General features: G+C 38.8%; 2 protein-coding genes across 2 annotated transcripts; both read left to right on the forward strand.

Annotated features, from left to right (window-relative positions):
- The first annotated feature begins 1,277 nt into the window (after positions 1–1,277).
- On the forward strand, positions 1,278–29,506 carry LOC119691448. The gene is made up of 5 exons (XM_048626818.1): positions 1,278–1,372; positions 15,919–16,096; positions 20,007–20,146; positions 28,047–28,272; positions 28,619–29,506. Exons 2-5 carry the CDS (start codon positions 16,084–16,086, stop codon positions 28,714–28,716), a joined length of 477 nt encoding a protein of 158 aa, XP_048482775.1. The 5' UTR covers positions 1,278–1,372; positions 15,919–16,083; the 3' UTR covers positions 28,717–29,506.
- Positions 29,507–32,140: 2,634 nt separating this feature from the next.
- LOC105394286 (arp2/3 complex-activating protein rickA) lies at positions 32,141–35,691 on the forward strand. Its single transcript, XM_038111859.2, has 3 exons — positions 32,141–32,579; positions 32,856–33,735; positions 35,556–35,691. Exons 1-2 carry the CDS (start codon positions 32,372–32,374, stop codon positions 33,719–33,721), a joined length of 1,074 nt encoding a protein of 357 aa, XP_037967787.2. The 5' UTR covers positions 32,141–32,371; the 3' UTR covers positions 33,722–33,735; positions 35,556–35,691.
- The last annotated feature ends 36,398 nt before the right edge of the window (positions 35,692–72,089 follow it).

Raw genomic sequence — 72,089 nt, forward strand, 5'->3', positions numbered from 1 at the left:
CGCTGCCAGTACACCAAGCTGCCTCACGACCCCCCGCTGCACTCCGTCAAGTGGTACCGAGACAACCATGAGATCTTCCGGTACACTCCTCAAGAGGTATGCGCGCCTGGTACTTTTATGGTTAGACGAAAGGGTGCTTCTTCTTAGCGTATTGATGACAAGCAGTCTATGCTGCATGGCTGCACAAGGGTTAATAGTATGCCCTCGTATCTTCAAATACAGTCTTAGTAAAGTACCAGTGGCGCTGTCAGTACACCAAGCTGCCTCACGACCCGCCGCTGCACTCCGTCAAGTGGTACCGAGACAACCATGAGATCTTTCGGTACACTCCTCAAGAGGTATGCGCGCCTGGTACTTTTATGGTTAGACGAAAGGGTGCTTCTTCTTAGCGTATCGATGACAAGCAGTCTAGGAGTCTAGTGCTGCATGGCTACACAAGGGTTAATAGTATCTTTAAATACAGTCTTAGGGCGGATTCGACCAACGACGAGTAACTTTTTACTCACGAGTAAACTACCAGTTACTCGCGAGTAAGCAGATTTTGCATTCTACCAAACCTGAAACCAAGATAAGTAGCTTATCCCAAGAGTAAAATGTTATACCGCCAAAATTGACCGTGTAACGAGCTTATCCGAGAGTAATTTTGTAATGGCGGCAGCACATCAGCTGATTAGAAAACCGTCATAATGACATATAAACACATCTGTCAAAACATAAACAAAAGTACGTTAAAAGGCAAATTCTCAGAATAACAACAGTGAATAAAATATTAAAACATAAACAATTTTATCCTATAATAATCCACTCAAACTAAGTTGGAATGTCATTTCTATTGCATGCTTTGAAACGCAGGTATTTTTATTTTAGTTGCATTACAGTTTCGTTCCTCGTTCATTCAATTAATCATGGTATAACTTGGTAGAATGCAAATGTACTTATATATTTACTCGCGTATAAAATTTATTCCGGTATAGTTATTCTCGTGTAAAGGAAGTTTGGACGAATCCACCCTTAGTAAAGTACCAATGGCGCTGTCAGTACACCAAGCTGCCTTACGACCCGCCGCTGCAATCCGTCAGCAAGTGGTACCAAGACAACCATGAGATCTTCCGGTACACTCCTCAAGAGGTATGCGCGCCTGGTACTTTTATGGCTAGACGAAAGGGTGCTTTCTTCTTAGCGTATCTATGACAAGCAGTCTAGTGCTGCATGGCTGCACAAGGGTTAATAGTATGCCCTCGTATCTTCAAATATAGTCTTAGTAAAGTACCAGTGGCGCTGCCAGTACACCAAGCTGCCTCACGACCCGCCGCTGCACTCCGTCCAGTGGTACCGAGACAACCATGAGATCTTCCGGTACACTCCTCAAGAGGTATGCGCGCCTGGTACTTTTAAAGTTAGAAGTAACTGTAGGTTCTTCTTCTTAGCATGTATGTCGTGGCGCTATTATGCCTTCTTTAAGGGCGGATTCGGCCAACGTCGAGTAACTGTTTACTCACGAGTAAAGTACCAGTTACTCGCGAGTAAGCAGATTTTGCATTCTACCAAACCTGAAACCAAGATAACTAGCTTATCCCAAGAATAAAATGTTATACCGCCAAAATTGACCGTGTAACGAGCTTATCCGAGAGTAATTTTGTAATGGCGGCAGCACATCAGCTGATTAGAAAACCGTCATAATGACATATAAACACATCTGTCAAAACATAAACAAAAGTACGTTAAAAGGCAAAGTCTCAGAATAACAACAGCGAATAAAATATTAAAACATAAACAATTTCATACTTTTATAATCCATTCAAACTAAGTTGGCATGTCATTTCTATTGCATGCTTTGAAACGCAGCTATTTTTATTTTAGTTGCATTACAGTTTCGTTCCTCGTTCATTCAATTTAATCATGGTATAACTTGGTAGAATGCAAATGTACTTATCCTAGATATTTACTCGCGTATAATTTTAATTCCGGTATAGTTATTCTCGTGTAACGTGATGTTTGGACGAATCCACCCTAAGTAGGATTGTAAATTATAGTTAAACAAATGTTTTTTATATCGAAGAGCCCACGATATTATGTAGATATAGGTATTAGGCAAAAAAAGTTTAGAGGTAGGTACAACAGTAAAAAAGGTTCACACAAGTCAATAATATTCTGCGTTTTATTACGTAAAAGTTGCCGGACTCATTAAAAACTTTTTGCCCAAGTTTCCCTTGGAGTAATTAGTCAGAATCATTTGCAGACAAAGTGCTCGACTGTAAAGCAGAATAGTAGATACTGAGCAACTTGGAAAATAAAGAACTGCTTGTAAAAACAACGAATGCAAAATGGAAGATCGTTTATAGACTACCTAATTTATATAGGAAGGCAGTTAGCTGAGAAGTTGTACACTTTTATAATGATAGTTCTCGAAAATTGAGTATTAACAGACTACAGTAAATTTAATATTGTGGTTGACCGTTGATCGAACAGCAGAATCAGGAAATTACAACTTTAATTTTGTTAATCCAATTTGCTACAAAAAATGTGTTAACTAAAACAAAGAGCTCACTATTTTAAAAGTCAAAGCAAAGGATTTGCATAAAGTTTACAAGCGAGCTACCATAGGTGAAAGCAAAATTCCTGAAACAATAGAACAAACGTGTAGTGTACAAATATACAGGGACACTGCAATGGGAAAATAATTATCTCTTTGGGCACAAAGAAAATATCCCCGCCTCCTGTAAGCTATGTTACCCTGGTACATGTAGACACGTGTATTTACAATAGAATACAACACACACTTACATTATTTGCACCAAATAAAACATCACAAGAACTTACAAGTAAAAAGGTACAAAAATGTGGTCTTATTGCTTATACTTGTGTTAAATATAAGGGCAATCTTATAGTTATAGGAGATTTTAATATGTTTTCATGTAGTATAAATTATACATAATAAGATTTTTATGGTACGGTACGGAATGACTAGGTCATAAATATACAAATGTTTTAACTTTTTACGGCTATTTGTCTTCAATCTTCATTATGTTGATGATTGAGGGTAGGTTTGGAATAATCGGTTCGTTCGGCATCGCATGAGTACCGCGGCTAGGCACATCTGGCGATGGGTGATGACGTCGTCGGTAGGTTATTACTGCTTCGGTTCGGTGGAATTTGGTTGCGGCGAGTTTGATGACGATGATTTTAGTCGTTCTTTGTACTTTTTCATATGATGAAGAACATCTTTGTTCATCCCTGGCCAGTAATATGTTTCGGCAATGCTTTTTAGGATTTTTCCCGTGCTTCGGTGGCCTGTTTTTGTCGGTTCATTAAGGTGTTGTTCGATAATCGACCTTCTCTTCAATGTCGGAACGCATAATTTCCACTGCGATTGTGCATTGATCTTGACCCCGTATCTCGGATTTACAATTCGTTTATGGAGTGAGCCGTTTTTGATTGTAAATGTTGGGTCATTTTCTGGTGATTTTCGGGTTTCGGACATTTTCCTCTCGAACCATCCTTTTCGTTCCTGGATCGAAGCTGTGTCGGGATATCTTGGTGGATGTTGTTGGTTAGGTTTTTTCTTTTGCTTGCGGGATTTTGATTTTCTTGGGCCGTTTATTATATTATTGTCTGGTGGCGTTGATTCTGGTGCGACGATTTCGGTGACTTTCGGTGTATTCTCGGTGTTTTTGTGCCAGACTATTGTGGCTCCTGCTTTTCTTAGTAGGTCTATCCCTATGATAACTAGGTTTGATGGTGAATAAGCTGGTAGTACGAAGAGTTCGTGTGTTAATTTTCTCTGCCGTATCTCGATTTCTGGATCTATTTTGAGTTTCACGTCCATGACTCTGCCATCTGCGACGGTTACTCGCATCCCTGTGACTTTTTCTGTGTCGGCGTTTGTCGAGTTCTCTTCATAGATGTTTCTACTGATGTAAGATCTGGTGGAGCCTGTATCAATCAACGCTCGGTATGTCATGTTCCCTATTTTTACGTTTTCGAAGATTCGGTATTCTGGTTGGGTTTCTTCGGCGGTTATGTTCGTGTCTCCGAACTTGGTTTCTCTCCTGCAGCAGTTGCGCGTTAGTCTCCCGAGGACTCCGCATTGGCTACAGAACAGTACTTGCCTGCCCCGGCATTCCTTGTGTGAGTGGCCTGTTTTGCCGCAGTTCCAACAGCATGTGGTCTTGTCGTATTTTTCGTGAATTTTACGCGGTTCTGGTGATCTTTCAGGATTAGTTTTCGGTGTCTGGCGGTGTCGGTCTGGTCGGTGATTCCACTGTTGAGATGAGGATTCTTCTGTGATCTGCTCGTACTCGGTTGCCTGTTTGATTAATTCCCCGAGGCTGGTGAAGTCTTGCTTCTTGATGTAGTACTTGTAACTCGCATTCATGTTTTCGTACACTCTTTCTTCTTTTTCGGTTTTGGTCATTTTTCCGTACCTTCTCATCAGGGTTTGTATGTCGGTCAGGTAATTGACGAAAGATTCACGGTGGTGTTGTTTTCGTGCGATGATCATTTCGAGCAGGTTCTTCTCGTATCCCGCCGGGTAGAAAAAGAGTTTGAATTCTTCTAGGAAGTCCTCCCACTTTTTCCAGTTGTCGGAGTTGTTCCTGTACCATAACAGCGGTTTACCTCTTAGTACTTTAGGTAGTACCTGGAGTAATCGGTCCTGCGGGACGTCACCTGATGACGTCAGTTCATCCAAACGCTCGATGAACTCAACCGGGTCGCATGCGGTGTCGAACGATATATTCCATTCCCTCACGATGGATGACAGGTTCAGCTGGTTCGCGGTTCTGGTCTGGTCTTCGGATGTCATCTCGAAGGTCTCCTCCTCTTCTTCTCTGATGTGGTCGGACAACTGCTTCCTCAGCTTGTCTACGGTTAAATTTACGGACGGTAGTTTCCTTTCCCTACTTTCCCTTATTAATTCCTCTTTACTAAGGTTATAAATCCAAGAAGTTGGCATTTGATGCTGTATATTTACCTAATATAAAACGGGGCCAGTTTGTAATCGGTTACGGAAATTTAAATAAAAATGACCAACACAAATTTACTTGCTCTTAACTTTTGAATTGTAATTTTTGTTAAACGGGGTCGGTCGGTCGGTTGTCGGTCTATTTTTAGAATGATTACGGGTAGATAGTTAAGTTGCACGGTTAGTCGGTCGGTCGGTTATTTCTAATGATTTACAAGTTATTACGGGGGGCTAAATAATATTTAATATTGATGAGAATTAGTGGATTTTACGTTGGGCGCCAAATGTAATGTAGCAGCTCAGCAGGAGCTGGTCTGGATCACCGGGGAGCGACCCCTGGGCGAATCGACCTGCCTGGCCTCACCCGAGAGTAGGGGTTGGGTGCTATATTGTAATGTGATACTTACCCTTATGACTAACGTCCTTAGTGCTTAGGGCTGGTACCTACCTAATAACTCTCTCTTAATATGTACCGGGAAGCGGTCTTAGACTAGCTCAGTTTGACGCCGGCCTCTGAAGGAGTGCCTGGTCGTCTGGGGGATCTACAATGACCGTGAAGCGGTCCTAACTATACTGATCTTGATCCTGAGGCCCCTGGAGGGAAATAACCTCGGTAGGTGTACGGGGTGAGAATTAATAATGCCGATTAATTAGTGTAACACAATTTAGGCGGCACTGGACCCGCTTTATTTACAACCAGGTTAACTTATATATCTAAGGTACTTACAGCTTATGTACTTAACATTAACACACTACACAAATGCACAAATACTTATCACGGTTATTGATATTTATATTGGTCGGGCCCTGAAGGGGCCTACGCGGACGTTTCTATGTATCTTAATAAGGGGAAGGAATATAGGGTACAGGAGGTCGGGCGAATACCGGTGGTGCGTGTCGATCTGTTCCAGGATTTGTGGAGTGTATTTGTGTTGATAAGCAAGTGTGGCTGAGGGCCGGTGTGTGTTCAGCGATTGTATAGTTCGGTACACGGCCGCTTTAAACTAGGCGACCCAGGCGTCCGTGTATTCCGGGGAACCTCGATCCGCTAGTAGGCGACCCACAGCGTAGGGAGGACGGTGTAGTGAGAATAGTGTGCGTGGATAGATACTTGAATAGATATAGGTGCGGGGAAGGATCTCGGGAACGGACTGGTCACTCGTCGGAGCAGGAGGTGACGAATGGTGGCTGGCCAGCGGTCCGGCAGCTATTTATAAGCGGGTCGCCCCGCGCCCCTTGTATTCTCCGGAGTCGCCTATGTGGTGCCCCACCTCGACTCGCGGGCGCTCTTGTGGCTTCGGTATGTGGGTAGGTGCGGTGGATGGTTTGGTAACGGCTCGTTACAGTAATATAGTTGAGTATTATGAATATTTTATATCGTACTGTGAATTCGTTCAGAGCAATGATGTATTAAACTGTGATGATCGTCGGCTGGATCTGGTACTGGTGGGGTCGGGAGTGCGCGGCTCAGTGGAGGTGCGCGCGGCCGACGAGGGGCTGCAGCCCGTGGACAGGTACCACCCGCCGCTGTCCGTCAGCGTGGGGTACGGGGCGCGGCGCGGGGAGCGCGAGCACCCCCCCCGTGCGTCAGACGACGAAGCTGCTCCCAAATCAGGTAATAATGTATGGAACTTTGCGAAGGCGGATTTCCACGCCTTATATTATGCTATGGCCAATATAGACTGGGGGGAACTTTTTGCTATTAGCGATCCTATAGGGGTTATTGATTTCTTTTATACAACTATTAATTCTATTATCGATGACTGTGTTCCCATTAAAAAGCGAAAGCCTGTAAACTCCCGATATTCTTATCCGGAGTGGTACACGGCCGATATCATTCGCGACATTAAGTTAAAATATAGGCTGCACAAAAAATATAAAACAACAAAATCTTCAGCGGATTACCAGGCATTCAGTGACTGTAGAGCTAGGGTTAAAGCGGCAACTGCCTCTGCGCACGATTTGTATCGCGATCGTGTGCAGAGTCACCTGGCCAGTGATCCTAAATCTTTTTGGTCCTACATTAAGTCTAGGAAAGGCAATACAGGCAAGCAAATGCTGGTGAAGGACGGAATAACGTTGTCGCAACAAGACTGCGCAAATGCTTTTGCGGAGTATTTCTATTCCGTGTACAACCCCAACCCAGCACAATTGGACCCCGCGGCGGCGAGCGCGGCGGGCGGGGCGGGCGGCGCGCGTGTGCACATCGATGTCCTTGAGCCGGCGGATGTTGACTACGCACTGGCACGCCTAGGCGCAAAGCGATCGGCGGGGCCGGATGGCATACCGTCGTTCTTATTTAAGGATTGCAGAAAAGTGCTTGCTGAGCCGCTGTTATATATTTTTAATATTTGCCTTCGGTCGGCAACGTTTCCGGAGAAATGGAAATTGACTCGTGTGGTACCCGTTCCAAAGGGGGGTGGCGGCCCGGACACAAGCGATTACAGGCCGGTGGCTGTACTGTGCACCCCGGCTAAAGTGTTCGAGGCGGCAGTACATCGCGCCTTGCACCTACAGGTCAATTCTCAATTATCTGAGGCTCAGTACGGGTTTCGGCCAGCGCGTAACACCACAGGGAACCTGCTACATTTGATGGCTAATGTCGTGCCTGCGGTGGATGCCGGAGGGCAGGTTGATGTAGCCTATTTTGATTTTAAAAAGGCTTTTGACACTGTGGATAACGACATCTTGTTAATAAAGCTGGCACGCGTAGGCTGCACTCCTCACACTCTCAATTGCTTTGCAGAGTACATGAGAGGGCGACAACAGTATGTGGACTGCGCTGGTCATAGGTCCCAACCATATTTTACAAGGTCCGGAGTCAGTCAAGGCAGTAACCTAGGGCCTTTAGAATTTATCATTATGATAAATGATCTGCCGCAAGAAGTAGCTAACTCGATCTGCCTACTTTTCGCTGATGACCTTAAACTTGTAAAAGAAATTAGGGAAGAGTCAGACTGTCTCGAACTGCAGGCTGACATTGATAGGGTAGTGGCCTGGAGTAACGCAAACCAGCTCTTTTTTAATGTAACCAAGTGTCAGGTCATCTCTTTTAGCCGTAGGCAATCGCCGCATCACTATGATTACCGTGTGGATGGAGTCACTATGCAGCGCGTTACGGAGGTGCGTGACCTCGGCATTCGATTCTCCGCCGACTTATCATTTCGCGATCACATTAGAAGCGTGTGTAAAAAAGCTTTTAGACACCTTGGCTTTATAATGCGTCAATCGTATAATTTTACTAACATCACAGCCATTCGGGCTCTGTACGAGGCAATTGTTAAAAGTCATCTTGAATGTAACTCAGTCATCTGGAGCCCACATGAGGAAAAATATAGACTTATGTTGGAGCGTATACAAAATAAATTTGTTAGAGCCATCTATTTAAAAATGTACGGGGTATATCCATTTTATCCCCTCATGTACCCTACCTTGTTCGTCTTGGGCATGGTCGGGTACACCCAACTGGAGGTTAGAAGGGAGCTTGCACTAGCCACGTACGTTATGCAGTTGTTGCGAGGTACGCAGTGCAACCCAGGGGTGCTCCGCATGGTGAGTCTGAACGTGCCGGACCGCATGGTGGGGCGGCGGCGGCGCGCGGGGCTGCTGGCCGTGCCGCGCGCGCGCACCAACCTGCTGCGGGACGCCCCTTTCACCCGCGCCCTCCGCGTTCTCAACTGTATCTCAGAGACAGTTGACATATTTTGTTGTTCTCTGAACGAATTTACTAAAACTGCACAGTCGGCTTTATGCTACAATGATAAATTAAGGAAAAATAACTTTTATAATATGTAATGAAATGTTTGTGTGAAAATTGATTTTATGTTGATTTTAGATTTATTTTATTAATTACATTTAATTTTTATTGTATTATTGTGTATGTGATTTGCCATTGTTAAAATTAATTATAATTATAATAAATTGAGCTTGCTATCGAATTAGGTTACTCTGTAATGATAGTAAAGTTTTATAAAATAAATAAATAAAAATAAATAAATAAATAAAAGTTTATAGCAATCTCTACCAGGCAACCCTTTTTGTTGTTAAATTGTCTCGACAGCATTCTAGCATCATGTTGTTATTGATTTGTAAGAATCTTGTAAACAAAATACTTAGGTATATCGGCTTGCACTGTAGTATTGCATAACGAAACACAAAATACGTGTTCGTGTAACATGCGAAGTCAGAGTGGATAGAAAAGAATTAACGCTCTTTTGTTAAATCTTGAAAATTCATATGAAGACGTGAGCTGAATACAGCACATTCGATTCGAAAAATCTGCAAATTGTTGACATAATAACTTTCTCTTAGAACCAAGAGACAATAATTTTATTATAAGGCCCACATACGAAAATAACACCAACTGTGAAATTCTAGAACCACAACAAATGGACACTACCATAATTTCCACGTCAAATTATTGGATTGGAAATTACCAACCTACGTGGAATTCTAGAATTAGGTAACCTATTTCTAGTGCTGCGGAAAGCTCGCACACAATGCCTTGGTGGTGACGCATTCGGAATATTTTCGGTTTGACGCGAGACTTGGTACTCACCGTGGAGTAGAAATGTGAAGAATGAATATTCCCCGAGTTATTTGTAAGCGTCAAGTGCATTGTGAAAGATATGTAGTTTGCGATATCTACTGCGGATCTTTTAGGGCAGTTTTGTGTTATAGTTGAATATTTATAGTCAGCGAATGACGCTTATTCTTACTGGACATTCCTGTCAACATCACCACGGTGACCAACCATAGTCAAATTCCCACGAAAAACATTAGACAGATCAGTACATGCAGTTATGGACTAGGTATGGGATAAGGTTAGGAATTACTAACGCAGATTATTTATGACAAAAATATATATTTTGTTTCGGGTATTCATTTGATTTGAGCTAATTTTAATGAATCATGGAATAACGTAGGTTTACGTAAATAGTCTACCTATTATATATAATAAGCCCCTTTTTAAACAAAACAGTGCTATAAGTTGCCAATACAGACACACCGATCACCCCTTTTTTTGTTCGAAGTTAAACAGTATTCTTAACTTGGCTTCATATAACATAGCGGATCATCACTTGGTCCGAAACTTTCAGCGTTTGTAACAGATAATGGTATTTTTATACGAATAAAGCATCAACTGTTATCTTATGAGTCGTATAAACCCAGTATAAACCCCAACTCGTATAAAGAGTTAACGGAACTCAATAGTTTTATTTCTTTGTATTTTCTCCGCACTTTTGTGACGGTAGCGAATCAATTTTGAGTCTTTTTCTGGCGCGGCCATGTTATGTTAAACTGAACTTGGTAAGTTGGTAACGGATGTTTGACTACATATTGCACAGAAAGATTTTTTTTTATTTATTTATTAAAAGATACTTTTCTCTTAATTTAAATAAATAGGAGTGAATATTATCAGAGAACCAGCTGAAAGCACGACGATGTACCAGATATTATGATTATACTAAGCTCACGTGCAATGAAAAAGTGCATTTTTCATTACTCGCGTATGTATATGACGGCTGAATGGTGAAGTGGTTAGTGACCCTGACTGCTAAGAAAAAGGTCGCGGGTTCGATTCCCGGTATTTGTTTAAAAACAGATATTTGTACTCGGGTCTTGGGTGTTGATATTTATATTTAGTATGTATCTATCTATGTATTTGTGTAGATATATCAGCTGTCCGACACCCATAACACAGGTTCTGCCTAGCTTGGGGTCGGATGGCCGTGTGTGAGTTGTCCCCACATATTTATTTACGAGTATTATTTATTTATAGTTCTAACACAGGTATTATAGTAGAAAGTTCAATTAAACTCGATGCGACAATATCTAAGGATACGATACTGTACAATACCTATATACATATATATACATATAAACTCGGTACAATATAGCCGGGTAACACAATATTCCAACTTAGTACGTACGGAACGCCTTGCATAATGTAAATAATATTGTGCCGTCCGACCTTGACAATTATCCCTGGGGGAAAATAAGTTAACGCTAACTAGTTAGGCAAAATTAGAGGAGCGTTTACACACTGAACAGGGGGGTCACTCTATAGGATGTTGTAAAAAGCGTATACTAAGCCGAAACCTACATGTGCAGCATGGTATATCTAAGCCCGAAACTGAAATCAGAATTTTAAAATTCGCGAAAAAAAATATCATTTTCCATAGAAATTTTGTTGGTCACGTAACTTTTTACTATGGAGAATGTTTTTTTTTTACGACTTTTGTAATTGTGATATTAGTTTCGGGCTTAGATATACCATGCTGCATGCTGCACATGTAGGTTTCGGCGTAGTATACCCTTTTTGCAACACCCTGTATATGATGAAAAACGAAGTTTCGGAGCTCTGCTGCGCGAGCCACCACTCTATGTTGTTGTATACGTACCGATTGGACGACCACTCTCGTTCACTCGTTTTTCGTCTGTATGGAGTAATTTAACCCTCCACTTATCCACAATTCAAGCATAGATAAAAGGTAGGAACCTACATACATAGGGTTTTTTAAATCATATATTTCTGAAATGTTGAAAAGATTTATTGAAAAAAGCTAAGGACATATTTAACGCTATGTAGTATGCTAGTACGCTAACGGCAACACTGACAAATAATTATAAACAAACAAAAAACCCGACTGCACGCTAAAAAGATGAAAACAAGCCCCAATGTTAATGGAAAGTATCGCAGGCGGGGACCAGCAGAGGGTTCACCATTTAGCTGAATGTTACTTAGGTACTTTGTGTGGCGGTCAAGTTGGTCCCCGCCTGCGATTCTTTCCATTAACATTGGGGCTTGTTTTCATCTTTTTAGCGTGCAGTCGGGTTTTTTGTTTGTTTATAATTATATTTTTTATCTGTAACTTTTTAGTTGTTTTTATTTTATGAAATTTTATGTCAGTAGTCCGGTTTAAGTTTATTTTTACATTTTTTAATGAAATAATTTTGGTGTTGTAATTTAAATACCTTCAATATGCATATTTTTGTAATGTGCTAATCCAGACCTTTCATTTGATACCTATCACGGCATAGTTGGAAAAATATTATTTTTTCGATCATCACTTTATGTCCTCTAGAGGGCGCTATATACAGTTTAATGTATCATCTTATAGCCTATAACCATCGAGCAATTAATACGCTTCTAACGATACCTCATACATCAAAATCTATCAAGCCGTTTAGGCTACAGGAGGGAACAAAGAAACCGACATACATACATACATACATACATACATACATACATACATACATACATACAAACATACAATCGAAAAACATTACCCTCCTCCTTCGGCAGTCGGGTAAACATTTTTGGTTTAATAAACATTTTTTTTTTTTTCATAAAAACCGCACTACAATAAAACCCAGTGCGCGCACAGCCTTAGTGCTTCGCAGCTCATTACGGGAAAGACGCACTGATTAAAGACGTGCTGGATGTTTTCAGTAAATGTTTGTGCGCCTCGGCCTTTGGCCGTTGGGTTAAGTATACAGGGTGTCCACAGCGATGCCACGTGAAGGGGTATCTTAAGTATTGAAGATAGGGCATTTTACTAGAAGGAGACTTCATACTAAACCAGCGCTGTAACGTTGGCCACAACTTACAGCAGATGCTGAGATTGTTCCATTTTGCCATTTTTGATTCGATACACTTTTTAATTTTAATTTTATTGCATGTTTTTTGGCAAATAAATGATTTTTCTTTCTTTTTATTTTTATAAGCTTTTGGACTAGCTTTTAGACCCGGAAATACAATCAAACTCAAAAAGAATTGGAATTTTACTGTACCGAAGGTAAGGGTCAATTAATGTATTAGTATTGTGGGTATTACTTTATAGTACGTACCTATCTACATAATATATAGATAGTTAAGTAATGTAAATTCAATATTCTCAAACATCTTCATATATGGATAGTAATTTAGTTAGGAAGTTCTGAGCCTCAACTATTTTGGACTGGAATTTTAACCGCAACGTATCCAAGGAGTTTCGACAAAATATTGCAAATATTCATAGCAAATATCTATCAATATTGAGATGGTAATATTAGAGACTAGCTGTTGCGTGCGAGCTTTCCCTCGAAAGACTCCGGCTCCGTTGTTCCTTAGCATTCTGTTACACATCGCATTTTGGAGTTCACTGATAAAATACCACTCAATACTATACAGTATACAGGGTGTTGAAAAAGGGTATACTAAGCTGAAACCTATATGTGCAGCTATAAAAACTATGTTGGTCACGTGACTTTTTACTATGGAGAAAGTGCATTGCGAATTTTGAAATCGGCCTTAGACATACCATACTGCACATATGTATAGGTTTCGGCTTAATATACCCATTTTTGCAACACCCTGTAGATAATTCAAAGTAATCGCAATTTCTATACATTTTGATTCACAGAAAATAATACAATAAATTTTAGAACAATATTTTTCCAATAACAAACATTGTCTTAAGTAACTCGTACATGGCATCCATTGTCCCATATTTTTCACTTCCTTCCTACTAAGATTACTAAGTCGCAAACATGTTTTCACATAAAAGTGCACAGTTTGAACCCGCTTCGAAGGCTGTGCTAACAGAGTCTGTCAACAGTATAAACTGGGGGTAAACCCTCATAAAATAGAAGCTCGAAATCTATGTCGCAGTAAATAAGACTTTTTGTTAACTGACTAGCTCAGGGTTTTTTTTTATTTATTTCACGAATGGAACACGTATATGGCTTTGTAGACATCTGAATGGAGGGTTTTTGTTGGTCAACTTTAACGCCATAATTCTAATTTGTGACTGCTGAAAACTGTGGGAGAAGATAAACTTGTTTTAGTTGGACAGACAGTGGAAGGTAAGCTCAACAAGTTAGTTAGCTGAACCGGACAAATCCTACTAATATTGTAAAGGTTTGTGAGTATGTGTGTGTATATGTTTGTTACTTCTTCAAGTCAAAAAGGCTGAACCGATTTTAATGAAATTTGGTTTGGAGTTAGCTGACACCCTGTATTAACAGATAGGCTAGCGGAATTCCCACGGGAAGCGCAGCTCGCGGCCTCGCGGGAACAGCTAGTATTTAATAATGGGGATAAGCATTTGGCAGTTGGTACCCAATATTATATTATAGGTCATGAATATATTTTTTTTCATAATAACGTTAAGTTAATTTATTCCTAACGTTTATTTATTTAGTGACGGCAACATAGTTAGAGAAAACTACAAACTTGTACAGCTCAAATAAGTTGGTGAAACTTTGTGGTGCCGACGGTACACATGACCGATTCTGTTGGCAAAATATTGTGAAAGATTTTAAACTAACTGTAACTTTTACTTGGAGTTTCGGACTAGAATAATCTCGTGACTGTGCCCCTTTATGCTGTTCAGTACTACTGTAAGAAATTCAGTAATTTTAAATCGATGGAGAATGGATTTTTCCCATGCAGCAAACATAAGCTTTTTCACTTTTTATTTTTCACTAGCTGTTCCCGCGAGCTTCGCTTCGCCTTAAAAGGTTTTCCCGTGGGAATTCCGGGATAAAAAGTAGCCTATGTTCTTTCTCAGGGTCTAGACCCTATGTGTACCAAATTTCATTTAAATCCGTTCAGTAGTTTTGGAGTGAAAGCGTAACAGACAGACAGACATACAGACACAGTTACTTTCGCATTTATAATATTAGTTAGGAAGTTAGGATTAGGATTAAGGTTGGTACGTTAATACGTTTGTATGTTTTTATTTGTAGATATTGTTTTTTACTATTTTTACATTGACTGTCTATAAAAATAAGTGAAACTTAAAACCTATTAGATAAAAAGTAGCAAAGTAAAAAAAGTCCGTAGGTATTCACTTGTGGCATAATCTAAAGCAGTAAAAGGCAATTCCTGCCGTGCCGCATCTGGCTGGCCTATTTGCAGCCACACTAACTAACTATTGTTTTTATGCAGAAAAAAATATCACTTTTGCACTGTGATTTTGCAAATGAACAGAGGAACTTTGAAATGAATTTATTCTATTCAAAACTGGAATTGAGTTCTCGCCGGCCAGGAGGGTCATTTTACCTTACGGAAAACGAACTTTTGCAGCAATGTATCGCTAACCACGACTCTACCTCGTTGTATCAAACGTGCCGATTGCGTGACAGGTCTCGCTCATTCTGTTTTTGTCAAACAAAAGTTACCCTCCGACCTAACTGTAAACTGATGCAAACAAAGTTTTAATAAAATTTTACTTTCCTCAGCCAACTTGGAGATTCGATATCTATTTTTGTATTTCTGTTGACACTCCCATTTGCTATTGAGTCACGTCGGGCACGTAGATTATTTCTGAAAGAAATGACCGATCTTCGAGTCAAACTCTGATGACTTCCGGCTGTCGCATACTTGATTTGATTTCCAGCCCGAATTAATCCTTTGTATTAGTTAATAACGGACCAACAAATTAACATACTGTACATACTCGTAATTAGGTATAATTATTCAGTACAAAATTACCAGTTGTATACACGCTATCGCATATCAAAATATCCTTAACAGTTGAAGAATTCTCAGTGCTTCTCGAGTTTATCGCTACATTAATCGTGGTCTCACACTCCAATGGACGCAAACTCAATTAATGTACTAATTGGTCGACTCTATTGATTTTACCAATGAATCTTTACTCGAGATTTTCTCGACCACAAAGCGTAGGCACGTGAAATTGTGGTAGTTTCGCTTCTCTTATAGATATTCCTGGTTTGAAATCCGTATTCGACTATTTATCAATTTTTCAAAATGTGGTGTTTTCTATGTTTCACAAGGTCGCAGTAGCATGATCAGTGATTACCAAACCGATTAAAATTGTATTTAAATTAACTGACAGATGTTTGTCAGGAGAGAAATTCCACCTTAGTAAATTAGTGGGTAACTTTATGTACGTGTACCTACTTCAATGAAAAAGACTAACCTCAATTATCCTTTCTTGCAGTTCGAGACCCGAGTGTTCAACGACACCGGGATCCTGATCGTGAACAGCTCGTGCTCCCTGCAGTCCTGCTCCATCCTGGTGCGTCCGGAGCGAGGGGCTTCGCGGTACACCTGTGAAGTGTCTAGTGAGGGGCCGCGCTTCGCCGTGCACCGACAGTCTACGAACATGACGCTGGCTGGTGAGTGGTAACTGAAGACCTAGCATGTCACAAAATTTTTGCATCGCTCACTCGCATCGCGTGGTCTTGGGAGCGAGCGCGACGAAGCTAGGGTAGCTGTATGTAGGTGGTTGATCCTGGTGCGGCCGGAGCGAGGTGCCTCGTGCTACACCTGTGAGGTGAGGTGTCTAGTGAAGGGCCGCGCTTCGCCATGCACCACCAGTCTACGAATATGACGCTGACTGGTGAGTGGTGTGGTAACTTATAGGTACTATACCTCAATGAAATTCTACAGTTTTTGTCTATAGACTTATTGTGTTAGTCGTATCCAATGAAAAATGCAATTAACAGACGCAGATTTCGTAATCGTATTTACATGTGCGTAATTCAGCAAATTGTGAACTGGCGCAGGAATTATATTAGCTGAAACGAGGTATAGATCCACAGGAATCTGTCCCGTCAGACAATTTTTTTTTTATTTTCTTAACACAAGACCTCTTAAAAGTATTGGGTCATATATCATTACTATAGTTTTTGTTATTTAAAAAAAAATATCTTCAGGGCTCTACCGATGCAGAAATTTTCAAAATTTTGTATTTTTTTTTTATATGTACCATTCCTAATAATTTTGAATTCTGAACTAAAGTTTACACAATAATGTGCTTTTAGTGTATATGAATGTAATAACAAATGTCAAAATCATCGATATTTGGATCAGAACTTCAATTCCAATCGTGACTAAAGAGCGAGTTATTCAATTACTGAAGTTTATCTTCGAAAAATAGCTAAAATAGAAAAGGTACCCCTAAAACTAATAAATTTGTAGCTATTACACAAAACTGAAGTGTTTTATCGAGTATTCTGGAAAAAAATGACTTTTGTGTCTGTATTTTTTTTTGTATGAAAGTTACAAACATTCAAAGTAAGGTAGAGCCTCCAATATAATATGAAATTCTATTTTTTTTTTACTTTTTCGTAATCAGTAGTATTACACAAGTTCTGGTGCCTCTTGTGATACTGTAACTAAAAAAACGAAATATCCCCATACGGCGGGATAGCCTACTGTACACTAACTTTTAACTTCATAGTATCTCTATGAAAATCTGCTACGGCTGAGTATAATAGGTTACATATTCCAATTTACTTATGTATAAAACAATTTCAAGTTACTAATGATGCTTTTCTCAAGCCATTATCTCCTGGTACATTGCTCCACACAGAAAAGATTTGCGTCGCCACGGTTCACTCAATCATGTAGGTATTTTTTCATTTTCTGCTCTCCCAGTTCGCCTTTTTGCTTCATAATGTTTTTTTATTTGTGGAACAAAACAATCCATCTCTTTTGTTTACGGTGATAGATTGGAAATTGAAAACAATGAACTGGCGCCAATAGCGAACAACTTAAAAAAACAAATGACTTTTTATCTTCCACTTATAAATTTTCAATTGCATTAAAAAAAACATGCTTCTTTCACTTTTTAATTTGTTAGAGTGTTTATAGTCGAATAGATATTGTACCCTATATTAATACGACAGCAGTTAAATTTTCATCACCCTTACTAAAGAAAATGTAAGTTTTGGAGATCTTCTATGCTAGCCACAACTCTATTTTAACAGACTGCAAGATAGCTATCATTAAATTTGTTATTGGCAAGCTAGAGTAAACTCCCAGAATGGGTGGTATAATTTATCACCTGTCTTAGGTAGAACGAGTCAACGGTCACGTAAAATTAAATCTAAATAAAACTTCCTACTAAAACTACTTGATAAAGGAAACAAGAAATAAAAACAATGCAAAATAAAAACATAACATGTTAATTTACTCGCACGCTACGAACATTAGCATATCAAGCACGTTGCTCCTGTATAAAATGTTTCTTTGCGTTTCTGTTTCAAAACGTACTGCAAGAAACAAGGAAAAATCTGCTTATATTTGCACATTATTAATAGAACTCCGGTTTCATAAATGTATAGGTAGGTACCTTGTTTGACTTTTTAAATAATGTACGTACAAAGATGCTTGAGGAGTTTATTTCGCCAATTCTTCTCCTCAGTCATTGAGCCTTTGTGAAATGGTGGTAGACTCATTCTTGACAATCAACAAATAACTGTAAAATTTTACATTGATTAAAATGATATTTTATTCTATTACACGTATGTAAATCATAAGTAATTAAATACCAATACAAAGTTTTACGCAAGCGTTTTGCTTAGCTGATTGTCGAGCAAAATTCTGTAATAGTGAACAGCAGTCATCCGAGTAATTTTGACAGTTCACAAGCGATGGTTATTTCCTATCGATTACACTTAACGAGTACAGTGTTGAGGCAGTATCCTCGGCCGATCCTCGACCAATGAACGGCTAGCAAGTGACCGGGTGCGCGGCCGAGGACACTGACTCGCCACTGTACTCGTTAGGTGTAATCGACCCATAACCATCGCTGGTGCATTGGCTGCAGATTGGCTGTGATGATAAATACAGCATCGGATACCTTCACGTAATTGTATAGAAGTGGCGTATAATGTGCCGAAAACGACAGCAACAGCATTAACAACACCTCTACTTATCTTACCGATCTTAAAAATGTTATATATGTAATGTGTATCCTATGCTATTTAGACTCACGATTATATTTAAACTAGCTGTTCCCGCGCGCTTCGCTTCGCCTTAAAAAGTTTTCCCGTGGGAATTCCGGGATTAAAAGTAGCCTATGTTCTTTCCCAGGGTCTAGACCGTATGTATACCAAATTTCATTAAAATCCGTTCAGCAGTTTTTGCGTGAAAGAGTAACAGACAGACAGACAGACAGACAGACACAGTTACTTTCGCATTTATAATATTACTAGCTGTTCCCGCGCGCTTCGCTTCGCCTTAAAAAGGTTTTCCCGTGGGAATTCCGGGATAAAAAGTAGCCTATGTTCTTTCCCAGGGTCTAGACCGTATGTATACCAAATTTCATTCAAATCCGTTCAGTGGTTTTGGCGTGAAAGAGTAACAGACAGACAGACAGACAGACACAGTTACTTTCGCATTTATAATATTAGTTAGGATAGTAAGGATGGTTGGTGGATATCAAACGCACATTGTGTAGCAACTTAGCAACGTAGCATAGGGCTTAGCACATCTCTGGCGGAAAAGCACCCTTCAACGTACCTTATACCCCTCTATTCTATTCTATTCTATTCTCATAGGGGGTGAAGTTCCTGTACGTGGCTCTCTCGAGTGGAACCTTTGTACATATCCCCTTGGTTTCAGCTCAGCCAGCCTAGCTCCCGGGTAAACTGGAGTAGCAGGCCTGGGTGTTGTAATAGCTGAGGTAGGCCTTATACCCCTCCTCCAAGGTAGTCTGGTAAGGAATTACTCTTGATAATAAAGCCGCCAATTATACCGTCTATGTTGTGCATTACCTGTTGTAATTTCTGTGTTTATGTGCAATAGAGAATTATTTACACAATTCCTAACTATAATTTCTCATTAAATTCTCCCTCATCTGAAAGAAAGAAAGAAAGAAAGAAAATATATTTTATTGCCACAGACGAAATTTTACACTTTAAAGATGTTTACAATTTAACTTAATCTAAACCTATTAATAGAGAAACACCTTAGTAGGTACATCTACACATAATGGATCTGAGGCAAATGGCAACAGACTCAGCCATGTTGTCAGACATCCGTCTGGGCAACGCTGATTTCCAGTCTGCTCCGTGTATCCTAACTTAATATTATAAATGCGAAAGTAAGTGTGTCTGTCTGTTACTCTTTCACGCCAAAACTACTGAACGAATTTGAATGAAATTAATGGTACACAGATGGTCTAGACCCTGAGAAAGAACATAGGCTACTTTTTATCCCGGAATTCCCGCGGAAAAACTTTTTAAGGCGAAGCGAAGCTCGCGGGAACAGCTATAACAAATATTTTCATCTCCCCAGTGCTCCCGGAGTACGACCCGCTGATCACGGGGCTGCCCACGCTGGTGTACCCCGACGAGGAGGCGGTGGTCAACTGCACGAGCGACCACTCGCTGCCGCCCGCCGAGATACACTGGTTCGTCGATGAGAAGCCGCAGGAAGTAAGTGTTTAGCCTTAACCTTAGCTTAGCTTAGCTTAGTTTGTGTGTTAAACACATTACCGAACAGTGGTCATTAAGGCAATTTTTAACAGCATGCGGATTTGATCAAGTACAAAAGACAAGACCTATCCAACTGCAACGTGGAGTGAGACAGGGGGATGTAATATCTCCGAAACTGTTCACCAATGCACTGGAAGATGTCTTTAAGACGTTGGACTGGAAAGGACATGGCATATGTATAAATGGCGAGTACATGTCACACCTCCGCTTTGCGGACGACATCGTTATTATGGCAGAATCTCTGCAGGAACTCAGCTGGATGCTAAGTGGCCTAAATGCTGCTTCCCGGCGTGTAGGCCTCGGTATGAACTTGGACAAGACGTAAGTCATGTACAATGCTCACATCAAACCGGAGCCAATCGCCGTTGGTGAGGCAACAATCGAAGTTTTGCAAGAATATGTCTACCTCGGGCAGACTATTCGGCTAGACAGAAGCAACTTCGACAAGGAGGCTGCAAGGCGCATCCAACTAGGTTGGGCTGCATTCGGGAAACTTCGTCACATATTCTCCTCGGCCATTCCTCAGAGCCTGAAGACAAAAGTCTTCAACCAGTGCGTCCTGCCAGTGATGACGTATGGTGCAGAGACGTGGACACTGACGGTAGGACTGGTCCACCGATTTAAAGTCGCTCAGTGTGCTATGGAGAGAGCTATGCTTGGGGTTTCTTTGATGGATCGTATCAGAAATGAGGTTATCCGGAAGAGGACTAAGGTTACCGACATAGCTGTCAAAATATGCAAGCTGAAGTGACAGTGGGCTGGTCATATCTGCTGAAGAACCGATAACCGTTGGGGTAGACGAGTTCTCGAGTGGAGACCACGAACAGGCAAACGCAGCGTGGGACGCCCTCCTGCCCGCTGGACTGACGACCTTAGGCGGGTGGGGGGTAGTGGTTGGATGAGGAAGGCCGAGGTCCGAATGTTGTGGCGCTCCTTGGGAGAGGCCTATGTCCAGCAGTGGATGATTATTGGCTGATGATGGATTTGATCACACACGCGAGATTCCCCCGCACCCGTTTATACAAGTATTCATTGTAACGCGTGGAATATGCGCGCCAGATGCGGGAAAATAGCGTACAATCCCGCGTGCTTAATGATAATGAAATCCGCATGCAGTTAAAATCAGTATAAAAATCCTTAAGCAGCGTTGCTCTCTTCGCTGTTTGACAGGTGAGCGATGCTGTTTATGGATTGTTAATTGCAAATGTGCCGGTGGTGGTACGGTAGCTGTAAGGTGAGTACGACCCGCTGATCACGGGGCTGCCCACGCTGGTGTACCTCGACGAGGAGGTGGTGGTCAACTGCACGAGCGACCACTCACTGCCGCCCGCCGAGATACACTGGTTCGTCGATGAGAAGCCGCAGGAGGTAAGTGTTAAGCCGAGCGTCCACTGCCGGCTAAACTAAGTTAGTTCGCATAGTTGAGCTAGTTTTCCATAAATACTGTATAGTTTGCGGTGGACGACCGAATGGCGTAGTGGTTAGTGACCCTGACTACTGAGCCGATGGTCCCGGGTTCGATTCCCGGCTGGGGCAGATATTTGTTTAAACACAGATATTTGTTCTCGGGTCTTGGATGTGCCCGTAAAATGGCAATAGGCCCGCCCCCTATTACATTGGGACTAACATATAACACTCTGGCGAAAAGTGGGTGCAGCATTGCACCTCTGCCTACCCCGCAAGGGAGTACATTAGTACAAGGCGTGAGTGAGTGTGTGTGTGTTGCGGTGGACATGTATGAAAAACTGGTTAAACTATGCGAACTAACTTAGTTTGGCCGGCAGTGGGCCTGTGAGGTTACATCACCGAATATTAGCGATTACCAATCTTTAAGCAGCGTCGCACGCTTCGCTGTTTGACTGGCAAGCGATGCTGCTTATGGATTGCTAATTACTATAATGTACTCGTATTCGTAGGTTTGTATCGGAATAACTGCCGCCAAAACGCACATTAAGCAGATACAAATAGCACAGAATAAATTAATAAAGGTACTATTTTCATATGATTTCTTAACACCATCACAAACCATCTATAAGCAAACTAAAATTATGCACATTAATCAATTATATACATATATGACCTGTATACTGGTATTTAAAATTAAAAATAAATTAATCCATTCCAACATAACCTTTAAAACTCGGGAGCATAGATATCAAACTAGAACTAAAAATCACCTACAGCTTACAACACCGCGCACAGACTACGGTAAAAAAAATATATTGTTTGAAGGAGCACAGTTGTTCAACAAACTACCCAACAATATCAGAACGGAGCATAAACTGAAATTGTTTAAGAAAGGCCTTAAAGCATTTGTATTGGAACACGTCACCCTATAAAAAATACCTATTTAAAATTGTGCTAAAGTAATTATGAAACCTATGATTTACTTTTATATACCTAAGTAATTTTTACACTAGTTTTTAAATAGTGGTGAGGGTATATTGTACGTACATATTATAGTTATATAACATGTTTTTCTCATTTTAAGTGAATATGTATTTTGTATTCTTATGGGAAATAAATGTCTAAAACCTAAAAAATAACGCCAAGAGTAAGTATTAAACAGGTGACAGCAAACAATAAACTAACAACGGTTTATGACAGAGTGCGAAGTCACAAATCAATGAATGAGCGTAACGTACAATACCTAAACGTCAAAGTAATGATCCCTTCTTTTATATTAGCCTCAAAGGCGAAGTCTGATCATTCAATTTACTAGTTCGGGGCGAACTTAACCCAGCCAAAAGATGTAAAAGTTGATAGTTTCCACAACAAACTTCTCTTCAAAACAGTGGACATGACTCGGCCATTTTCTGCCAACACAAGACAAACTTTGGGAAACATTTAATGTCGTTTTTATGTAGGTTGTTTTTGTTGTGATAAAAATATTTAGAGGAGATTTAATGAAATAACTTGCATTTGCTTGGTGCCTTCTCGTTGTCTAAGGTATATCTAAAAAACTATTGCGCGTTTATAACCTCCAGAAATTTCCGAAGTTTATATAATTGTTACTGTAACTGGTCGTTAGCTGGGTTCAGCGACAGTTTCTGTTCTTGTTATTTTATCTACCAATCTTCAAATCGAGCATGCACAATGGCACATTGCACATCTTTCTTCCAAAGCTAACCTGTCATCCGATGACCAATCCTCGCTCTATTTGCATGCTTCTTCTGCCTAGCGTGTCGGTGACAAAACTAGACTTGCACTTTTGTCACCGCAAAGAAGGTTTAGTTAGATTGGCCATCAGCCAGTTACCTATCGGTGACTGCTGCCCGCAAGCTGAGTCAGTCGTGTACAGTTCAGACCGCTTTCAAGAATACCATTTGAATGCTAAATAACTTACATAATAAAATAATTATTGTCCTGAATGTCCTGCGGAATTCTCAGAAGGCAGGTGTAGAATTTTATATTCAGTGTTCATATTCTCGATACTTCCCCAATAATTTTACGATGGAGGCCTCTAAAACAGACGGGTCTTGGGGGAATTTACCTGTTTTGTATTTTTATTACGTTTTCCGGTTACAATAAGTTTGATTTGCGGAAAATAATGATTTGCAGGGGACCGTAAAATTGGAAAATATTCATACTGTGCGCCCATTGTTTGTATTACGAAATGTGGGAATAAAAAACTTACATAAGTAGTTGGTGGACTCACTCATCGAAATTGGTTATGTAGGAATTGGACACTGATGAGGATAATTCCTTTTTATCCCGGAATTCCCACAGGGAATCTTTTTATACCTTTCTAGCTGTGTGAACCTCACCACCAGAGGACAAGTGTAGTCGGTGCGCTTACACCGGGGCACAGAATAAAATATAATAATTGTGGATCATATAGGAATCACACCACTTTTTATCTGTGCCACATGTGATGCCTTGCCTCAAGGTATTCTAAAATTGCGAGGAAACCTTAGTTTTTACAAATCTACAGTCTTCCTGCAATTGCTCGACAATCTCTCAAGTAATTTAAAAACCCTGCAATTTTTCCAAGAGTTTTTTAAGTTTAGCGTTTATTTTTCTGCTATTTCACATTTGTTGAGATTTTCCGTATTTTTTCTTCTGTTGACTTTGCCTTAAAATGTTTTTCGTGGGAATTCCGTCAGTTCAGATACTACCATATTTATTTTTATTGTAACGTAGCATGAGCAGTGTTTTTTATTATATTACTGAAAAACAAATTTAATATTCAATTTATGTACTTACAGACTAACTATAGTAGGCGGCCTTATCGCTAGAGAAAAAGAAAAAAAATGTGTTCCTACAAAAAACAGTTAAAAATATTAAAATACTCATTTCCATGTTTGGTAGTATGGATGATTAAAATTTAATTAATTGCTGAGCAATCAGCGACTGACAACTAATCTGGCTGAGTCAGCTTCTCACCACGGTGACACGCCCTCAAAAATAAAGAAACAAACACTCACACCTTGTACTAATGTACTCCCTTGCAGGGTAGGCAGAGGTGCATTGCTGCACCCACTTTTCGCCAGTGTTAGTCCCAATGTAATAGGGGGCGGGCCTATTGCCATTTTACGGGCACATCCAAGACCCGAGAACAAATATCTGTGTTTAAACAAATATCTGCCCCAGCCGGGAATCGAACCCGGGACCTTCGGCTCAGTAGTCAGGGTCACTAACCACTACGCCATTCGGTCGTCCTAGAAAAAATAACATAAAATTATATTCGTATGTACATACACATATTATATGTGTAAAAATACAAAAGCCATACACGTGGGGATGTTATTACAATAGCCTACACTACAGTGTGTCCCGATCTGCTAAATTAATCTTTGCTCAAAGAGCGGCTTCCGGCGGGCGATTGATTCACTTCCGGTCAATTACTGAGCCAGATCACCCGCACCGCTAGATTCATTCAATTAGCAATTGCATGTAACAATATTAAAGGGAAAGCTATATTTTACATAACTTCTCGTATGCCTAAGGCAGGATACTTAGGGCATGAATGTGGGATAAATACATGCTGATACAATGCAGAGAGTACAGGTACCCATTATTCAGACATTGTAAAACTTATTTAATTTTATATAAGTACCACACCAGATATACAGGATGAAAAAATAGTCGAGCCCTGGAGGGGAAATAACTGGGTCTATATTTGCAGCTTTTCGGTGTATCGTTACAAATGTAAACCCAGCTTTAGATAATAAAATAACGACTATTGCGATACTTATGAAAACTTGTCTGTGTATAAAATAAATAATTATTTTACCTCGGGCTTCGCTGGTCCGTGTATTATTATAAGTTTCCTAGTTTTCCTTTCATTTCCTGCTTTTCATGACCAGTCGTTGTAACACCGTCTCTTATACAGGATGGGACAACATATACAGGTGTAATATAATGTGCCAAACTTCCTGAACCCCATCTGGTGTTTTGGACGGTAATTACACTCGCGTGCAATGAAAAAGTTCCACTCTCAAAATACCGACACTTTTTTTTAGTTTTTACTATATCTCTCTATTACAATGATCGTTCAATCTGTAGTCATCATAAATTTAATAATTACTTAAGTATTTAAATTTATTAAAAAACTACCTAATTGATAAAATATATGAACATGTTTCTTTGTTAGAAAGTTAGTTGTAGTTATCGAATAATTTGACACACTCTATGAATCTATCTAATAACATGAGCAAAATATTTCCTGGTATTGGTTTAACTTAACTTTAACTAAGATGAAAGCAATTTTATTCAAAAGGATTAGCTTCATTTCAATTCAACAACTTCAAGTTTACAATTCGTATAAAATAACTTGTAAGCTGATTACTCGGTAGGGATTTCTGTAGACTTTCTTAGTTGAACATTAATTGAAAAGGTATCCTTTTGGCAACTTCTGAAAGTCTGGTAGTATTGTGAGAAATCTCTGTGATCGTTATAACATTATGAATTCCTGTTACAACTAAATAGGACACCGTAACTCTTATCTGCAGTAATTCGAACCATTTTTTGGTCCACGTGTCAACCCGAATTTCATTAACTTAATATAATTTATAAACCAAAAATATTAGCTTGCTAGTCACCCTGTGCTGTGGTTTAAATAATTTATTTATTTAATTTATTTATTTACACACACACACATTGTAACATAACAGGAACACAAAACCCAAATAGTTACAATAATAATTTAACATATAGCACTCACTTTCATACTTCTCTCTAGCATCCCCTTACATACATTCATCAGCGAACTCATTCTATCCACAAATACATCACATTCTGGTGCTTCACATAAAAATTGTCCACGCCAGTGTCATTACAAAAATATATTCTAGTGGTAATGTGGGTTGACTGGTAGAAAATGCATTAGCATTAAGTCCACCCTTTGTATACTTATTTATATATTTGTGCAATAAAGGATTAAATAAATAAATAATGTTGCACTGATATTTTTTTTGGTGTTGACACTTATTGCGATTGTTTCTGTGGCAAAGTTGGCATTATCGAACTGTAAATAACACCTTATATTTTTAAGCTTTGGTAAAAATATATGAATATGATTGGTTGATTTCAAACGCTTAAATAGCAACATAGATACTCGTAGCATAGCACATTTCTTGTGGAAAAGCAACTTTAAAGTCGATTAACGCTTTTAAGACACCGTTAAGCCGATTTACATAAACCGAGCACAAACAAGAACATGGAAAAAAAATATTCTATCTCTAACTCTGTGTTTGTTTGATGTAAATCGACCTTTACTGTTTATAAGACTCCGAATAAAGAAGTTTAATTGGAATATAAGTAAAGTTTGCGTAACCTACTAAACCCAGCTTTATTTAACTCAAATGTTCCCGAGCAAGTACTTAGTTTAGTCCTTGTGTTTCAACTTCTGTTTAAGTTTCGTTTGTAAACAATATTGATGAATGTACACCAAAAGTTCTTCGTGTTTAAATTATTCCATGCAAAATTTATAATCATAGACTATAATATTATACCAGAATAGTAGAATGAATAACCGTTTGTTAGGCTACTTACACGGAGGTGTGCTGACATGCATAGCTTAATCCAATAATAGGCTTGTTGTAACAATATACAGGGTAGAATTTTATGAGTGTATTTCAGGATATACCGATGAGAAGTTCACTAATTAAACTGCACCCTGTATATTATGCTACTGTTACACCCCAAACTGCTGTAAATTTAAGGATTTAGGTACCGATGCAGGGTCATCTAGTTATCGTAAGAAGTTTCCTTTTAATAGAAATATGATAATAATATTATGCCACGGTGCCCAACAACTAATGTTGTATTTCCCATAGTTTCAGACTTTACTACACTGACCTTTCTTAATATTACCTACCCACAAACACTCTGTATAATTTGTGGGGGAATCTCACACAGGCCATTCGACCTCAATCAAGCCAGAGCCAAATACTATGGGTGTCAGACTGTCTGATATATCTACACCAACACATGGATACATAAATAGATTAACACACAGCCAACACAGGGGCTATACACAAATGGTGAATGTAATGGTGGCTTCCACACTCATCTTTGCACACCTCATGATTATCGGTTCTTCTTACTTATGATTAAATAATAATAATGTTATTTAGTAATTCTGACTAAAAGTTCCATACAAACATGACACAAATTTACTTTCTATAGGTATTGATTGCAAATGTGACCACAAAGTAAACTGGACACAAAGTAAATTACTTTGTGTCCAGTTTACTTTGTGACCAATTTACTTTGTGACCAATTCATTTTGCGACCAATTTACTATATGACTTTTTACTTTGCAACCAATTTAATTTGTGACCTTTACACTTTGCGACAAATTCACATTGCGACTAATTATCAAACCACTTCCCAGGACCCGCTGCTAAGCAGCGGCACGTACGTGTCGCGCGCCGACGGCGACGGGCTGGCGGCGTCGTGGCGCGCTCTACACATCGTCGCCGACGACTTCGCGACTCACCGCGGCTACCTGTCGCTGAAGTGTCGCGCGACAGTTCGCACGCGGCCGCCGATCGAGCGCAGCATGGCTGTGCGGCTGTATGTCGCGCGACGACCGCACATATCCAAGTTTACTGCTAATAGTGAGTATGGATTGGTTGGTAAGGGTCCACACTTTTCGGCATCGTACTCAGCGGAAGCATATAAAGCATATTTGCATATAAAGACACACAGGTCCACTTCATCGATATTGCCGACGTCTCTTATCATACATTTCTGAAAATCCGTTTGTTAATACTGATAGGTGGACGCTTACCTAAAGGGTGTTTTTCTATCAGAAAACGTGAGATGTTTCCATACGATGTTTTCCTTCACCGTAAGAGTACACAGTATAAATTGCCTTATCCGATACGCCACCATGACTCCTTGGAACATCCTAAATATATAATTGTTTTCTTTTTACTTTAAACCCTTTTCAATTGTTCCCAGCTGCTTCCGGCTGTGGCCAAGTCATCGTGCAGTGCAGTGCAGTTGCCAGTGTATTTTGGACGTTATTCTTACTGTCAATAAGAACCAAGTGCCTTTGAATATTACCGACGTGTGTGTAGTATATTCATATAAAAGTGTTAATATTGTAAGAATATTACGTGTAAGATATATCTCAAGTGAAAAATATCGAACATAGGTAGGTATTATGATAATTTGAACAGTTTATTTTTTGCGACGCCATGTTTTCCACCGAACAAAACGTTGAATGTAATTAACTTACCTTACTTAACTTACTTAGGTATGTACTAAACCTTACTTAACGTAGGGTATGTTTTGAAAACCAAAAAGACTTTAAACATCTTATAAGTAACGTCTTCGATTGAAATATCTAATGAAAAATCAATGAACAAACATGTCACGAGACTCGTACTTATGTAGGTACATTAAATCCTAAGAATAAAAGTCCAAGTTCCGCTTAAAATACAAATTTTACATCGTGTACAGAAATAACCTCCTAGTTTTCAGCTAGATAGTTAAGTATAATGGATTTGCATCTATGTCGTCACCTCTAATAATATTCCGCCCTGTACAAACTTGCCGACATTATTTTAGAACGACATGAAAATTCCATTTAAAATCAGGCCGAGATCAGGACGTGACGTCATGACGTGGGGACACCGGACTGACAACTTTAGAACGAGTTCAATGAAAAATCTAAATATTTCTGATAGGCATATTTACAGAGGCTACACTGTTAAAAATATTCCAAGCATAAAAAGAGACTCGGAGCCTCAAGTACGGGTTTTGCAATTTACTAATACGAAAAAGGTTTACGATTTCTTCTATCACCTGCATACATTATCTGTCAAAAGTTTCATGATAGTTTCCGGAATACCTTTGTTTCCGGCGCCACTTTGTATGAGAGAAAACGTAAACCTGTAGTTCAACAAACATCAAACCTACTAGACGTACTGTATATATATATGTCGCAGGCAACTGGTTTAATCTCCTGTTTGATTGAACCACTAGCCCCTTCATTGGATGGCGCTGTTCAGTTGTATGACTAGGCCGAACGTTGATTGTACAAGCGTCACAAAACGTCCAACTAGTTAGCTGACTTTAAATCAGTCAGGTGGTGAATAAAACAAATATGGCGTCTAACAGCTAACAGCTGACACAAAAAGCACCTATATTGTTAGTTTTTTGCAAATAAATTAGCTTTAAAGTGCGTTATTTGTGTTAAAATAGTGTGACAACATGGATTTATTTATTATTACTTCGCTGAATGACGTTCAGTCAAGATGTCGAACGTTACAATCAACGACTTGACGAGTTGTCCTTTAGTCATACAACTGAATAGCGCCATCCAATGAACGGGCTAGTGGTTCAATCAAACAGGAGATTAAACCAGTTGCCTGCGACATATATATAACATGCTTAGTAACACCCTTACGCGTTACTCTATCACTTCTGTAACACCCTGTACAGCGGAACCTTTTCAATCATTTCCATATAAGTATAAATAAATGAATTGCGTTGCGCCACAGGAATTGTCAGTTTCAGGTGCCTGAAATAATTTGGAGAGCGTTTTTGTATGGCTTCGAAACTTTGAACGTACTGTACCTCATTTATTTGTTTACCTCAAATATTATTATGTACCTAAGTGATTGTATTGCATTATACGGTACATAGTAAAGTTGTATTCTATGGAATGAAACACTGACAAATTTGCCAACGGTCCCTATAAAAGTCCCATTGTAAAGTTGTAAAAAAGTGGCGTAAGTATGCAATTTGAATGTCTTATTTTTTACAGCTAGGTATTATGTAACCACAACGTATGTCACGAAAAACTTATAACAACCTAATGTTTTGTAGCGGCGGAAAATATCTGAAACTCTGAATGGAAAAGTGAACATGTATTCTACAAATTTCTCACATAATCTACAACGCACGTTTGCTATTAAACTCTTACACTTTTTATTCGTAAGTATCTGTTTCACTATGTCTGAATAAAAGTTATCTGTGGGATTATGATAGCGACTGCATGTTTTTATCCTACAGATAACTTTTAGCCAGAAATGATAAAATAGAAGCTTATTTTATACCTGTACCTTTTAGTGATTAGTAAAAAATATATTAGGATACGAAAATGGATCTTTATAACCGACGTTCCATTTAAGAACTGGCAACTCTACTACAAGGTGTCACAATCACACTTTCCAAAGGTTTTTTTTTCTAATCTTGTGGTAGATAAGTATTTTTTTTTAAATATTCTGTTATACAAAAAAAAATTACCTAGGTACTTATTTTAAAAACTGAGAAATCTCAGTTTCTGCTTGCATCATCAGTAGATGATGTTTGTATTCATTATAATATTGTGATGTTTTTTTTTTAAATTTAGTTTATAAGATTGTACACATTCCAAAACAAAGTTAGCATCCAGTGTAAAGCTATTAATTATGATTTATAATAATTATTTATGCATAATTTTCCTAACCTATTTTTTTGTCAAAACTTAACTTAAACATACCAATATTATGTACTAAAAATACCTAGATAATGCTCAAAGATGCATGTAATCTGAAAGAGACGGTAGAAAAATATTATTATGTAAATATATAAAGTAAATACGTATACTGTATACTTACATTACAGATATATTACTATATTTATGTACATTAATATTTCAGTGTGATAATAAGAATAATATGTGTAACTTTGTCATAAATTAAATGTTATGTTTGTAAATAGACAAATTTATCGTGCCAAACATCATTAAAAGCGAATTTAATTTAAGTTAAAAATACCCTGAATGTTTCTAAAGTTGATTGTTGTCAATTTAGGTACCATTTAATGATATGATACTCGTATTACAATGCAAATTATTGTAATACTGAATTGTGAATAGAATAAAATATCTGAATGTCATGAAATAAAATCGTTGTCACTGAACATGCAATTTTTCTTTCTTATTTATTATGTTCATTTTAAAAAATAATACGAAAAATACATCGGTACAGTCCATTTATGTATAAAGCCTTGAAAATAAATACCTCGTGTAATTTTGCAAAGTTCAGTTATTTACTTCCAGGGTTCCAGACTGAAAATAAAATATCGAATGATAATTTAGAATAAAGATTAAATTCGATTAAATACCGACTTAGACAATCAGTTGAGACTTAATAGATGGAGTGTAAGTTCATGAGTTAGTCAGGAACAGCGACCATGTCCTATCACGTTGTTATTGTATCTTGATTTGTAAAATATATTTTTATTTATATACCTATTGACCAATGAGGGTGGTTTAATTCTTGACTAAACTTCGACAGTAAATTAGATTAGTCTGCCTAAACAACAATGAGCACTAGGAAATCTAGGAATGAGCCAAAACTTTCGCGTTCAGTTAATTAAGTGAACAATATCACTACATATTAGGTAGTCAGAGGAAGTAATGGAAGAGATTACTGCTGGCGATAAGGCTACATTATACTTCGTTTCTCTCTCGAAGATGATTACGATATTACATGCAGCACGCGAGATGATGCTATCCTAATCACACTTTTAAAGCCCTAAAAATAGTTTTATTTTTAGCACTAACAAATTTGTGCCTGTGTAGCGGGGCCTTATATTTGTCTATGGCCCTCACCATTTCCGTTGTCTATGGTGCCGCCGTTTTGTTCGCCATTACTCGATTTTGTGTTATCCGAGTCACGTCGCACAAGGAAAATTAATAATTAAAAAAGCTAGATAAGAATGGGGAAAAGAAAAAGAAGTAAAGATGAAAGTGAATTACTGGAAAAGGTAATGAAAAAAGTGAAGAAACTTGTCAGGAAGAAAAGAAGAATTTCCTCCTCGTCGTCGGATGGATGTGAGACACCTTCACAAGGTGTGTGTCTATCTCCTGCGCAATCGCCAGCAAGCATGAATCTCTGTGATTATGTCCCTGATGAAGGCAATGAAGGTAAGTTTCAAGTGCATATCGGGTCCAGATGTTAAATACAAATTGTGAAATCTACTTGTTAGAACTTGGTTAGAACACGTGGTTGACTGATCTTTCCTTCATAATATCTCGACGTTTATCGTGTGTAGATATGTGGATTTCATGTCATGATAACCATGTATAATGAGCGTAATAAAATAACGCAAATAGGTATTTTCTTCCCCGGCGTATATCGCGTGTGGAAAAGTTAACCTACAAATGTGAAACTGACCGGTTGTTTTTTCTGTACAATTACAGATGTTACCGCAGCTACCGAAAATGTAAATCTGGTTACGGAAGAAGAAAATAGCCAGCTGGACCCCGAGGTGCTGGAGTTACTTGGCTCTGACCCCACTCAAGTCAAGGAATTCGGTGACGACTTGCACAAGGAAGTCGCAAATAGATGGAAGCACATTCTGCTAAACGGGCTCACAAAGGAGGAGAAATCAGAGTTATCTAAACATTACTTACCAGCAGAAAACTGTGCATTTATCAGGCCACCTAAACTCAACCCAGAGGTGAAGTCGGCGCTACATGACCTTAATATAAAGAAGGATGCCTACTCTGAGAAGAAACAAGATGTCATGGCTAGTTGCCTCTCAGCAATTGGAAAAGCTTTAAATATGACACTAACAGAGAGGCATAGTGATCCAGAACTTATAAAAATTCTAAGTGATGCCGGCCGCCTATTATGTGATATCCATCACAGGGAGTCTGTATCGAGGCGGTTTGCCATTATCAATGCTGTTAACAAATCTAAAAGAGACACTATAAAGAACACTAAAATAGACCATAACCTATTTGGGTCCAACCTGACTGAACACCTGAAGACTTCAAAGGCCATATCTGTATCAGCTTCCGAGTTGAGATACAATTCTAGCAACCATCAACATCGTGCACAGCTGAACACTACCATGCCTCGTAGCCAACCAGCTTTAAACGTACGGGGGGCACCTCGGGCACCAGTCGCCGAGCCGCGAGCGTACCCCCGCCAGCCTCGGCGACCACCGCCACCGCCGCCGCCAGCGCCCGCGCAGTGGGACTACCGCCGTGCGCCGCCGCCGCCGCCGCAGGCGACTCGTCCACGGAACTACAGCCGCCCACCGCAGAACCGACGCCGTTAAATACTCTATCACAGGTACACAAACCTATACCTACTGCAGGCAGGCTCCAGTATTACATTAATGAATGGATTAATATTACCAATGACACAACTATCCTGTCTTGGGTTAAGGGATACCAAATACCATTTGATAATGAACCATATCAAACAGTTTCAAGTCAAAGTAAATGTTATAGTACCGAAGAGACTCTAATTATCAATGACTGTATTAATGACCTTTTAGAGTCAGGTTTCATATCTCCATGTAGTACATGCGAAAATCAATTTATTTCACCAATTTTCACAGTACCCAAGTCTAATGGAAAGCATAGGTTTATCTTAAATTTAAAGGAACTTAATAAATTCATTAATCCCACCCATTTTAAAATGGAAGACTATCGCACAGCTCTAAAGCTTATTGATTTTAACTCTTACATGGCAACCCTAGATTTAAAGGATGCATATTTTTTACTGCCCATCTCTCCAAGTGATAGAGTTTATCTTCGTTTTACCTGGAAAGGTGAATTGTTTGAATTTAATGTCCTACCCTTTGGTCTCTGTACAGCCCCATATGTATTTACCAAATTATTAAGGCCCGTCTTACACTACTTACGTTCATTAGGATACCTGTCTGTCAATTTCTTGGACGATTTTATGCTTATTGGAAACACATTCAAAGACTGTCTTGACAATTTAAAAACAACCAGAGATATACTTTTAAAACTAGGTTTTTTGATTAATGAGGAAAAAAGCCAGACATACCCCAGGAAAGAATGTACCTTCCTAGGCTTCATATTTAATTCGGTTAACATGTGCATATCGTTGCCAGAGGAAAAGAAAAGTCGTATTAAAGCTCAAGCAACAAAATTTTTAAATAATAAAAAATGCTCGGTCAGGGAGTTTGCTAAGTTTTTAGGCTTGTTAACATCAGCATGCCCAGCTGTTAAGTATGGCTGGGTGTACACTAAACAATTTGAGAGAGAAAAGTTTTTAGCTCTCAAATACTCAAATAATTACAACAAAGCAATGGTTTTGCCTGCGCATTTAAATAATGATTTAATTTGGTGGAGAGACAATACTGATTCTTCATATTGCTCATTTCAAACAAATAACTATGATATTGTAATATTTAGTGATGCTTCAACGACAGGCTGGGGCGCTGTCTGTAATGATAAAACAGCTCATGGGCACTGGAACGGTTCCCAATTATCACAGCACATCAACACCTTAGAATTGCTAGCAGCATTTTATGGACTTAAAATCTTTGCATCACACCTTAATAATTCCAATATCCTGTTAAGAATAGATAATACCACAGCTATTGCCTATATCAATAGAATGGGTGGAGTACAGTTCCCACATTTAAACAATATTGCACGGGATATATGGCAATGGTGTGAGGTGCGCAATATTAATATATTTGCATCATACATACAGTCTAGTAACAACAAGGAAGCTGATTTTGAATCTCGTCAGGCAATTAATATAGACACGGAGTGGGAATTGGCTGACTATGCTTTTAACCAGTTGACAGTTGCATTTGGTACCCCTGAATTTGACCTGTTTGCTAGTATTCAAAACCACAAATGTATTAGATATGCATCATGGAAATTAGATCCGAACTCAGAAATAGTTGATGCTTTCACATTTAACTGGGAGGGATTAAGATTTTATGCTTTCCCACCCTTCAGCTTAATTTCTAAAGTTCTACATAAGATAAAATTCGATAAAGCAGAAGGAGATTTAGTTGTGCCACTTTGGCCAACTCAATCATGGTTCCCAGTTTGGTCAAAGTTACTCATATCAGAAGTTTTATACTTCAAGCCTAATAAAAATTTGCTATTCTCCCCTTTCAGGGAGTCACATCCGCTCCATGCAGAGCTAACCCTGATGGCCGGGAGATTATCAGGCAGGCACTGATGAAGCGTGGGATCCCCATCACCTCACTTAACATTATGATGGCTTCATTTTCTCACAATACACTGAAGCAATACAATGCGTCACTCAAAGCGTGGTGGGCATATTGCAGTATTAAAGGTATAGATTATTGTAATTCCAATACTAGCCAAGTAATAGAATATCTGACAGAAAAATTTAATTCTGGAGCTAATTATAGTACACTTAATAGCCACCGCTCAGCACTGTCAATTTTATTAGGCCAGGAGGTCACCTGTAATGAATCCGTAAAGAGATTTTTTAAGGGCGTTTATCGTTTAAAACCACCTGCGCCAAAATACAATAACACTTGGAACCCTAATGTAGTATTAACCTATATTACTAATAATTTACCCAATGATTCAATCTCAATTAAAGATTTATCACATAAAACAATTACTTTGCTGGCTTTAGCATCTGCACAAAGAATGCAAACATTAAGTTTGATTAAAATTGATAATATTACATTTGATTTAGATAAAATTATTATTAAAATTGATGACTTAATTAAAACATCTAAACCAGGATCGTCTCAACCATTGATTATGTTGCCATACATTAAAGAAAACCCCACAGTTTGCCCAGCCCTTTGCCTTAAATCATACATGGATAGGACAGCTCATTTAAGACTCCAAGAAAAATATCTTTTTATTAGCTATCAGAAGCCTCACAAAAGAGTTGTTACCCAAACACTATCCCACTGGGTCAAATTTATGTTACAGAAGAGTGGCATAGACGTTAAAGTATATGGCTCTCATAGTACTCGCCATGCGTCTACATCAGCAGCTCATAGAGCTGGGGTCAACTTAGAAGTAATTCGGAAAGCCGCAGGCTGGACTAAGGATTCCAAGGTATTCTTAAAATACTATAATAAAGATGTTTGTAACTCAACAGACACTGATTTTGTACAATCACTATTTTGTTGATACTTATACCCACTTATATAAAGTATGTACGTTCTGATTTTAACATTCTCCATAGAACATGTTGATTTTGGATTTATATGAGTAAGTAGGTAATTAAGTACTTATTGTGGTACATAATTTGAATATGTTAAGTAATAGACTTAAGTTTATTTTAACTTTTATAACATTTATCGATTGAATTCTCACTATGAGAAGATGTTAAGTTTAATTAATATAAGCTATGTTAAATTGAATGAATAATAATTTTTTGGATAATTGTTGATTATTCATGTGTTTATTTTTATTTTATTTTTCGATGCTCTGAACATCTGCATGTAATATCGTAATCATCTTCGAGAGAGAAACGAAGTATAATTAAGAATCAAACGAACTTACCTTGTGAAGTTTGATGTCTAATTATACGAGTCTCTCGAACGAAGATGATTACAATCCCGCCCTGCCCTATTAGGTACCCAATGCTTAAAAAATAAAATAAAAAGTTGCTCTGAAATAATGGCGAACAAAACGGCGGCACCATAGACAACGGAAATGGTGAGGGCCATAGACAAATATAAGGCCCCGCTACACAGGCACAAATTTGTTAGTGCTAAAAATAAAACTATTTTTAGGGCTTTAAAAGTGTGATTAGGATAGCATCATCTCGCGTGCTGCATGTAATATCGTAATCATCTTCGTTCGAGAGACTCGTATAATTAGACATCAAACTTCACAAGGTAAGTTCGTTTGATTCTTAATTATTCTTTTAAATGAGCCATTCATCTTATGCTAAAAGATTTTTCGTATTTAGCCAAATCTTTTACGAGTAGTTCTAGGTCAACGGGAAATACCTACCTTATCAAAGAAAAGCTACACTTTGATATATTAAATACACTACCGTATTTAATATGCATATCTTTTTTCATAATAACTGACAGACAGATAACAGATTAATCATATAATGCTTCCATTTTATTCCTTTTGAAATATGAAAACCTAAAAGATCTTAATCTTGGACGTACAATTACAACCCAATTATTACATTCAATTCGCAAAGATATCACGTTTAAAAAAATGGTTTTCGTTTTCCTTAAAGAAAGGATAAAAAACATGGCTTCTTTATTGCGTTTAAGGGCCCCGTCGCGTTCTTTAAAAATGCAAATCTAATTTCCAATTTCGCCGGAGCCACAATGTTTTATTTAGTAAAGAAAAGTTGCGACCGAATGATGATGGCTAAAGTTTTTTTTTCCAGCTTTATGAGCGTCGGTTAATACTTTATTACGCTACCCCTTTTAAAGGGTAATTAAGGCCCTAACGATTTAATTATTATGAATAATAAAGCAGAGTGAATTAATGCAAGCAATATTTGGTTTATTTGACACGCAATGCTGGTATCTGTATGGAGCGTGATTAAAAACAAAAGCTTTCCTACTTGGGAAATTCATAAAATGTTATAAATAAAGCTTATTTTGTAAAGTTTCTACTCACAATTTAGTACCGCCGGAAGTTTCGAAACTTTTAAATTCCGTGTCACTTTATGACAAAAGTTTCCGATTAAAAAAAGTTTTCAGTCTCTTCATTTATTCACCGTTTTATTTTAAACTAGTGGTTATTTAAGCTTAAAAATGTTAATCAAATTCAATGGATCAGGTTTTTCGGTGTAACGTATACTTTGAACACTTGGGGATATGAAACTAAGTAAGTATGTAGCTAAGAACTCACGTGACAGGTCGTCATACAATGAGGCGTTTGTTAAAAAAAAAAAAAAGTTCCTTTTTGGAGAAATAGATGGCGTTGTCTGGGGTTGTACCAACTTTCAAACCCTCAGAACACACTCAGATCACAATATGTTATTCTGTGAGGCTAAGGAAATGTGAAAGTGACGTATGTAGGTAGAATTGTAGTATTATTTTCTCTATGATGTCGATGTCACTGTTGCTTCAGCGTTCAGTGCGATTGTGCGTACAGCCGTTCTTTTCAAGTTTTCTCAGTTTCCTTGTGTTTCTCCTGTATTAATTGAGTTGTAGTTGAGCTATCTGCTCCTCCTCCCTTGATACTGTAGAGTTAGTTTTTACAAGTTGCGACGGCACACATTCTCATCTTGTCTTGTAAGTATTTCTTTGGGATCTTATTTAGGATCATACAATAAATAAAAATAGAAAATCAGTTCTCGCACGCAGCACCCGTTCAAACGGCGCGCATAGAGAAAAGAACACTACGTGACGGCGCGGGTAGAACTATTCACAGAATACTTAGCACTATCCCAAGCCACATGCAGTCTGAGCCTCGGAAGGATGGCTCGCGCTACCACCCGACATTTAATCACAACTAGTGAGTTCTTATTCTGAGTTTAGTACTCTTTGCTCTCTATGTAATTTTTGACAGTTGGTACACTGCGTTTTCACGCCGTCTATCGGCTTACCCAAAAGCTCAACTGACAGCTGTCAAGGAAAACGGCTCATTCACTTAGGTAAGGGTACAATCAGCTGTATAAGTAGCTATCTATACACTTTTGTACCTTGTCAATCTGAAACTTACTTACTTACTTACTCCGCTGGCTCAGCGACCCGAAGTGGATCTTGGCCTCAGACACAAGAAGTCGCCACTGGTCTCTATCCTGCGCAGTCGCTCTCCAGTCGCCTGCCTGTAGTTGGCGCAGGTCCTTGCCGACTTCATCGCTCCAGCGATATTTGGGACGGCCAACTGGTCTACGACCGCTTGGTACTCCAAGGTAGGCCCTCTTGGCAGCCCGATCCTCCCCCATCCTTTGCAGATGACCAAGCCAACGGAGTCGCAGGGATTTAATTTGACCAAGGATGTTTGGCTCGGAAATCAGGTCTTCGATTTCCTGGTTCTTCCGTACTCTCCAGCTACCATCTTCCCTCCTCGTTGGTCCGAGCATTTTCCTCATCACCTTTCTTTCCGCAACCAGAATTTTATTCTCTTCCTTGAGAGTGAGTGTCCAAGCCTCAGAGCCATACATCAAGATCGGCCGGATTACGGTTTTATAAATTCGGATCTTGGTTTTCCTGCTGAGAAGCTTTGACACTAGCACTTTATGAAGAGCAGCGCTGCATCGGAGGGCGTTTTGTACTCGGATGTCGATCTCCTGCTCCCTTGTGTTTGTGTCAGTGATCGTACAACCTAAGTATTTAAATTTGGCCACTCCCTTATAATAAATCAGACACATGCAAGCCTGGTCCTTTAAACCAGAGACGACTGAGGAAGCCCTCATGACCTACCTCAAGAAAATCGAAAAATGTGAAGAGTATACTGTAGAAAAAAGAAATATACTAACAAAGAAACACGCTTGCTTCGTAATTGGAATGCCCGACAGCATTTATGGCAAATTTCAATCGCCATCTGTGTGGCCCCAGCACGTACGATTCACGGATTGGTTTCCCGCCCCACCCCGCGGCGATCGCCGTCGGGGACAAGACGACAACACCCGAAGCAGCGAGCGATCCCCACTCGGCGCCGCCGCCGGCCGCAGCCGCAGTAGTGGCCCGCCAGGCCCGGCCGCGCGCGCAGCCGCCGCCGCCGTCTCCTAGTATGCTCAACAACTATTGCGTAAGCTCGAATGTTTTAACCATAAGTAACCAAAATGTGCGATCTTTAGATAAAAAGACTCAGAGACTCGAGGTTTTGCTGCAGTGTGAACTAAAATGTGATGTCCTAGCGTTAACGGAACACTGGTTAACCAAGGACAAACTGCACTGTATCGGAACATCGTTTAATAACTATAATTTAATGTCAAGTTACTGTCGACCTTACGACGATTCCCATGGAGGATCTTGTTTGTTTGTAAACAATAGCACTAAGGCCGTAGAGAATAAGAATCTTACCGAATTGTCTGTAGAAAGATACTGTGAGATTTCTGCAATAGATTTAATTGACTTTAGTGTAACTATAATTTGTGTGTATAGAACCGGTTTAGTCGACGCTCATACATTTTTAACGCACTTGGAACGCTTGTTAGACAAAACAAATGAGTTGGGGTTGAGCTGCGTCATTGTAGGTGACTTCAATGTTGACGTGATAGGTCCTCCTTGTAGTGAACAGAAAAGGTTGATGGACATCCTCTCCATCCATAGCTACAGGAATGAGGTAAGCTTTCCAACCAGGGTCACAGCGACAACATCGACATGCCTCGACCACCTGTACTGCAACCTGCCGGCCGGCGCGGTGCGCGCGGAGCCCGTGGCCACTCTGCTGAGCGACCACCTCGCCGTGCGCGCCGCCCTGTGTCTGCCGCCGCCCGCCCGCCCGAGCCCACGCCTGCTTCGACAAATGACTCAAAACAACCGAGCCAGCTTCGTTGCATCGATCGCTTCTGTAGACTGGTCTGCAATATGGACCAAGAACTTGGCGAGCCCTGATGACCTAGCCACGTCAGTAATGTCAGTAATACGAAATAAAATTGAAGCATGCTTCCCGCTAAAACAATTTGTTTCACGGAAAGAGCAAAGTTGGATCACACAAGAAGTGTTAGATCTAAAGACGCTCATTTTTGATCTAACCGAGCTGGAGAGCACTTCAACCCACTCTCTCCAACATTTAATTTCAGATCTCAATGACAAATACACTAAAGTACTGCTGAGACAGAAGTCAGCCTACTACTCAAACATTTTACATAGTAGTAGCAACACCTGTAAGGCAGTATGGAAAGTAGTAAATAGAGAGAGGGGGAAGAGTACATTCGCTAGAGTAGACTTTACTGACGTGGTCAAAAGCTCGAATGGAGAGGTATTTAAATCCTCGAAGGAAGCGGTCGATGCGATGAACACACGCTTTGTGTCGGCGGCCGCGTCGTGCGGAGCGCCCAGCGCCGACCAGCCGGCCGCGCGCCTCGCGCTCGCCGCCGCGCGCGCCCCGCCCGACCGCTCGCTGCGATTCCGCCGCTTCACCGCTGCCGAGGTCTATCGAATTATCATCACTCGTATCCCGAAGAAACCTACCAAAGATGTATACGATATATCGATGGACCTTCTGCACACAGCGGCCGGAGCCCTCGCTGGCGTGCTGGCCGAACTGTACAATGAGTGTCTGAAGCATGGTATTTATCCCACTACTTTTAAAATGAGCAAAATAGCTCCTATTTTCAAGGGTAAGGGCGGCAAAGAAAATATTGACGGGTACCGTCCCGTGTCCGTTATACCGGCAGCGGCGAAGGTATTCGAGAATGGTTTGAGCTCCCGCCTGGTGGAGTTCCTGGAGTCCACGGCGGCGCTGTCCGAGCGGCAGTACGCGTACCGCGCGGGCCGCTCCACCACTGCCATGGCGCGCGAGCTGCTGCGCCGAGTCGTGGGAGCGAGGGAGAACAAGTTGCAGGTTGCTGTCGTATTCTGCGACCTGTCCAAGGCCTTCGACGTAGCCAACCACGACGTACTCGCTACCAAAATGAATTACTATGGCATTAGTGGACCTTCTCTCGCCCTACTGACTAATTCCATGCGCCAGAGGTCGCAAGTCGTAGTGGGCGAAGGAGGTTCTATTAGGTCTGATCCGCTGACTACAACGATGGGGGTAGCCCAGGGTTCCTCGCTGTCGAATATTATGTTTTCGCTCCTCCTGAACGACCTGCCCCAAAGCATCGATACTGCGCACATGCTAATGTACGCGGACGATGTGGCGGGAGTAGTCGTCGCTCCCAACATCGAGCAACTGGAGCAGCGTTTAAACGAGACGGCTACAAAACTCGCTCAGTGGTTTGGAATGAACGGAATGGTTTTGAACATCAGCAAGACCCAGTTCATACATTTCAACCTTGCTGGCCAACCACCGAAAGCCATCTCGGTACGAGCGGGTGATGCAGTCGTCGAACAAACCAAAGCCGCCACCTTCTTGGGTTTTATACTCGACAGAGGGTTGACCTGGGATGCTCACATCGATAAAGTTTGCGGAAAGTTGGGCAGCGCATGTTTCGCGCTGAACCGCCTGGCGCGCACCGTGCCTGCGGAGGTGGTCCGCACCTGCTACTTCGCCACCGTGCACTCGCTGCTGCAGTACGGCGCCGAGCTCTGGGGGCGCGCCGCCGACTGGGAGCGCGCCTTTAGAATGCAGAAGCGGGCCGTCAGAGCCATCGCACGCGTGTCGCAGGACACCTCCGCGAGGCCGTACTTTAAGTCGCTAGGCATCATGACGCTGCCCTCCATAGTGATTTACCAGGTAGCGATGTACGTCCGAGACAACTACGAGTCCTACCAAACCCACGGCGACGTGCACCATCGCAATACGCGCCGGGCCAACAAACTGATGGCCCTGGGCCGCGGGCTGGCCAAGTCTGGGAAGCTCACCCATGTCATGGGACCCGCGGTGTATAATAAGCTGCCTATTGCCATCACGGAAGCACCTAGCCATGATCGGTTCAAGTCCGCACTAAAACGCTGGCTTGTCGAGCAAGCGTTCTATAGATTTGACGAATTTATCAATTGAATGTTCGACCTAGTTAATCTTTTATTCAATTTAAATTAATTAAATTAATTTTATTAACTTATTTATACATTGTGTAATAATGATTATTTTTATAATCTTATAATTATATTGTGACATTATATCTACTAAAGGTAATTAATTATTGGTAATTGTAAATTATTATTATATTATTATGTATTTAAATTTTGACATGTAATCGTAATATTATGAATAAATGACTTATGACTTATGACTTATAGGCTGTCTCTCCCACTTGCAGGTTTTTTCGTACCTCATGGTTGCCTCGGTATCGTGTCATGTGGAGGTATTCGGTCTTTTCTGTGCTGATTCTGAGCCCGACCCTGTGAGCTTCCTCTTCTAGTATTTTGGCAGCTTCTTGGACCTCGCGTTCACTCTCCCCCAACAGAGCTAAGTCGTCGGCGTACCCGATCACCTTGTGCTGTCCATTCAGTTGTACCCCGCCATCATGTGTTAACACTTTTTGGATGACATACTCCAACACCAGATTAAACAGCGCGGGTGACAGGGCGTCTTCTTGCTTGAGCCCGGTTACCACGGAAAAAGCGTCAGTAAGGTCACCGTCCACCTTTACGCGCATCCTACTTATGCCCGTGGCCACTTTTATCATGGACACTAGTTTCCTCGGCATTTTAAATACTAGCAGTATTTTGAACAGTATTTCCCTGTCTACACTGTCGTATGCCTTCGTGAAGTCCACAAAAAGTGCGTGAATGTCTTGCGCGTATTCCCACTTCTTCTCCATTAGCTGTTTAAGCAGGAAAATCTGGTCAACGGTGCTACGATTGCGTCGGAATCCACATTGGTAGTCTCCCAGAGTCTCTTCTGCATACGGTTCCAGTCTACGTAGCAGTATGTAGGAGAGGATCTTATAAGCAGTCGGCAGCAATGCAATACCCCGGTAGTTTGAGCATCTTTTCCTAGATCCCTTTTTGTGGATGGGGCAGATAACGCCAACATTCCATTCGTCCGGCTGTCTTTCTGTCTCCCAGATCTTCAGAATCAGCTTGTGTATTCGTGCTTGTACCTCATTACCACAATGCTTCCAGACTTCGGCGGTGATATTATCAATACCCGGACATTTATTGTTCTTTAGCCTAGTGATGGCGCCTACTACTTCATCAATGCTTGGTGGTTGTACTTCTGCTTGGTTCTCACTATCTTCACCTATGCCAAGGCTTTGATCGTTCACCGGAGGACAATTCAGTAGCTCCTGGAAATATTTAAGCCACATGTCCTTGCGATTGTCCTCATCCGTTACCAAGTTCCCTTCCGAGTCTTCAAGGAACTGTGAGGTTGGTTGATAGCCTTTTTTCACAGACCTTAGCTCTTGATAGAACTTGCGTGTGGCATTGGCGTTCATGAGTGTTTCCATGTCTTTTACTAAGTTCTCTAGGTGTTCTTTCTTAGCCTTTCGTATGGTGTTTCTCGTTGCCTTTTTCACTTCTTCATACTTCGCCTTCCATTCTTCGTCTTGTTCTGCTAGTAATCTATAATGCCGCTTTTCTTCACTTGCTCTATCACATTCGTCCGTCCACCACTTCCTTCGCTTTCTCTTCTTCCTTTTGCCGAGAACTTTCAGAGCAGTATCTTTGATCGTGGCTTTGATTACAGCCCATTCACTGTCGATGTTTTCCTCTACCTGCAAGTGTTTAAACCTGTTGCCGAGTTCTATTTTAAAAGTTATTCTCATGTTTAGATCCTTAAGAGCTTCTGTATCAAATGGTTCTTCAGTTGGTTTCCGATGCTTCTTTGCAAGTTTTATCTTCGCCCTCATTTTGACACCTAGCATATAGTGGTCACTACCACAGTCTGGTCCCCTATATGCTCTGACATCCTCTACCACACTCTTGTGCCTTAAGTCAACTAGGATATGATCAATTTGATTGACTGTTCTTCCATCTGGTGATTTCCACGTTCCTTTGTGTATTTCCTTGTGTGGGAACATTGTACTCTTCACTACCATGGATTTAGAAGACGCAAAATTGATCAATCTAATGCCATTGTCGTTTGACTGGTCATGTTTACTATGTTTGCCAATTGTGGGTACAAACGCCTCTTCTTTGCCAATCATCGCGTTCATATCGCCCAAAACAATTTTTGTGTCATATTCGGGGATCTGATCATAGACAGATTCCAGTTCGTCGTAGAAAATGTCTTTGGCCTCTTCGCTTGCTGATTCTGTCGGTGCGTACGCGTTTACAATTGTGATATTGCTAAATCTGCTCTTTACCCTTAAAACACATATTCTCTCAGATATTGCGTCGAATCTAATAATGTTTTTAGTGGCATCTTTATTTGCGATAAAACCAGTACCATTAATGTGGTGGCCGCTGCTGTTACCACTATAAAATAGCACGGCTCCGTTTTCTAAATCACATTCTCCTTGTCCCGGCCATCTCACTTCTTGTAGCGCGGCTATATTGATTTTATGCCTTGTGAGTTCTTTGGTGAGTTGATACAGGGCACCATCTTTGTTCAAGCTTCGCACATTCCATGAGGCTAATCGGATGTCCGTTGTTCCATGCCGTTGGTCGTCGTTATTGGGATCGGATCGTATTTCTTCTTGAGTCTGTTTCGTAACAATGGTTTTTTGCGTGGGCGGGGCGTTAACCCGCCGCACAACCCCCATAATGCTGGAGGACCACACCCGTCGTTGGTCAGCGAGTCCATCAGACTTATCCGGTTAGCGTAGCTAGGCTGTGCTACCGACCATTCCCCTATCCGCCAACCAGGGGACGCTCCTCTACGCCAGACGGGACAGCGCGAATCTGAAACTGCGCCTATGAATTCATTGAAACATTGACGGTTCATCAGTTTGATAAAGTACAAAAGTGTATAGCTACTTATGCAGCTGACCGTACATCTATTAAATTTAGATGTGCAGGTGACTTTTGATGATGATGATGATGATTGGTCCGACCGATTTCGGCCATAGCGACCGCTTCGACCCCTAGTTCTGTTGGCGCGCGTGCGCCCTAAGATGGCTTATATAGCCGATCTTTGCGGCGAACCCCCTTGCACATGGTGGTGACTTTTACATATATTTTCATATTGACGTTTATGAAATTCAACGATGAGGCTACGATGAGGTTCTTAGAGAATCAGCAAGCAGTATCAACACTTATCAGTTATCTGTCATGGAGGACAGTCTAAATGAAAAGGCTGAGCTCAATATCAATCACTGATATCTAATAAGAACTTACTGGAGAGTCCTTCAGCTGGGGGCAAGTCTAGTAAAAAATTACACCACAACGACAGCTATTTTCTACGCGTAATATATAATAAGCTTTTAATTTTCTGTATACTTTTTTAGATTTTTTTTTAACACACTGGATGTTTTATAAGTGGTAGGTATAGAAGTTAGTAAGTAAAAGGGGGTGACGTCCCACGTTATTTAAATAGGCATAAGTATACGAATTGTTGAAACGAATGGCCAAAAAAGTTACGTAACCAACAAAACGCCTTCGATCCACTATCTATTTAATTTCAAATATTTTCCACAGGAGACAGAGGTTTGAAGGACTACAAGGTTAAACTTATTTTGGCTAGAACTACCTCTATCGAGCTCAGTCAGCAGACTGGTTCCCAGAAGAGCCCTTCAGTAAGATACACCTGGCTGGCAGGTGCCTTGGAGATTGGAAGTGGAGGGGTAAGGGGTAAGGGGGGGGGGGGGGGGGAGGAGATACGCTATCAATTTGACGAGAATCTGGAACCTTCGCTTTTGAAGAGATCATTATTAGTGATTGCGACGTAACCGGCTTTTATCAGCGTGACGATAATAAGATTGTTGTACGTTTATAATATTAGGCTTATCGAAGTATTTTCAGGTAATTACAAATATGTTAACATTGCCATTAACATAATGTTAACACATCAAGGTTTGGAGAGAACTAATGACATTAAGGCTGTCACTAAAGCTGGAAGAAAATCAGAATCTGTCAAATCTAGTGAGGGGGGGTTGAGGTATGCGGGGCGTTCTACGCACAATGACATGAAATTTTAACATAGTACTCGAAAACATAAAAGTGAAGACATGCCACTTTGTTAAAAATATACTAAGTAAGTAATATTGTTTTGTGATACGAAAATATTTATTTTTATTTGAAAGTATTTTTAATATTTAATAATTAATTATATATAAAGTCGTACCCGTGCCGATATTTATACAGGTTGTTGCAAAAAGGGTTTAATACTATGCCGAAACCTACGTGTGCAGCATGTTATTGATGTTATTTCTAAGCCAGGAAATGAAATCAGAATGTAAAAAAATCGCGAAAATATTATCAGAGTTTAATAGTTCAGGGTGTTGTATTAAACTCTGCCCCCGTGTAATAAAAAAAGTATAGTTAGCCGAAAGGGCGTTACTCAGGCGTCACTCTGAAAAACTTTTATCCTACGTAATTTTTTATATTCATGAAAAAAACGCTTCTTCATATAATTTTTTTTTGGTCACGTGACCTTTTAGTTAGACGACCTGTTTTTTTTTGGTGTTTCAAAAGCAGAACAGTAGTTTGCAGAACTCTGCATATACAGGGTGTCACAAAAGGTTACGTAGCTGGCAAAGGGATATGGGGAGGTCACCAGAAAAATAATAACATGTAAGTACCCCCGCAAGGGGGTACATTAGTACAAGGCGAAAGTGTGTATTTTTTTTTTAAGTACTTATGTGTATTTGGGATATGATAGAAATAATATTTTTGTTTCTTAAAAACCAAAAAATTTACACCTTGCTGCGCTCTTTTGCTCACTGTAAGTACACCTACAAATATTGCTGTATTAAAAAAAACGGTTTTGTTATAACGATTATAAAAAAAAAGTTATTTTCATGTCAAGGAGTCATTTACCTAATTACGATTTCACTCAACAGCAGGTGAACTGAAAAAATAAGTTCTAGTTCTATCATCACTTTAGATCGCAAACATTGTAACTCCACTTTTCTCGGCGAAAAGTACTCTTTGGTGTCAATAGAAACGTTTTTTGAATTCACATGTTTTCCTCTTTATTCGAAAAAAAAAACTGTATTCCGCATTTTACCATTTGTTTTCCTCTAAACCCCAAACCGTGATTTTTAAACAAGAAAACTTAGTAATTATACCCTTTATTCTCATATACAACGTGCGATGTAGGCGAACGTGAACGAAAACTATGCAATAAGCCTTTGTTTTTATTACTAATTTAGTAAATTACAATAACATACTCAACAATGTTAATTTTTCTTTTGCAATGTTATGTTGTTAAATTAAGATCTAATATTTTATTAACATGAAGTTACTATCAACTTTTTTTTGCATCTATGCGTCGAATCACAGCATGACGGCTGCTGCAGCTTCCTGCTGTCCTGTCCTCCAACCAATCCCACCAGTACTGCAAATTGCGTCGAATACGAGCCATTCTCTTCGACTTGACAAAACAGGTGCTCCCGGAAGGATCATAGATCGCACGGAACCCGTACCGTATAGAGGCAACGGACTCCTTTGCAACAGCCCCCCAGATTCGGAAGTAGCCCATGCACTGCATGGCGAGCACAGCTGCAGCAATTTTTTCGTAATGAATCATTGGGATGTCATCCCCGAAGGAGGCTCTCAGCCTACCTCACGACCTGTGTGACATTAGAAAAATGCACTGTGCTAACGCCGTTTGCGAGCTTGATTTGCAAGACCGCGTTGTATGCCAAGTTCCACAGCAGAGGGGTCCAAGACCTACCGCTGTGGAACTCCGCAACTGAACTTCTTCAGTGAAAACAAACCCTCTCTTTTCGCATCCTTAATGTACTTGTTAGACACGTATGACCTCTGTCAATTTTCTGCAGATAAGAAGACAAGTGATGGTATAGATGGAAGGTTCGCCCTCTAGGGGATAGAGTTGAACGCGGTTACTATTTTTAAGCAAACAGCCAGCGCAACAACTCGCCCGTGGTTCTTATCCTGCTCCGACAGTGAACGAACGCAAAGTATTGTACCCACTATTCGAATCCGCATTTCGGATACCAAACTGACTGTCCGAAAGGTCGAAACCGTACCACCACAGAGGTATGACTCGTTCGAAGAGCTTATCAGGCTCTTACAGCAATCAGATGTGTCGGTACACTGAAAGATAATCTACAGGCCTGCTTTATTTATTTAGGAGCACTAATGGCCTCCTTTCAGTCATTGAGTCACTGGCACTCAGGCTGCGGTTGAACAGGAAGATAGACTGTCTAAACAAATCATTTTTAGGCTAGTTAAAAAAAACTTTAGGTGGGTAGTATGCCAACTAGAACTACAAATAAAACAGTATTTATGTCTCCTCTAAAATTTGGTCACGAGGAGTTACGATGATTACGATCTAAGGTGACGCTGACGATATTTTATACAAGGTATTGAAAAAAGGGTATAAAGCTTAGCCAAAAGTGGATTTAGGTGCCATTCTGATCCACTTTTCTTCTACAATTTTGAAAATTCACGTAACAAAACCTTTTACATAGAAACTTATTCGATCACGTGACTTTTTACTATAGAGACCGAATTTATTTTTCGAGAATTTCCAAAACTTGGAGAACAAAAGTTGTTCAGAATAACCCCTGAGTCAAACCCTTTCGGCACAGTATACCCTTTTTGCAACATCCTGTATAGGTAATATCAGGTTTATAAAAGACCTGGGCCTGTAGAGTGAGACTCGGCATGGGGAGTCATAATTTATAGACCTTTTAGGTTGCAGTGGCGAATGGGCACTGGTTGCCCTGCCCTTTTCTATAACTATAACTATAGGTAATTTTATGGCAATTTAAAAATGGTATAACATTTACCTATTTGAAAAAATCATTAAAAATATACATTACCTATCACCCTAATTTAAAAAAAAATTCCGCCCTTACTTTAAACTTATAACACCCCTCTATTTCCTTCAGGGGTTAAAAAACCTGTGTATTTTAATATTTTCTTATGAGTTTTTTTTTTTAAAGTAGGCTCTTACATAGTTGTACATAATATTATGCGGTATTTTATTCCACTTGTAACGCATAAAATTCATAGCTACAGTAAACATTTCATTTTTTTCATGGCGAGATACAGTCGCACTTAACCGCTTTTTTGCAAAGCTTGTTAAATAGATTTAAAAAATTATGTAAATTTTAGATCTTCAATTTTTAAAAATACTTACTTATTTTTAACAACCTGTAGTGTACAGACTACCACATCTTAAAATATATATATTTTTAATTAACTACGGTTTTTGGTTTCAAATAAAACAAATTAAGAACTTACTTTTCAACACCCTGTATATTGTGTAGCTTACCTACCATACACAACCGTTAAAATAAAATAAATTACCCCTCAGAATATAAACAGGCTCGCGCTTTGGCATACTGCATTGACCGTATAGTTCTTATTCGGAGAATCTAATAAGTGTCATTATGTGCAATGTTTACCTTTATCTATGCATCTGTAACTCTATAGTAAAAAATGTAAACAAATCGAAAAGGCGAAATGTTTTCTAAGAATTTTCGGCTTTTCTGCATCTAAAATGATTAGAAAATTAACTTTCCATAGCAAATGCATATGTATTATAATACTTGTAGTCATAATTTGTTGATTTAATCAGTTTTTGTGAAATATTTGATAAAAAATAAAATGGCGTGGGTATCGCTCCTAACAGGCCGCCACCAGGGCGACGACTGAAGAAATCTGAAATCTGTCACGGTGTCATCATTTTTAAACCGGAATTTATTAGTTTTTTGCAAAAAAAGTTGACTTCTGGTCCATTAAATCCAACTCTTTAAGGTAACTTTGTTAAGAATTTAATTACCTACACATACATATAAGATTCCATGAAAATGGGCCCTCTGATTTCGAGGGTTTTTTCATAATAAGTCAAAAAATGGCAAAAGACATGGTGTGTTTGCAATTTTTTTTAACATACTTATTATAATCCTGCACCAATTTATAAGCAACTAACATGTTCAGTATACCCTCTGCTACAAAATATATTTTTATCAATGTGATAGAAGCCACCGTTTTTCCAATCTAATCAAGTATATCAAGCCGACTTTAGCATTTTAGCTTTAGGGATCCCCTTAACACTTTCTTTCGATCGTCATAAACACATCTATGACCACTTGCTCTGACATTATATAATAATATAGCCTTTTATTTCCGAAAACTTACAAATAGTAACAAAATAAAATCTTACATAGGTATCTTATAACTACTATTTCTTAAAAAACTTACACTACTATTTACAAGCATGCAGTTACAGAATGTCTCTGATTTCGGTGTGCCTTACGGCAAAGGCCTCCTCCAACTCTTTCCATTGTTGCCTGTCCATGGCTACTCTTGTCCAGTGAGCTCCTACCGTGAGTTTCAGTTCATCCTCCCACCTTCTTGCTTTCCGTCCTCTGCTCCTGACACCATCCCTTGGGTACCAAACTGTCACCTTTTTGCTCCATTTTTCCTTTTTGCATCGAAGCATATGCCCAGTCCATCTCCATTTAAGTTGATATATACGTGATAGAATATCCGTTAGTTTGGTTTTGTGCCGTATATCTGTACTTCTGACTCTATCTTTTAGCTTCAAACCTAGCATGCTTCTTTCCATCCCTTTCTGGCATCTTTCTAGTTTTTCCCTATGGTGTTTCGTAAGGGCCCAGGTTTCACAGCCATATGTGATGCAGGGTAGGATGCAGGTATCAAAAGTCTTCTTTTTGATCTTTATGCTCAGTTCCTTACTTTTCATCACTTCTTTCAGAGCCCAGAACTTCTTCCACCCAGTCGCAATTCTTTTGTCGATTTCCTTTGACATTTGGTCATTTGGTGATATTATCTGGCCTAGATATACATATTCCTCTACATATTCGAATTTTTGTCGATTGTTTGTTATGTCTATGGGGGTTGAATTTGTCATCATTTTGGTCTTAGTTAGATTAATTTCTAGACCCACTTCACTGCTTCTGCTTATCAAAGTTTGTATCATGTATTCCAGTTTTCTTGGGTCTTCCTCCAATATAACAAGGTCATCTGCAAATCTTAGGTGATTCAGGCGTGCTCCGTCTATGTTCAGCCCCAGATGATCCCATTCCAATTTTCTGAACATTTGTTCAAGCACAGCTGTAAACAGCTTTGGTGATAGTGGGTCACCTTGTCTGACACCTCTTTCTATAGGGAAAACGTCCCCTGTGGTTTCCAGCCTAATACTTGCCTTGCTTTCTTTGTAGATGTTTTTAATGATATTTATGTTGGTGCATTCGATTCCCTGCTCTCTTAGGCTTAGCCATACATATTCATGTATGAGGCTATCAAAAGCCTTGGAGTAATCTATAAAGGCCAGGTAGATGGGCTTGTTGTATTCATTATATTTTTGTATGAGCTGTTTTATTGTGTGTATATGGTCGATTGTGCTGAAGTCTTTTCTGAATCCTGCCTGTTCCACTGGTTGGTTTTCATCGAGAATGTTTGATATTCTGTTTAGAATTACTTTTGCAAAAACTTTGTATACATTTGAAATCAGGGATATGGGTCTATAATTTCCCATATCGTCTTTTGGACCTTTTTTGTGTATAAGTATTATGTGTGATTCTGCCCAATTTTTTGGGATAATGCCTGTATATAGTGTCTCGTTAAAGACCCGTGTTAGTAACGGGCTTAACTCATTGATTGTTCCTCTCATTAGTTCGTTTGTAATTCTGTCTGGGCCGGGAGCTTTTTCCATTTTTTGACTATTTATAGCTTTTTCTACTTCGCATTGTAGTATTTGTGGTATATTTACAGTATCTTGGATTCTATCATTTTCCATAGCTTGTTCTTTTTCAGGCAGGAGTGATGGTGGTTCATCAGAACTGAGTTTTTGGTATAGTGATCGATAATAGTTAGTTGCAATATTTTTAATTTCAATGCGAGACGTTGTTGTCTGTTCTTTGTCTTTCATTTTTGGTATCCATTCTTTCCCCTTTTCTCTAAGTTCTTTGAGCGCCTTTCTTGTACCTCCTGTTTTGATTATGTGATCTTCTAGGGTTTTATTTCTTCTGTTTATTCTGTCTTTTCTCATATTTTCACGAATCTGTTTACTGAGATTAGAAATTTCATATTGGTTTCCTTTTTTGTCTTTTTTCATTATTAAATTTCTTCTATCTTCAACCAGTTTTAGAGTTTTTTCACTTAAGTAAGTTTTTTTGCTTTTGTCTATTTGTACTACTGTCTGGTTTTTAAGCTTATTTTCTATTTTCTTATATTTTTCGTTTAGGTCTATATCTGAGATTACGGCTTCCATCAAGTCTTCTGTGCTGTCTAATGAGTCCTTCTTACAATGGGTCATTTGTATTGCTTTTGGTCTGGGATTTTTTGTGCTCTTTTCTTTTAGGCAGCTGCGTACCATACGGTGGTTGGTATTGAAATTAAGGTTTTGTATTATTCCTGTGTCGCTAAATGACCTGACTTTGTTGGTAATTATGTAGTCGATTTCGTTTCTAGTCTTTCCGTCCGGGGATATCCAAGTCCATTTGTTTTTGGGTTTTTTACGGTACATGGAATTAAGAAGTGTTAAGTTTTGCTCTAGTAAGAATTCAGCCAATTTTTCTCCGTTTTTACTTCTTTTTCCTTTTCCGTACTTCCCTATTATATTTTCTTCCCCTGGTAGTCGAGCGCCTACTTGAGCGTTGAAGTCGCCCATGAGCACTATGTTATTTTCCGAGTACTTTTCCGTGATTTCTCTCAGTTTGTCGTAAAAGTTTAATATTTCCGTTTTAGTTGCTTGTTCTGTCGGCGAGTAGATTTGGATGACTGTCCACTTTTTGGGATGTTTTGGTAGGTTGAGATGCAGTAGGGCTATTCTATCCGAGATTCCTTCAAACCCTATAATGTGGTTTTTTAGTTTTATCTTTACCAAGAACCCCACTCCTCTTTGACCTGCGACTTCGCCTTTGTGGTACATGATATAGTTACTTCTCTCTTCTATTCCTTCTCCTACTCTCCGCATTTCGCTTATACCCAGAATGTCCCACTTAATGTTTTCGAGTGCTAACTCTAGCTCTTGTAAACTCTCAGGTGTTCTCAGTGTTCTTGTGTTCAGTGTACATAAATAAAGACTACTTTGTTTTTGATTCTCTTTTTTTGTACTGGTTTTAGTTGGTAAATTTGTTGGAGGGTGTTGGTCGAGTTCCCCCACGGTGACCAACCGGCTTGGGGGGTTTAAGTTTCCTTGTTTGTTATTGTTTACATTATAAATTTTCTGGTCGGTGTCAAGTATCGCCGTATTTTTGAGTGGGGGCAGGCCGTTGGATTGCTATTCCGGTCCAGTTGTCGAATTGGAATCTAACCTTGGTGCTCTTTGGTTATTATTTTCTGTTTCAACTGGCTTTGTTTCTTTGGATGCATCAGGTTTTGTCGTGTGTTTGTTCTTGCTAAAGAACGTTGTTAGGTTTGCGCTGGTCATAGATTGTTGCTCATTTTTTTGTTTTTTTCTTGGTTGATTTTTAGATGCCCCGTGGGTAGTTGTTGCCGATGATTTAGATGTTGAGTTTAATTTTTCAGTTTTTTCATTTTCAGGGCTATCCGCAAGCGTTCTCTTTTTTGTTTGATGCGTAATAATTAATCGATCATATTGTATTCTACCTTTATTCCCTTTTTCTAACTCTTGTTTAAGTTCTGCCTGGAGGATTTTCCTTTTTTCTAGTACATCAGGCGGGAAATCTTCTTTTATGTATGCATTTACTGTGTCTAGTTTCTTCTTATTTTGCAGTATTTTAATCTTTTTCCCAAGTGTAGAAAGCGCAAAAACAATTGGTCTAGGACGATCGGTTTTCTTACCCATTCTCCGAACAAATTCTAATTGTAAAATGTTCAGTTTAATTGCCATTTGATTTTCAATGGGTTTTTGTACTAACATTTCTAGTTCTTCGTATGATTTCTCTGTTTCTTCTATGCCAAACAATATTAAATTTCTTTTTCTGACTTCTCGTTCCAGTGTAGATAATCTTCTATCGTTTTCAAAATTTTTCTGTTTTAGCTCCTCTACTTCTGTTTGAAGATGTTGGACTTTATCATCTAGTTTTTCTAAAATTTTTGTTTCAGATTCTTTTATATCCTCTCTTATTTGGAGCCTTAGTTCTTGAAGAAGTTTGCTTATTTCACTCATCGCGTTTATTATATTTCCAAAATGCAAAAAAATATTATCAAAAAGCTCTTCAATATAATTTGCTTCGGCTCTACACTTCGGATTTATATATCTCTACACATTTGGGGTGACTCTACATAAAATTCGGTGAGACTCTACATTAGATTATGTGTGACTCTACATTTGTTGTCTATGGTTGGCTCTACATAGATGTTGCACCCTCTGGCGGTGAGTAGCAGAATTTCGTCTTGGTACTACTTCTTGTTTTAGTTCGTGCAATCACCAGTAGGTGGCAGGATTTTGTTTACCACTAAATCAATTATTATTTTGGATATAAAAATCGGGATATGCAATTTTATGGTTGCTTTTACATGTAGGTTTATTGCACTTACTTGTAAGTGGTAATGGGTGTTATAAATTCGTTCGGAATATGTTTATTTTCTTCGACCAATAGGTAAATGTCAATAAATTGAATATTTTGGCACTGTTCTAACGGCTGTTACGCCTGTTAGGAATTCACTATTTTTCAATATTTCACTACTGTACTGTTTCTTATGATCACTGGTATTCTGTTTTATGAACTTTTCAGCATCACACATATAAAATAGTCACTTTTGCAGTAGTTAGTTAATTGTCAATAATTTGAGTATTTTGGCACTGTTCTAACGGCTGTTACGCCTGTTAGGAATTCAGTATTTTCCAATATTTCACTACTGTACTGTTTCTTATGATCACTGGTATTGTGTTCTATGAACTTTTCAGCATCACACATATAAAATAATCACTTAATTTCTAATAAAATGAAATTAGATTAACGGAGGTAAACAAACACGACAGCCCGCTTCAGTGTTGCCACACCAAATCAGTGTTGCCACTCTGACATTATACTGTCAATTTAATTTTGATTAACTTTGTTGTGCAAGACGCCCTTAATCCTTCATTCAATTTCATAAATTCTTTATAAAATGTATTGATACCCATTTGTACATTCATTAGTATAAAAAATATCACCTTATGTCGTAAAAAAATACAAAAAAAAATGTCTTTGTACGTAGTATAGAGGAGATAACAATAAGAGTGCCCAATATTTTCGCAATATACAAGGCGAATTTTATTAGTGCACTTCCCTTCGGAAGGTCCATGTACTCGACACACTGATAGTGCAAGCAATTCTGAAACCGCGAAAAAAACAGCGCTTTCTCCTGCAGGTTGACTGGTAGAAAGTGCTTTTAGCATTAAGATTATTTACATAATTACTCTTATAAACTATGAGATAAAGAAAGAAATAAATAAAAGTTCTAATCAACTAAAATGTATTTAAATTAAATTAAATTAAATTGCATTGTTTCAGAGATGGCTTCATAGTTATTATTGCTAGCTATGTCTGAGCATTATACCTGCTGACATTAGAGCACTGATAAAAATTCACCCGGTATATTCGATTTGGATCCAAGATCAGACAAAGGTCAGAGTCACCGACCGTTCCATGTAAATTCCTGTTTGCCATAAATTGTGCCTGAAAAAGATAGGTTGCTTTTCAGAGTACAGGTACCCATTTTATTCTAGCTCGATAAGGTTTCCAAGGACCAATGATGCCCACGGCTTCCATTTGAAACCTTCGTGTTGTTGTCCACTGCTCGACTAGGACTCTATAAATTTGATAGATATGTCAGAGTGATTTTAGTGAAAGGCATTTTTTATTATTTGTTTGATCATTGCTTCATTTACTTCTGTTATTTAATATGTTCGGGATTTATCATAACTATTTGTTGCACTTGTCACGTTATTTCTTATATCATTAAGTGCAAAAAAATTATATAAATATTAACATATACCAAAATTATGAAAAACAATTACTCATGAGCAATGAAAAAGTTCCAGTGACATGAAACGTCGAATGCAGTTGGAACTTTCTCATTTCTCGCGAGTGTAGTTGGAGCGGAAAGCCTCTTATGTCGACAGCGGTGGAAAAACGTACTCTACCTCCGTAGGAATTGACGAATTTATCCTTCAAGCCCTTCCTTTTAAAATCACATGAATAGGCTTGTTTTTGTTTTTCTTATTTAGGCTTCAGACAGACCTACTGATTACGTACAGTAAGGGGCAGATAAACCTGACCCCCCTCAGAAGCACTGTTAGTATGAGAGGGGGGTCAGGTTTCTCTGCACCTGACCGTACGTACGAAAAAAAATAGAATTGTGAGAGCTAACACAAATGGAAACAGTAAGTATAAAATTTCTTGTTTCGCATTTTCAACTGTAAAGTTAAAAATTAATAACCTTTTTAATAAAGCTATACCCACAATTTACTGCGCATAAAAAATACAGGGTGAATTTTGATGCACGCTAGTTTTTATACTATTTAGTCCCCAACTACGGCCACATTTCATTCATTTGCCCTCATTACGGCGGTACAATAGAGCGCCTACAATTTTTCCCCATTAACAAAAAAAATCCTCGCCCTACAGACTGAGGAGTCGCTTAAGGCTGTCACTAAAGCTGGAAGAAAATCAGAATCTGTCAAATCTAGTGAGGGGGGGTTGAGGTATGCGGGGCGTTCTACGGACAATGACATGAAATTTTAACATAGTACTCGAAAACATAAAAGTGAAGACATGCCACTTTGTTAAAAATATACTAAGTAAGTAATATTGTTTTGTGATACGAAAATATTTATTTTTATTTGAAAGTATTTTTAATATTTAATAATTAATTATATATAAAGTCGTACCCGTGCCGATATTTATACAGGTTGTTGCAAAAAGGGTTTAATACTATGCCGAAACCTACGTGTGCAGCATGTTATTGATGTTATTTCTAAGCCAGGAAATGAAATCAGAATGTAAAAAAATCGCGAAAATATTATCAGAGTTTAATAGTTCAGGGTGTTGTATTAAACTCTGCCCCCGTGTAATAAAAAAAGTATAGTTAGCCGAAAGGGCGTTACTCAGGCGTCACTCTGAAAAACTTTTATCCTACGTAATTTTTTATACTCATGAAAAAAACGCTTCTTCATATAATTTTTTTTTGGTCACGTGACCTTTTAGTTAGACGACCTGTTTTTTTTTGGTGTTTCAAAAGCAGAACATTAGTTTGCAGAACTCTGCATATACAGGGTGTCACAAAAGGTTACGTAGCTGGCAAAGGGATATGGGGAGGTCACCAGAAAAATAATAACATGTAAGTACCCCCGCAAGGGAGTACATTAGTACAAGGCGAGAGTGTGTGTGTTTTTTTTTAAGTACTTATGTGTATTTGGGATATGATAGAAATAATATTTTTGTTTCTTAAAAACCAAAAAATTTACACCTTGCTGCGCTCTTTTGCTCACTGTAAGTACACCTACAAATATTGCTGTATTAAAAAAAACGGTTTTGTTATAACGATTATAAAAAAAAAGTTATTTTCATGTCAAGGAGTCATTTACCTAATTACGATTTCACTCAACAGCAGGTGAACTGAAAAAATAAGGTCTAGTACTATCATCATTTAGATCGCAAACATTGTAAATCCACTTTTCTCGGCGAAAAGTACTCTTTGGTGTCAATAGAAACGTTTTTTGAATTCACATGTTTTCCTCTTTATTCGAAAAAAAAAAACTGTATTCCGCATTTTACCATTTGTTTTCCTCTAAACCCCAAACCGTGATTTTTAAACAAGAAAACTTAGTAATTATACCCTTTATTCTCATATACAACGTGCGATGTAGGCGAACGTGAACGAAAACTATGCAATAAGCCTTTGTTTTTATTACTACTTTAGTAAATTACAATAACATACTCAACAATGTTAATTTTTTTTTGCAATGTTATGTTGTTAAATTAAGATCTAATATTTTATTAACATGAAGTTACTTTCAACTTTTTTTTGCATCTATGCGTCGAATCACAGCATGACGGCTGCTGCAGCTTCCTGCTGTCCTGTCCTCCAACCAATCCCACCAGTACTGCAGGTTGCGTCGAATACGAGCCATTCTCTTCGACTTGACAAGACAGGTGCTCCCGGAAGGATCATAGATCGCACGGAACCCGTACCGTATAGAGGCAACGGACTCCTTTGCAACAGCCCCCCAGATTCGGAAGTAGCCCATGCACTGCATGGCGAGCACAGCTGCAGCAATTTTTTCGTAATGAATCATTGGGATGTCATCCCCGAAGGAGGCTCTCAGCCTACCTCACGACCTGTGTGACATTAGAAAAATGCACTGTGCTAACGCCGTTTGCGAGCTTGATTTGCAGGACCGCGTTGTATGCCAAGTTCCACAGCAGAGGGGTCCAAGACCTACCGCTGTGGAACTCCGCAACTGAACTTCTTCAGTGAAAACAAACCCTCTCTTTTCGCATCCTTAATGTACTTGTTAGACACGTATGACCTCTGTCAATTTTCTGCAGATAAGAAGACAAGTGATGGTATACAAGAGCCGCCCTAAAGGTTCGCCCTCTAGGGGATAGAGTTGAACGCGGTTACTATTTTTAAGCAAACAGCCAGCGCAACAACTCGCCCGTGGTTCTTATCCTGCTCCGACAGTGAACGAACGCAAAGTATTGTACCCACTATTCGAATCCGCATTTCGGATGCCAAACTGACTGTCCGAAAGGTCGAAACCGTACCACCACAGAGGTATGACTCGTTCGAAGAGCTTATCAGGCTCTTACAGCAATCAGATGTGTCGGTACACTGAAAGATAATCTACAGGCCTGCTTTATTTATTTAGGAGCACTAATGGCCTCCTTTCAGTCATTGAGTCACTGGCACTCAGGCTGCGGTTGAACAGGAAGATAGACTGTCTAAACAAATCATTTTTAGGCTAGTTAAAAAAAACTTTAGGTGGGTAGTATGCCAACTAGAACTACAAATAAAACAGTATTTTTGTCTCCTCTAAAATTTGGTCACGAGGAGTTACGATGATTACGATCTAAGGTGACGCTGACGATATTTTATACAATGTATTGAAAAAAGGGTATAAAGCTTAGCCAAAAGTGGATTTAGGTGCCATTCTGATCCACTTTTCTTCTACAATTTTGAAAATTCACGTAACAAAACCTTTTACATAGAAACTTATTCGATCACGTGACTTTTTACTATAGAGACCGAATTTATTTTTCGAGAATTTCCAAAACTTGGAGAACAAAAGTTGTTCAGAATAACCCCTGAGTCAAACCCTTTCGGCACAGTATACCCTTTTTGCAACATCCTGTATAGGTAATATCAGGTTTATAAAAGACCTGGGCCTGTAGAGTGAGACTCGGCATGGAGAGTCATAATTTATAGATCTTTTAGGTTGCAGTGGCGATTGGGCACTGGTAGCCCTGCCCTTTTCTATAACTATAACTATAGGTAATTTTATGGCAATTTAAAAATGGTATAACATTTATCTATTTGAAAAAATCATTAAAAATATACATTACCTATCACCCTAATTTAAAAAAAAAATTCAGCCCTTACTTTAAACTTATAACACCCCTCTATTTCCTTCAGGGGTTAAAAAACCTGTGTATTTAATATTTTCTTATGAGTTTTTTTTTTAAAACTAGGCTCTTACATAGTTGTACATAATATTATGCGGTATTTTATTCCACTTGTAACGCATAAAATTCATAGCTACAGTAAACATTTAATTTTTTTCATGGCGAGATACAGTCGCACTTAACCGCTTTTTTGCAAAGCTTGTTAAATAGATTTAAAAAATTATGTAAATTTTAGATCTTCAATTTTTAAAAATACTTACTTATTTTTAACAACCTGTAGTGTACAGACTACCACATCTTAAAATATATATATTTTTAATTAACTACGGTTTTTGGTTTCAAATAAAACAAATTATGAACTTACTTTTCAACACCCTGTATATTGTGTAGCTTACCTACCATACACAACCGTTAAAATAAAATAAATTACCCCTCAGAATATAAACAGGCTCGCGCTTTGGCATACTGCATTGACCGTATAGTTCTTATTCGGAGAATCTAATAAGTGTCATTATGTGCAATGTTTACCTTTATCTATGCATCTGTAACTCTATAGTAAAAAATGTAAACAAATCGAAAAGGCGAAATGTTTTCTAAGAATTTTCGGCTTTTCTGCATCTAAAATGATTAGAAAATTAACTTACCATAGCAAATGCATATGTATTATAATACTTGTAGTCATAATTTGTTGATTTAATCAGTTTTTGTGAAATATTTGATAAAAAATAAAATGGCGTGGGTATCGCTCCTAACAGGCCGCCACCAGGGCGACGACTGAAGAAATCTGAAATCTGTCACGGTGTCATCATTTTTAAACCGGAATTTATTAGTTTTTTGCAAAAAAAGTTGACTTCTGGTCCATTAAATCCAACTCTTTAAGGTAACTTTGTTAAGAATTTCATTACCTACACATACATATAAGATTCCATGAAAATGGGCCCTCTGATTTCGAGGGTTTTTTCATAATAAGTCAAAAAATGGCAAAAGACATGGTGTGTTTGCAATTTTTTTTAACATACTTATTATAATCCTGCACCAATTTATAAGCAACTAACATGTTCAGTATACCCTCTGCTACAAAATATATTTTTATCAATGTGATAGAAGCCACCGTTTTTCCAATCTAATCAAGTATATCAAGCCGACTTTAGCATTTTAGCTTTAGGGATCCCCTTAAAGACTTTTGTCGTGCGAAGTAGAGCTTGAGTCTACAATATATTTTCTTTATATAGAATTGCTTTCAGACTGTGAAGTTGTCAAGTGGGATAGAAATCATTAAAATGGAGTGTAATTATAGACTATTTTTTACAGTGGTATTTTTAATAAATGGCGGAGTAATCGGTGAACATACATTAAAAAAATACATACAGACGAATTGAGAACCTCCTTCTTTTTTCGAAGTCGGTTAAAAATCACTGGCTTCGTACACACGCCTTATGAATGGAAAGTAAATACTTTGTATGTAAGTAAATTGATATCTCCTTTAGTCCATCCGTCCAAAGGTCCATGTTAAGACTGCCTTTTTAACCCTAATTAAGTTATTATATAAAATCTGTAATTATTATTTTCTTTGTGTACTAATTGAGAGCATTATCTATCGATCAAAAATTACCTAATAAAAATTTACTGAAAACACAATACAAATTGCATGTAAAGAATTGACACAGTAAAGCCAACGGGAAAGGGAATCAAACCCGCTCAATGCGGTAAATAAAGGTTAAATTTAACTGCACGGATAAAAAATACAAACTAGTTTCTAAACCTATCACCCAGGAACTTTACTAACCTTCGCACACCATGCAACCTGCGATGGTTTCCCAGATAGCCCCCTACTTAACGAAGCGAACATAGCTGGCGGATGTGTAGCCAAATCCTAACCACACACTGTGTTGGAGATTGGCCCCCTGATCCGGCCTCTCCGGAAGATACGTCCCCATAACTCTGCCAACTCAGCAAAAGCTATCCGATGTGGCATGCCGGTGAAAAATGGACTCTATCCCGTTTACATTTGAAATAAATTTTAAACTGCGGCCTGATAAGTGTGACTAGACGTAGATGCAATGTGAACCGATGTGGCTGCGTTCGGAAATATGGTAAGAGATATTTATTTCAAGTCTTCCTAATATTATAATATGTAATTATGGCTTTACTACGTAAACTTATAAATTAGATATACGATGATATAGTCAGTAACACTTCAAGAAGGTAAATAAATTAAATAAAAAAATATTTTTAAAATATTATAAGCTAATCTGAAACGGTTTCTGAACGCTGCCCTGAGGTCGGCGCATACGTTACATTTTACCGTGCAGTCGGGCGCAAAATACTTTGTGAAAGTGTTAAATTAATGGCTGCCCCCTGAAAGGACCTGGAACTTCGCACGTTTTTTAATTCCGCGGCTTTTAAAAGCAAGATAATGTCCCCAACATCAGGTTGCCTTTTTATTTCTATTGTTGGGATGTAAAAGCAGTTTCGCGTTGAATTTTAGCACAGTTGCCGGGGCGGTCTAAGTGAAGCTGTTTATCTTTATACACGCACGCACTCACGCCTTGTACTAATGTACTCCCTTGCGGGGTAGGCAGAGGTGCATTGCTGCACCCACTTTTCGCCAGAGTGTTATGTTAGTCCCAATGTAATAGGGGGCGGGCCTATTGCCATTTTACGGGCACATCCAAGACCCGAGAACAAATATCTGTGTTTAAACAAATATCTGCCCCAGCCGGGAATCGAACCCGGGACCATCGGCTCAGTAGTCAGGGTCACTAACCACTACGCCATTCGGTCGTCCGTCGTATCTTTATACAGGGAGGAATTTTATTAATGTCCATGGTAGTTCAATGTACCCGCCCCACAGTATTTTTTTTCATTTAATAATAACCAAGCTGTTTAATATACATGGTTCAGTAAATTATACTGTACAATACAATACAATTTATACAATCCTCTTTAAAACAGAACAAAACTACAAAGAAAATTAAAAATAAAAACAGAACAAAAAGTAGGAGGCCTTATTGCTTATAGCAATCTCTACCAGACAACCTTTGGATGGAAGAGAGTTTAAAATAAAATAGAATTAGAGGTAGCTGTGGTGCAAGTGTAATGTATTTGTGTATGTCATTACATACACATACATTACACTTGCACCACAGCTACCTGTAATTCTATTTTGCCAAATAACATAATTTATGCAATCATTGCATAATTATCTACAGGGCAAAAAGTTGCAAAAAGGGTATAGGTACTAAGCCGAAACCTACATGTGCAGCATGTTATATCTAAGCCCGAAACTGAAATCAGAATTTGAATATCCGCGAAAAAAAAATTCATTTTCCATAGAAACTTTGTTGATCACGTGACTTTTACTATGGAAAAAAAAATCGCGAATTTCCAAATTCTGATTTCAGTTTCGGGCTTAGATATAACATGCTGCACATGTAGGTTTCGGCTTAGTATACCAATTTTGCAACACCCTGTATATTATTATGTGGATGGAAAGTTGCGGCTTAGCAACACCATCGTTAGATTTGCTACGACTCAGCAATTCAAATACTACATATCTTTAGAATAGAAATAAAACTATATACATATATAGTATCCATCTACGTGTATGCACATATGTATAAATATACTGTGCCCATGGATTCGTGTATAAAATCTTTATTGAGATATTACCGACAAACTAGCGCTTTCAAACCCTGTTTTTAGACTCTAACTTTCTAGACATAACATCAATACTCAGAACTCTATATTCACATAAATATCTCCTAGAACTGTTGTAGGACCTACGTACGTATTTCCCCGAATCTCCAAGACTACAAACACTCGAGCATTCCCAAATTACAATTGTAATGTTTTCCCAGAATTCAACAACAAAAACCTAACAGAGAAAAATATGTAAAAATACAAAACAATTTGTTTATTACAATTTCGAAACAGAAACTCAAGAATGAGAGGAATTCTCGAATGACTTTACAAGAGCTATTCTCAAGATCTAAAGCTGTATTCTGATTTCTGACCAAAGCGATATCGCTGTAGCGACGGATCTTGTTGGAGAAAAAAAAATACACGTGAAACTTATAACAAACCTTATTTCTGTGCGGTAGGTGCGAATATTTCGTAATAGGGGACGGACAGCCAGGCTCTAACGAGATATATAAAACACACGCCTAATATCTTTTGTTCAAAAATACACCAGCTAAAATGAATCTGCAGGTTTTTTAAAATATATAACTTACATATTTTTGTAAGCTACAAAGAGAGGAATTTGTGAAACTGTGTTAGTGCTCGTTATCCATAAGCTTTTTTCGCTATAAGCCCCGTAAAACCTTAGTGTTATTTCATATCTACTGTTACTATTAAAAGAGTCCATTAACTTACTTATATTGTTTAGTCACAAACGTCTTCTTCATTTTATTCGTTTATGAATAGGTTTAGACAATATAAAGCAATGTTTAGGAATGTTTTGACATGAATTTAAGAGCTCCATTTCATTAGTTAAAAATATTTCTCTCCGATGCACCGTTTTCGAGATATAAGCTAAAAACCAAAAATTCGTACCTTTATCCCCCCCTCCTTCCCCTCGCTCATCACCTAGGAGTCGGGACTTTTGGTATGTTAACAACCTAAGCCCCCTGAACAAGTTTCTGAAGGAATCGCTTAGTTACCTGCTCACGCACTCTACACCTCATTTTGAGTCATTTATTGACTGGACTATCTGTTACTCTAGACGTCTGGTATTAGCACAGTTTACGAGTATGAATTGTAAATTTCCATTATTTGTAGGCTTTGGTTGTATGCGTAATGGCTAGTTAGGTATGTATAAAGTATATCTTTCCTGAGAAACAGTGATGCTGTTTGCGTGTATTTTTGTATGATTTAATTAATAAACGTTTTCCAACAGCGAACAGTGCGATATCAGCTGGGAGTAAGTATACATAATATACCTTAAATAAATGGTGGGCATACTTTCATAGAATGTGAAAAATTCCCCGTATGTATTCACCAATATATTTTATCCAATTGGAGTTGGATTCTCCGAAGTTTTGCTTGGTTTAATATTTAATAATTTTGCCAAATGGATTATTATTATATGTTATTTTTTTAGATTTTACTTTAATTATGGCATGGTAATTAATTTTGGAACAAATATAAACGTAATTGTATCATTTCCTAATAGATTTATAATAATTCATCTACACATTCTTGGAATTAAATTAATTACACAAATGACTGCACTACTATTAATTATTAAAAGGGATAAATAATCATTAAATCATCAACTACAAATTTCGACATAGGAAACAAATACGACTCGCGACTTATCACGTGAGTACAAATTTACAGCAAAAGCGGGTGGCTCGCTTGCTAGCTAGGCACCTCTGACTACCCCTTCGAGGATTACTGTCGTGAACATACGCATGTATGATTCATCGCAACATCGTGATTGATCTCACGACTAATAAACATATTATAGTCACTCAGTTGATTCTGAGCCGTAGACCCATACATCTACATCATTATAACAGTAAAAGAAAATACACTCACGGGCATAAAAAAGTTACACTCACAAAAAGCCATCCCCAACCAAACGACCCATTTTTTTCAAACCTTTTATTTAAAATTTTAACAGAATCTGTACGTTTTTATTTGATAATATTCTGATGCGTTCTTAAATGTACCACAATATTGCAATTTTGAGTTTAGGAGTAATTGGGTACTTTGTCACTGGAACCTTTTCATTGCTCGCTTGTGTATTTACAATCGATAAAGAATCAACCTTACACGCGAAGTGTTAAAGTTCGCGACCACTTAACATTTATTCACAGCACCGTTAACAACTTCAAACCACGGCGGTAACTTGAAAAACCTCGGGAAAAAGAAAATTGCAGGAGTGAAAAAACTATTTACAGCCCCCCCTTACTGGTACCACACGCTTTGTTGTACCCCCCCTTTTGCTCCCACTCCGCCACGTAATAACTCACTTTCAACGGTAATTCAGACTGATCTTCAGAACACAAGGGCTGCACTGTATTCGTATTAAAATGTTTATGAAGGAAAATGAGAACTGGAGATTTTCAAATTTATTACAGCAGGCAGAACTGACTAGCCAATTTATGTTGAAACATTTATGAATATACATACGCAGGTAATAGAATTTGTTTCTTGTAACAATTCGTAGAAAAGTTATATGTATGGATATGCCTGAGCGTACGCATAGATTTAGATCATAGAATAACTAAGTACTTAGTTATTCTATGATTTAGATCATAGGTTAGGCTTTTTGTATGGTCGAGCAAGTGCTATACTCTCCTCTTAACTAAATTATTTATGTTTGTCATAATTAAAAACGTAAATATTGTGTCCAAATTATAATTAAAGTGCATTTTAAAAGAGACACCCATTTGTCTATTCACATAACTATGTGTAAATTGCTTCACCTGCACATGACCAAATTATATAAACCATTCAAACACTAAACACATAATGCGCTCAAATTAATAACATAATTTATTAAGCCGCATCCTCACACCGCCGCACCCGTGAAAAGATAATCCAGTGAAAAATCGGCCACACTGTTGACACTGTCCCTCACCGCCCATTCGTACAATAACTCAGACAAATCGTATTACCCCCCTCCCTAACCACCACCACCCCCTCCAAATTACAGATAAATCAGGATGACAACTTAACAAATACAAGAATAAACAAGACAGCTGCGGATGTGACGTCATAATTGTACGTTATTTACGGCGGGACGGGATGAAATTGTCCGTTCCATTTTTCTTTCTACAGGGTGTTGCAAAAGTGGTAGAGTGAGCTGAAAGGAAAGTGGCAACCCCCTGAGTCTATATTAAAACGTTTGTTCTACATATATGGGCAATGCGAAAATCTAATATGGGCAATACCTGTGCTAATTCATATCATCAAACTTTACTTACTATATTATTTATTTATTTAGAGATTTTTTCTTGAATTTCCGTAAGTCGTATAAAAGCTGTTCAGAAAAAGCAGCACGGCCGTACCATCCCTTTCTCGAGCAATTCAGGCCATTTTCGATACAATCTTCTTCTCATGCCTGTGACAAACACAAGAGCTAGTTCACCTAGGCTGAGTTCACCTTATAAGGGCCAGCTGAAAACCAGCGCTGTGGCCTAATTTTCTACAGCACATGCTGAGCTGGTGGCTTTTAGACGCTCTGGACAGCAACCTGTTGTGTTATTGATTGTTTTGTAGTGTATCATTGTTGTCAGTTTGACAAATAAATGTTCTCTGTCTTATTTATCTATATCTTAAAATCAGCGTTTACTTTTTTTATTCTCATGTATTTACATGTACGTACATTACATCTCATGTACATTATGCTATGTATTAAGAACATTTACCAAACTTTGCATTCTTATCTGCAAGTCTGAAATAAATTAGAAGACCATTCGTACTGTAACTATCGTTTATTGAGCTTTTTATCTCTTTGGCCATGAAGCGAAGTTTAGTAAACTTCGACTTGGGTCGCCCGCTTATCTACTGCTACGTATTGGGAATTGAGGCATTTGTTTTATCTCAGAGAAGAAAAATACGAGATGAGATTAATTATTTACGTTCTTACAGTTTTAAATACTAAAAGATTACTAAAGAATACTAAAGAATAATAAGAAAAAATCTTGTTACTCTACTAGTATTAAATTAATTAAACATTAGTTTTGTATAGCAAGTTATTTTTTAATACACTCACGAGCAATGAAAAAGATCCAGTCACAATAGCACCAAATAACTCCCAATTTAAACAAACGGAAAGGCTAGCTTAATGACGGCGTTTGCAATATTGAAGCATTCCCATAATAATAATTTGTCATAATATTTCCAACCAAAAACGTAAATACTATGTTCAACATTTAAATTAAAGGTTCCCACCTCACCTAAACATTATTAAACTTCATCTACAGTGTAACCCATACCACAGCCCATACATAGACATAGAACAATTTGTTATTTGACAGAGAGTGACAAAACAGTCCAATAGCTAAAGCGTCCAGTAACTTTTTTATGAATATGATATTTATTTATTATTATCTAAAAAACGGACTAGGTACCTATAAATACAATTTTGACGGAAACTACTCTATTGTACTTCTATCTTTGTTATACGCGATACGAAATAATCCAACAGGATTTGATTTGGGTGATAACGGAAACCACTATTCCAATTGACTTTATCTAATGAAGATCTTATGTATTTAACGGTTATAATCAAATCTTGCCTTAATGAATCATAGCGCGAATTAATTTGACTCAAGGCAAATGTAAATTAGGTACCATAGTTACTTAGCTGATGATGTTTACATTTCTGTCAATGCTATGAATTTCTGTTTCTTACTCCAGTTCCTGTAGTTGGGGTTTCTATATAGGAACCATTCACTAATCATCTTTCTCATAGGTACCTACCAGATGTTTGTAGGTTAAGTTTATTTAACTATATTTATTTATTTATTTGATACTTTATTGCACAAATATGAAATATAAGTGTACAAAAGGTGGACTTAATGCTAAAAGCATTTTCTACCAGCCAACCTACAGGAGGTACAGAAAAACTAGTAGAAAGGTGCAACAAAAAAAAAGTAGTTACTAAATTGAAAAAGCAAAAACAAAATAAAGTCACTAGATAATTAACTTAATAAATATACATAAAATATACATAATATACTATCAATTCAATAAATATAGCTGTAGGATCTATAATAATTTCTGAACGTAGTGTAATAGAATTATTGTCTATGATCTATGATGTTAACTTTTTTATAGCTCTCTTGAATATTGGCGTTTAGCAAGAAATATTGTTCTGTCGATTCATGGGTTTTTAATAAATTAAATAACGTTTATTTAAGTGCACCTGCGGTTTTATTTTCATCCCACAACTTTTAGGGGCTCGTCCGGGATGGAAATAAGCCAAAGGTGCTGAAGATGTTGTAAATAAGGTGTAAATAGGGTAGCGTGTTGGTGGCGATTCCCACACAGCAAAGATGGCGGCGTACTAGAAGGAACATTATTGTGAAAATTCGGTGAAAATTATAAATTAATGAAGGTGAAATTAAGGTGGACATAAAAGCATAGAAGGTGATATATTTGAATACGGTGAAAGGTGTATACGTAATGGCTGATAAAGACGACACGATGCCGGCGGCGGGACAACCTTTGTTGCACAACATCGAGGCAACAATACCGCGGTTCTCGGGAGCGGACCCGACGTACACGGCGGCAAGGTGGGTGGAGGAGATAAACGACAATGCGGAGGTGTTCGCCTGGTCACCTTCACAGAAGCTGTTGATGGCGCGAAGGGCACTGACTGGGGTGGCAGGTCTGTGGCTCCGCTCTGAAAAAACATTTAAAACCTTCGAAGAACTGCAGAAGGCCCTGCTAAAGGAGTTCCCCGATGAAGTGAACACGAAGGATATTCACGAGCTGATGACCAATCGAAAGAAAAAACGGGACGAATGCTGCTATGAGTACATGTTAATTATGAAGGAGCTGGGGAAGCGGGGTAAATTCCCGGACTACCTGGCAATACAATACATAGTAGATGGCATCGTCGACTTTGAGACGAACAAAGTCATGCTGTACGGAGTATCTACCTACTCTGTACTCAAGGAGAGGTTGCAGATCTACGAAACGATGAAGAAGAACTCCGCCAAGAATAACCATCCGGCGGCGACAACTATGGCAAAAAGGACAGGTGCAGCGGTAGCGGCGAGAAACACTCCCACACCACCTCAAAGGAGATGTTTCCAGTGTGGAGACGTGAACCATTTCGCCAGCGATTGCAAAAACGGGGTGAAATGCTACAAGTGCAATCAGTTCGGCCATATTGCTCCGCATTGTCATGCAACTTCAAATACAACATCAATGGCAGAGCATCGAGGCCGTGAGGTTGGTACGAGCGGAACACAGCCACGACGGTCGATGTGCGTGACAGCGACGACGGCGGCGGCGGCGGCGGCGCCGCACGATAATACAGATGGTGGTCAAGTTGGCAGCACTGCAACAGTCTGTGGATGTTTTGACACTTCTGACGTGAGTAGTGATGACAGTTGTCAAACCCCTATGAGTTGTCAAACTTTACGAATACCAATTATATATACAATAATACATACAAAATTATAACTATACACGATGTCCTGTAAATAGTGCACCAACGGAAAGGGGGTGGCCATTGGTCCACTTCTTAGTTATTTACCCTGTAAATGTACAGCTATATACAAAGTGCTTTTGTTTGAAATGAAATAAGAGTTCATATTATAACATACATAAGTACCTACATAATTACACTCAGGGCTGTAATACCCGAGTAGCATGATGTGACTCGCAAGATAGATAAGGGCCTTACCATCAAAACTTAGACACATGCTAAATGCTGTAAGTTGGCTGTCAAACGCCTTGTATATGAGTCAAATTTAATTTTATAGTACAGTGCCACAAACTTATCTGTTCCGGTGAGAGCGAACGTAATTGATCCATATCTCATTATTTACTAATGAATTATATATTGATATAGATTAGATGGGTTTATTGAAACCACAAGAGCGAATTACCACTACTGGCAAACTTAAAATCTTATAGAATGAAGAAATATTACACATTTACGCGAGCTGTCACCGGAACAGATAAGTTTGTGGCACTGTACCTACCGAATAATAAGTGTCAATTTCTCCATAGTCGGTTAGAGCATAACCATGTATTAGTGGTTGACTTTTGACACGTCTGTCTTGAATTTTATATGGAGATGACGCATAATTGATGGACCAATCTCTGGTTGGTTAGATAACCGAATATGAAGAAATTGGCACTAAATAAAATAAATGTAAACAAAGTTTCCATTCCCGGAATAGATATAAACGTGTCTTAATTCCAAACTGATTTGTACTTGTTCGGAGAAGTACTTACTTCCAGTGGCGGATTTACAAATTTGCCGCCCGTAGGCCATTAATATTTTGCCGCCCCTACTGACTTTTGAAATTCAATGCGTTAGTTTAATTCCGTTATTAGTACGATTGTGAACTTAATCATATTTCTGTCTTTTAATTAGATTATTTTTGCAACCTGCTTTGTACTGAAGAGTTTAATGTTAACCTAAAAAGTTTAATTTGACAGGCAAATAAAAAACCCGTAAAAAACTATAAAGCGTAAAACATCTGTAACTTTCAAAATCGATTTTCAGCAAACTTATTGTCTAAGAACACTCTCCCGTAGAACACATGTGATACAAAAAAAACTAAATTGAAATCGGTTCATTCGTTCAGCCCCCCTACTCTTGAAAGTAGGTTTTTCGTTGTCAACATTTAAAAAATCATAACTACTCTTCAAAAGCGTTTTTACAAAGGGGCCGTCCATTAATCACGTTAATGTCGTTTTTCTCATTTTTTGACCCAAGGTGATATTCGATGAGGTTTGGGACCACCCCACCCCCCTCCCCCTGGATCACGTGTTTTTTTTTGGAAATCTATGTAAAGGCTATTTTTGACTAGAAAAAATGTATCGAAAATTGCGTTTTGAATTGGAAA

The sequence above is a fragment of the Plutella xylostella genome, chromosome 17 (assembly GCF_932276165.1).
Source record: "Plutella xylostella chromosome 17, ilPluXylo3.1, whole genome shotgun sequence".
NCBI classification, from domain to species: Eukaryota; Metazoa; Arthropoda; class Insecta; order Lepidoptera; family Plutellidae; genus Plutella; species Plutella xylostella.

Bases quoted from the DNA above. Each gene is read 5' to 3' on its own strand.
- LOC119691448 (XM_048626818.1), top strand. The intron at 20,147-28,046 runs GTAAGTGTTTAG...ACCACTTCCCAG, and splicing joins TCGATGAGAAGCCGCAGGAA to GACCCGCTGCTAAGCAGCGG. The intron at 28,273-28,618 runs GTGAGTATGGAT...AATTGTTCCCAG, and splicing joins ATCCAAGTTTACTGCTAATA to CTGCTTCCGGCTGTGGCCAA.
- LOC105394286 (XM_038111859.2), top strand. From the start codon at position 32,372: ATGGGGAAAAGAAAAAGAAGTAAAGATGAAAGTGAATTACTGGAAAAG. The intron at 32,580-32,855 runs GTAAGTTTCAAG...GTACAATTACAG, and splicing joins CCCTGATGAAGGCAATGAAG to ATGTTACCGCAGCTACCGAA.